Raw genomic sequence first — 71,536 nt, 5'->3', positions numbered from 1 at the left:
CTTCCCTTTCCTTGACTCCTACTCCTACTACTTGGAAGGGGGGAATCCTACTCCCGGTGGGAGTAGGACTCCTCCAGGGCGCGCCATAGGGGCTGGCCCTCTCCCCCCTCCTCCACTCCTTTATATACGTGGCCAGGGAGCACCCCATAGACACAACAATTGATCATTGATCTCTTAGCCGTGTGCGGTGCCCCCTCCACCATATTCCACCTCGATCATATCGTAGCGGTGCTTAGGCGAAGCCCTGCGTCGGTAGCAACATCATCACCGTCATCACGTCGTCGTGCTGACGGAACTCACCCGTGAAGCTGTGCTGGATCGGAGTTCGCGGGACGTCATCGAGCTGAACGTGTGCTGAACTCGGAGGTGCCGTACGTTCGGTACTTGGATCGGTCGGGTCGTGAAGACGTATGACTACATCAACCGTGTTGTCATAACGCTTCCGCTTTCGGTCTACGAGGGTACGTGGACAACACTATCCCCTCTCCTTGCTATGCATCACCATGATCTTGCGTGTCCGTAGGAAATTTTTTGAAATTACTACGTTCCCCAACAGTTCTTGCCGGCAAAATCCTTGGAAATGGCCTTGTCCCTAGTGACCTTGCCACTCCCAACAACCCCTTTTTCCTTCTCCTTCACCTTGTGCCCTTCTTGCACAAACACTACCTTTTGGGGAGTAGAAGGAGTCGGACCGATCTTCTTCTTGTTATTCTTCTTCTTGTTCTTACCATTCTTGGATGCAGGATCAAACCCAATTCCCTCCTTGGCAACACACTCCTTTTGGTTACTCAATAGGTCATTAAGGTTTTTCTCCCCTTGGATGCATGATACAAGCCCTTTCTCAAATTGGGCCTTCAACTTCTTATTCTCCTCTTGAAGAGAGGTGCAATCATGAACAAAGTTAGCTGTACAAGAATCATCATTTCAAATCCATATGAGGTATGGAAGTGAGAGCCTTGATGGTTGTAGCTTTAAGTTGAGCATAAGACTCGGTGAGGGAAATGAGGTCACCTTTGACAACCTTGGAACTAGTCACAAGGAACTCATGTTCCTCAACAAGTATCTCGTGACATCAACTAGAAGCTTTTCAACCCTAACATTGAGAGCATCTTTGTTTTCAAGAGCAAGTTGCAAAGCATCATTGGTTTTAACAAGGTCAATTTGATGAGCCGATAATGCTTCCTCAAGTGATTATCTCATGACACTATCTTCATTTAGTTCGTGCTCGAGGAGTTCAACTCTCACTTTTTCCTCTATGAGGAGGTTTTCAATGTTCTCAATAAAGTCATCGCGTCCGGCGAGTGACTTAAGGAGATCTCCAAAACGAGCACGAGCTTCACCATGAAGAGTTTTCATGAAAGCCATCAAGGATTCCTCATCATTATCCATGCCCTCGTCACACTCATCCTCCATGATCTCACATGAGACATTGGGAGTGTAGATGGCGGTTTTTTTTATTTGGACTTTGTTTTTACCTCTTTGGCCATGAGACATTGATGAGTGAAAGGCTTGTCCTCGTTTGGAGAGTCGAAGAGGCCGGTGGAGGAGGAGGAGGTAGTGGCATGCATGGCAATGGCGGCCGTGCCCACTTGATCATCATCACCGTCATCTTCATCTCCAGACATGTATTCTTCATGAACAAAAGCCTTGTCATCCTTCCTCTTTGCAAACTTGGTGAACTTCTTCTTCTTGAGTATAAGCTTCTCAGATTTATCTTCATGTCTCTCATACAGACAATCATGTACAAAGTGTCTTGGGCTATCACAATTGTAGCATTTTCTTCATTCGAACGATCTTCCTTGAAGATTTTTCCCTTTGTTTGCCATGGTCCCGGAGTACTTTTTGACTAAAAGAGCCAAGTATTCCGCAAAGTCATTTGCCGGGCATGAGGTGTCAACATCTTCCTCACATATCTCTTCACTCACTTCTTCATCCCTTGAGGGTTGGCTTATCACTTTCTTGGCCTTCAAGGCAAGATTGGAGTTCTTGGTTGCTTGAGCAATTGCAAAGGTCTTCTTGGACTTGGTCTCCAAAAGAACATGAGTGGAGAAAGTGGAAACAACTTGAGCCGCGGTCAACTTGTGATAATCCGAACATTGATGAATCATCATTACCATGGTATGTTCCGTGAGAACCATAGCATCTATGAACTTGTCCTTGATGAAGTCATCATTTGCCCAAGTGCACCCATAGGTTCTCAAATTGAGCACAAGGGACTTTAACCTTCGGTAAACCTCTTCCATGGACTCACCCTCATTCCTCACAAAGAGATTGACTTCTTGCTTGAGCAAAGCCAATCGAGATCTTCGAATTGCTTCATCTCCTTCGAGAGCCTCCTCAAGGCAATCCCATATTTCCTTGGCGGTCTTAAGGAGAGCAATGGAGTCACTATAGTCTTCGGTCATGGTGGTGCGCAACATGTTGTGGGCGGTGGCATTAAGTTTCTCATCAACCGCTTCTCTTGGAGTGAGATTCATTGGGTCCTTGGGGTTGAATCCATTGACCACAATCCACCAAAGTTGAGTTGAAGCACTGCGAATATGAGACTCCATATCTAGCTTCCATTTAGCAAACGCATTAGCTTTCAAAGGGGGCGGAGGCCCAACAGGATTATTGCGAGGATGTTGCAAGGGTTGCGGAGAGTAAAAAGGTTCCACGACATTGTACTTGGGAACTTGAGTATGAGCCGGTGATGCAAGAGGTTCTCTCGAGTCATCCGCATCATGAATGGCATTTGGATCAAATGTTTTTGATGTGGATGTTGAGGGCCTTAAGCGAGCATCAATTTCCTCCTTGACCGAGGAACGAACTTCTTTCAACATAGAGGCTTTGAGTTCCGCAAACATTGAAAGAACATCGACCGCGGTCAAGGGGGCACCCGGGTTAATAGGAGCGGCGGGAGCAACGACTGGGGCACCAAGTGCCACAGGCGCGGCGGGGGGTAGGTTTTGACCATCCTCCGCAATAGGTACGTCACCTCCCTCATACCCTAGATCGACCATATCCTCTAAGGTTGTAAAACCTTATATTAGAGCACGAGGCGCTGATACCAATTGAAAGGATCGATACGATCGACTAGAGGGGGGTGAATCGGAGACTAAAATTTTTATAATCTTTCTTGTCAATTTTAAGGTTTAGCAGATAAATAGGGTTCACTAGATATGCAACTAGGTGAACACAACCTATATGACAAGCAAGCTTAAAGCAAAGTATGCTAGGCAACTGAAAGTGCAACTATCCCTGGGTGGTTTTGGTAATTCCTAACAACATATAACTCATTGAGCTAATGCTATTTCAAGATGAATATTTCAGGAAAGCTCAATGATTGGCATGGCATGGATTATAAAGTGGACCCTTCAAAATGATAAGGACAAAAGATTGGCTCAAGCTCAAAGCACAAGACTCTACATTTTCTATTTTAGTGATCCAAGATCACATTGAGTCTATAGGAAAAGCCAATACTATTAAGAAGGGATGAGGTGTTGCTTAATGAGGTTCTTGCTCAAAATGCTTAGTGATATGCTCCAAAACCCTCCACTACTTTCTCATATCCACATATGTCCCAAACCACATATCCAACTCGGCCCCACCGATTCTTTCTATCCGGAGCCACCGAGTTCAGTTGACATAGCCACTGCTAGAAACCCTAGTCTTTTCGGTCTCACCGATAGGGATCTCGGTCTCACCGAGATGGGATTGTAATCTCTCTATTTCCCTTCGTAACGTTTCGGTCAAACCGAGATGAGCGATCGGTCCCACCGAGATTGCAATGCAAACACTCTGTTTCCTTTTCATAACGTTTCGGTCCAACCGAGATGAGCAAATCGGTCCCACCGAGTTTGCCTGACCAACTCTCTGTTTGACTATTACCAAAATCGGTCTCACCGAGATTATGTTATGCCCTAACCCTAATGAAATAGATCCCACCGAGTTGACAGTCGGTCCCACCGAAATGCCTAACGGTCACATTATGAACCAAATCGGTCTGACCGAGTTCTCTGAATCGGTCGCACCGAGTTTGGTGATTTGTGTGTAACGGTTAGATTTTGTGTGGAGGCTATATATGCCCCTCCACCCACTCTTCATTCGTGGAGAGAGCCATCAGAACATGCCTACACTTCCAATACATATTTTCTGAGAGAGAACCACCTACACTTGTGTTGAGGTCAAGATATTCCATTCCAACCACATAAATCTTGATCTCTAGCCTTCCCCAAGTTGCTTTCCACTCAAATCTTCTTTCTACCAAATCCAATCCTATGAGAGAGAGTTGAGTGTTGGGGAGACTATAATTTGAAGCACAAGAGCAAGGAGTTCATCATCAACACGCCATTTGTTACTTCTTGGAGAGTGGTGTCTCCTAGATTGGCTAGGTGTCACTTGGGAGCCTCCGTCAAGATTGTGGAGTTGAACCAAGGAGTTTGTAAGGGCAAGGAGATCGCCTACTTCGTGAAGATCTACCCTAGTGAGGCAAGTCCTTCGTGGGCGACGGCCATGGTGGGATAGACAAGGTTGCTTCTTCGTGGACCCTTCGTGGGTGGAGCCCTCCGTGGACTCGCGCAACCGTTACCCTTCGTGGGTTGAAGTCTCCATCAACGTGGATGTACGATAGCACCACCTATCGGAACCACGGATAAAAAATCTCTGTGTCAACATTGTGTTTGCTCCCTCAAACTCCTCCCTTTACCTTCATATGCAATTGTTTTACATTCCGCTGCTATACTCTTAGAATTGCATGTGTAGGTTGATTGCTTGACTTGTGCTAAGTTGCTAAAATCTGCCAAGAACTAAAATTGGGAAAAGGCTAGATTTTTATTTGGTCAAGTAGTCTAATCACCCCCCATATAGACATACTTTCGATCCTACAAGTGGTATCAGAGCTTTGGTCTCCATTTTCTTTGATTTCCATAGCTTTTGGTGGTCATAGCCTTGGTTTCACAACCTAGGAGAGTATGGCGTCTAGCGAGGGAAATTACCACCGTAGAGGTCCTTACTTTGATGGTACTAATTTTGCTAGTTGGAAGCATAAGATGAAAATGCATATTCTTGGACAAAACCCCGCCGTTTGGGCTATTGTGTGTATTGGCTTGCAAGGTGAATTCTTTGATGGGAGAGAACCAAATCGTGAAGCTACCGCGGAAGAGTTGAAGATGCTACAATACAATGCTCAAGCTTGTGATATTCGATTCAACGGATTGTGCCCCGAAGAATTCAACAAAATCAGCGTCTTGAGAATGCAAAGGAAATTTGGGATACTTTGATTGATATGCACGAAGGTACCGACTCCGTCAAGGAATCCAAATTGGATGTGCTTCAAAGTCAACTTGGCAAGTTCAAAATGAAGGATGGTGAAGGTGTCGCTGAAATGTACTCTAGGCTTGCACTCATCACAAATGAGATTGCCGGCTTAGGAAGTGAAGAGATGACCGACAAATTCATCATCAAGAAGACCCTAAGAGCCTTGGATGGAAAATATGATATCGTGTGCACATTGATCCAAATGATGCCCAATTACAAAGATCCTCAAGCCAACGGAAGTCATTGGAAGAATTGTTGCTCATGAGATGTCACTCAAGGATAAGGAAGAGCTTCACAACAAGTCTAGTGGTGCTTACAAAGCCTCGTGTGATGCTCCCACATCATCAAGTGAGAAACAAACCTTCAATGAAGAATTGAGCCTAATGGTAAAGAACTTCAACAAGTTCTACAAGAGTAGAAGCAAAGAAAGAAGTTCCAAGTCAAGGTCCTACAATGACAAAAGATCTTCTAGTCGTGAGCGTAATTGCTACAATTGTGGAAGACCCGGACACTACTCCAATGAGTGTATGGCCCCCTACAAAAGAAGAGAAGATTCTCCCAAAAGAAGAAGTAGAAGAGAAGAATCACCACCAAGAGAAAGGAGGAGTAGAGATGATCGTTATGAACGAAAACCCTCTCGGAGAAGCAAGGATCCGGAAAGGAAAGAAAAGTCATCAAGGAGCTACACAAAAAGAAGACATCAAGCTCATGTTGGTGAATGGGTATCCGGCTCCGACTCCGACAATCACTCCGAAAGAAGTTATCACTCCGACTCCGAATATACTCAAGATGAAGGTGTTGCCAGTCTAGCACTTGTGTCAACCAACTCCTACGACATATTTGACTCACCAAATGAAGGAATTGGAAGATGCTTCATGGCCAAAGGTCCAAAGGTAACACATCCCGAGTATGTTGATTTCAATAGTGATGAAGATGATTTGCTAGGTGATGATGATTTACTTGTTGACAACTCTAGTGATGAAGACTATGATGAAATGTCAATTAATCATGCTAATCAAGATAAAATGAATGATGATGATAATAAGGAGATTGAGCGTCTAACTAAAGAACTAAACACTCTGAAGTTAGCTCCTGAAACTACCTTGGAAAATCATCGAGAACTTTTAAAGACTCATGATAAGCTACGCTTTGAAAAGCTCAACCTTGAGCAAGAGGATGAGTTTTTAAAGGCAATCAATGATGATCTTCGCAAGAAAAGTTCTTCTTACATTGCCAAGCGTTTACTCTTGTCTACTTACATGCCACAAGTTAAATCTAGCAACAAGAACAAGAAAGATGCTTCATCTAGTAGTAACAACAATCATGCTAAATCCAATGTTGTTCCTTCTAGTAATTCTCTTGAATCCACTAATGATTCTGTTAGCCAAGTTACACTTGAGCAAGAAAATAGCTTATTGAAGGGAATTATAGAGAAAGGTGTTTACAAGAGTCTTGCCGGAAGTAAGCAATTTGAGGAAATTGTACGCAAGCAAGGAAGACACCGGAAGAATCAAGGTGTTGGTTTTGAACGAAATTTCAATGCCAATGGAGTTGAGTGGGAAGAAGATCAATACCCCAAGACGAAGTTTGTTCCTCAACAAGAGAAGTATGATCCTACTTCTTTCAAAGGGACACAAGCTCAAGATGATCTTCCACCACAAGACCACAAGCAAAAAGGCAAGGACAAGCTTCAAGAGGAAATTGATGCATTTGAAGAAGCACCTAAGGCCTTGGTTAAGTGGGTTCCCAAGACTACATCAAGTTCTACTTCATCAAGTACAACTACAACTCCAAGGATTACCATCAAGATGGTGTGGATCCAGAAGAAGAAGAACTAAAGAGTTCTTGAGGGTGACTCCGCCAACATACTTCACTCTTATCATTTTGGCGAGGACAAGTGCAAACAACTTCCATATCTTGCACTAGTTCAAGGAGTCACAAACCCTCTTGTTGGTAAGACAACGGACAAGGTAACCCAATGCTTTCATGGACATCATCTTGTGTATGCATCACTCTATGTATATGGATATCCTTGTTTGTTCCTTGTGGGACTAACCCGTGTAGGTATTGAAAGTGCAACTCACTCCAAAGGATTGCTCCAAATGATCTACATCAACATTGAGCATCTACATCTTCAACACCTACATGAAGTCATCGTCGACAAAACCCAAGGTTAGTTCATCCCTCTTAGGGGGGATATCACATCTAGGGGGAGCTTTACTCTAATCAATTGAGCTAAAGCAACTCTAATGGTGTGAACACAACAATGCTTTATGTAAAAGTGGTAACCCCACTTGTGCTTAAACGATGAGTATGACCTATGATCAAATGTTCTCATTTGACTCCTAAGTCAATATACTCATATATAGATGACCTAGTCATCGCCAAATTGCTTGATAGATGCTAGAGTGTTTGTGCATGCTTTGTCACATATTTCATTTGCCATTTTATTGTGTGAGCATGTTGGTTGCATATTTTACTCATTCGAGGACATCCATTTGTTGTTTTGATTGTTTGGCTCTGTCTCTTTTGCCAAATGGATGGACAAGAATGCCTAAGAACTCCCTCTAGCTATCTCTGCTTTCCTCGTCTCAAACTCTATTCATGCTACATCACAAAGTTTGATCGAGTCAGATTCGAACCACTCTGTGTGAGGAGCACTCGGAGTCCCCAATTCGTCATAGACTTAAACCTCCAAAACCTCTTTGTGCATCTCGGTCTGACCGATTCATACCTTTCGGTCCTACCGAGATCACTAAGTTGATCTAGGGTTTTCAATCTCGGTGCAACCGATTAGAACCTTTCGGTCACACCGAGTTGCAGTAACTGCTTGCAGTTTTGCATCTCGGTGCCACCGAGTCGTTCCACTCAGTCACACCGACAGGGTCAGGTTATATATACCGACGGGACAAAATTTGGAAATTTTTCCGAACCTCCTCGCCCGCGCGTAACCTGCTCTGCCTCCTCGGGTCTCCGGATCGTCCTCTCGTCGCCAGTGACCTCCCGCCGCTGGTCTCCGCCGCCGTCAACGGAAATCTCCACCGCCGTTGCCGCCGTAGCAAGTTCGTCGCCAAACTAGGGTACGAAGTTGAACTTTGTGCTAATCCTTAACTCCGATTCTTAGCACATTGCTTTGCCATGATTCTTGCCACGATTGAAATCATCCTGTCCAGCGAAAACATCCCGTAGATTAGTTTTGATTTGAAAATTTAGGGTTAGGTCTCCGCCGAATTCATCTCGGACCGACCGAGTTGTAGAAATCGGTCTCACCGATTTTGGCTTAGGCCAGAGCACATGCGTTTTCGGTCTGACCGAAAACTGCAAATCGGTGTCTCCGAGTTCGATTCTCTGTGAAACCCTAGCAGTCTCGGTACCACCGAACTGTGACTCGGTCTGACCGAGTTCATTAGTTTAGGTTCCAAAAGCTGCTTCGGTATCACCGAGTTTACAAATCGGTAGATCCGAAATGCTTTATGTGAAGAACTAAAACTAAGTTTTTAAGTCATCCATTTTGCAAAACTCCTGTACTTTGTGATACTCATCTACTCTACCTCATCTATAACCCATTCACAGGGTCTGCTATCAGAGTATTTGCAGAGATGTCTGACCAGAGTGATAGTCAGAACAGGTCTGAGCAAGAGGTGCAGATGAGTGAGGGTTCAGATCCCTCTAGCAGCTATGATGAAGGCAGCAGGAGCACACCAAGCAATCTGCCAAAGGCTGCTACCAGGACAAGGAAGAAGAAAACTTCTGACTCTGAGGATGAAGATTATGTGGCAGCTGAAGATGAAGCCACTTCAAAGAAGAAGGTGCTTAAGAAAGAGTATGGCACAGCTGCTACAACAAAACCTGGTTTGAAAACAAAGATGCCAGCAAGAAGATAGCCCATGTCAAAAGTCAGAACATCAACTACTGAAGCTTCAAAATCAGCTGCTGACGAAGCTGAAAAAGGGAAGAAGAGGAAGGAGAGGGTTAAGAAAACAATGGCCAGAGTCATTGGAAAGCCCTCCATGATGCAAGAACCTTCAGAAGAAGAGGAAGAGGATGCTGCACCAACACCCAAAGCACAAAAGCTTATGGTAGATGCAATCAAATCAGGGGCTGCTCAATCAAAGCCCAAAGCTGCTCCCAAGGCTGCTGCTCCAAATCCAAAGCCAAAACCCAAGAGAAGCACTAGGAACATACCTGCTGAAGAGAAGAACAAGGCCCCAGTGCCTGAAGCTGCTGAAGAAGAAGATGATTCTGTTATTTTGAGGAAGCTGAAGCCCAAGATCCCTGACCACACTGATGCACACCCAGTTGCAGAGAACATGAAGATCAGGAGGGATGCAGGATTGAGACTATGGAGACAGTCTGATCCATATGCTATCAGGAGAAGGACTGTTGTGGACTACAGGTTTCACACTAAGGAGCAGCAGGACTTCTATGAGACTGTTCTGCTTGACAAGAAGCCCATTGTGTGTGATATGAGATGGGTTGACTAGGAATTCATCAAGGAGAATGAGGATCACTTCCCTGGCGTGCTTGATAGCTTCAAGGCATGTGGAGTGGATACTTTTGTTGCCCAGAAGCTCACCAAGTGGAATGATGAGCTCATCATGCAATTCTACTCCACTGCACATTTCTATCCAGATGGAAGGATAGTATGGATGTCTGAGGGTACTAGGTACCAGTCTACAGTTGAGGAATGGGCTAAGCTAATCAATGCTCCTAAGGAGCATGAGGATGACTTGGACATTTATGCAGAGAAGAAGAAGGACCACAACACTATGGCCAACATGTACAAGGAGATCCCGGATGCTGCTTTGGATACACATAAGTTTGGATCAGTTCACTACCTGTTGTCTGGTCTGCCAACAATCAACTGGATCTTAAGGCACACACTGCTACCCAAGTCAGGTGATCCCAAGATGATCAGAGGACATGCCATCAACTTGCTGCACATATTTGATGTCCCACAGAAATTCAAAGTTATGAGCCTGATTGTAGAGACAATCAAGAGGACTGCTGCTGACCAAAAGAGAAGTTGTGGGTATGCCCCACACATTCAGGAGCTCATCAACTCAAAGATGGGCAAAGGCAAGTACATTTTGGATAAGGAGCACCTGCCCATCTATCCTGAATTTGAAGATAACACTGTTGTGATGAATGAGAATGAACCATCTTCAGCTCAAGCACATGAGAAGAGAGAAAAGGCTAAGGCAAAGAAGGCTGCAAAGATGCCAACAGCAGAGGAGGCATCTCAGGTATTCTTGAAGAGCAAGCAAGACTAGCTTGGATACCTGATCCAATCCACCCTGAGGATTGAGAAGGGCTTGGCCACCCTGACCAAGAACCAGGAGAGTCTAGAGAGGATCATTGAGCAGAAATTCTATGACCTTGATGTCAAGGTAACAGAGATCCAAACTACAGTTGAGCAACTACAGGAGGAAGCTGAGGAGAAGAAGGGAAAGTCTACCACAGATGCTTTTGCCAGAGTGCCCAGAGGACAGAGATCTACTGCAGTGCCAGTGACAGACACTAGAGCTACAGCATCAGCACCAGCAGCTACATCTCTAGTTCTACCTCCAGCAGCTACTCCACCAGCTCCAGCTACTTCATCTGAAGCCTTCGTTCTTGGAGTTCGCTCAACACCACCTCACCAAGATCAAGCCTGAGAGTCGCTTAGCACTATGCATTTTTGAACTTTTTGGTAACTTGTTGCCAAAGGGGGAGAAAAATCTATAGATCATAGGCTTCAAGAGAGAGAGTGTTGGTTTTTATCTCTCTTCGCACTTATTTGGTTTGGTTTGAAACTTTGTTGTGTGCTTGTGTGAGCTTCTTTATGTCCTTGTGAGATACTTGTTTGATCATGTGTTTGATCATATGCTACCCTTAATGCTTGTTGGATGATATTATCTTTTATATTCTAGATGATCATTCACTTGTTTTGGTGATGAGTGCATGCTTTAACTTCTATCATTTTGAGCGCTCCACCAAGATGTATGTGACATGGAAGAGTAACCCATGATCCTAATCGATTGTGCATTTGCATTCAAAAGCAAATTTTAAATAATGCACAAATTTAGGGGGAGCTCTTGCTTATCACATACTTCTCAAAGCGACGATGTTTTTCAATACTATTTATCATTTGTCGAAGCTTTGGTCTATATGTTGTCATCAATACCAAAAAGGGGGAGATTGAAAGTGCAACTATCCTTGGGTGGTTTTGGTAATTCCTAACAACATATAGCTCATTGAGCTAATGCTATTTCAAGATGAATATTTCAGGAAAGCTCAATGATTGGCATGGCATGGATTAGAAAGTGGGCCCTTCAAAATGCTAAGGACAAAAGATTGGCTCAAGCTCAAAGCACAAGACTCTACATTTTCTATTTTAGTGATCCAAGATCACATTGAGTCTATAGGAAAAGCCAATACTATTAAGAAGGGGTGAGGTGTTGCTTAATGAGGTTCTTGCTCAAAATGCTTAGTGATATGCTCCAAAACCCTCCACTACTTTCTCATATCCACATATGTCCCAAACCACATATCCAACTCGGCCCCACCGATTTTTTCTATCCGGAGCCACCGAGTTCAGTTGACATAGCCACTACCAGAAACCCTAGTCTTTTCGGTCTCACTGATAGGGATCTCGGTCTCACCGAGATGGGATTGTAATCTCTCTATTTCCCTTCGTAACGTTTCGGTCAAACCGAGATGAGCGATTGGTCCCACCGAGATTGCAATGCAAACACTCTGTTTCCTTTTCGTAACGTTTCGGTCCAACCGAGATGAGCGAATCGGTCCCACCGAGTTTGCCTGACCAACTCTCTGTTTGACTATTACCAAAATCGGTCTCACCGAGATTACGTTATGCCCTAACCCTAATGAAATCGGTCGCACCGAGTTGACAGTCGGTCCCACCGAAATGCCTAACGGTCACATTATGAACCAGATCGGTCTGACCGAGTTCTCTGAATCGGTCGCACCGAGTTTGGTGATTTGTGTGTAACGGTTAGATTTTGTGTGGAGGCTATATATGCCCCTCCACCCACTCTTCATTCGTGGAGAGAGCCATCAGAACATGCCTACACTTCCAATACATATTTTCTGAGAGAGAACCACCTACACTTGTGTTGAGGTCAAGATATTCCATTCCAACCACATAAATCTTGATCTCTAGCCTTCCCCAAGTTGCTTTCCACTCAAATCTTCTTTCTACCAAATCCAATCCTATGAGAGAGAGTTGAGTGTTGGGGAGACTATCATTTGAAGCACAAGAGCAAGGAGTTCATCATCAACACACCATTTTTTACTTCTTGGAGAGTGGTGTCTCCTAGATTGGCTAGGTGTCACTTGGGAGCCTCCGTCAAGATTGTGGAGTTGAACCAAGGAGTTTGTAAGGGCAAGGAGATCGCCTACTTCGTGAAGATCTACCCTAGTGAGGCAAGTCCTTCGTGGGCGACGGCCATGGTGGGATAGACAAGGTTGCTTCTTCGTGGACCTTCGTGGGTGGAGCCCTCCGTGGACTCGCGCAACCGTTACCCTTCGTGGGTTGAAGTCTCCATCAATGTGGATGTACGATAGCACCACCTATTGGAACCATGGATAAAAAATCTCCGTGTCAACATTGTGTTTGCTCCCTCAAACTCCTCCCTTTACCTTCATATGCAATTGTTTTACATTCCGCTGCTATACTCTTAGAATTGCATGTGTAGGTTGATTGCTTGACTTGTGCTAAGTTGCTAAAATCTGCCAAGAACTAAAATTGGGAAAAGGCTAGATTTTTATTTGGTCAAGTAGTCTAATCACCCCCCCCCCTCTAGACATACTTTTGGTCCTACAGCAACAATCTCATTAGCAAGTCAACAAGCATACAAGGCAAAGTAAAGTGCAGGAAGGATTAACCACAAGTGAGGCGAGGACGCGGATTTTATCCCAAAGTTCACTCTTCCTTGGGGAAGAGCTACTCTCTGTTTAGAGCGGTGCCGGAGCCGAAGCTTGCGGAACGCCACGAAGGCTCACCGTATTCTCTTTCAAGTCACCCCCAACGGATGAACCTCAAATCACTCGGGGTTGGTCTTGAAGGCGACCACCACACCTTTACAAACTTCTACCGAGCACAACACAAGCAAGGAAGCTTCCGGAGGAACCTCTAACCTCCTAGGAGCCCAAGCTCCAAGAGTAACAAGTCATCCACGCGGCAATAATCGGGGGAGGTCATCCAGCTTCAGCGTGCATCAGAAAACGGTCATTGCTAGCTAGCTTGTGTGGCTTGCATCAGTAGAGCACAGAGCGAGGGAGAGGGGCGTATAAGTCCACTCCCATGGGAAGATGTGTTCAAAGAGGAGGCTCGGTCTATAGTTTTCCCCACTGTCAAAGTGGCTAAGCTATCATATATTCCAGGGCTTCACCTCGCCTACACAGGCACCACATTCTAATTGGATGTTAAAGACTCAAAGGTAATTCAACCATTGCTTTGATATTCCTAGGTTTCCGCTATGAACTAATATTAAGAAAATTTGTCTATACATACGTTGATGCTCCTTGCAAGTCACAGCAGCTCATGTTTTATTTCTTTCTGGAACGAGCTGCAACACACGGGCAAGATGAAGATTAGAGAAGGCAATTAAGGAGGGAGAGTCATGTTGAAGTTGAGTTTGTATGGTTATAGATTTTAATCCTTGTGTGGGTGGTGTTCTTGAAGTTTCATTTGGTGCTGCTATCAGCAGGCTTATACTTTCATCATCTTCTACATCAAGTATAGTGGTTAATTATTTTGGTCAACTCTGCATTTTATTTCCTCAGAATTACCTCACTGCATTTTGTGGACAACAAAAGTAACAGTATGGTAATTGGTAAAAGTTTTTGGTCTTATAATATGAGAGCGTGTGTGTGTGAGTGTGTGTCAGAGAGAGAGAGAGAGAGAGAGAGTTTAGATATCATTTGGTGGTAGCAAGTAATAGTTTGAACACAATCAAGAAATAGTATAAAGATAATGCATATTACATAAAAATAACGCTGAGAATTTAGATGTATTGTTTGTCATGAAGCTGTAGCTGGCCGATTTACATGAAATTAATTCCCTCAGTTGTGGTAGCAAATATAATACACATAATCCATATTGTTATGCACTAGCGTGTGTGTGTGAAATAGATGGATTATGGTCCCGTACCCAATAAAATGGATATGTGTGTGTGTTAGAGATAGAGAGAGCGAGAGAGAGAGAGGGAGGGAGAGGGGGGAGAGAGTGAGGAAGAGGGAGGGAGAGAGAGTGTGTGTGAGGATTTGATGGTAAAAAAGGTCGCCAATGTCATTTGATATGTATGAGAATATTAAATGTGTTGGGGAACGTAGCAGAAATTCAAAATTTTCTACGCATCACCAAGATCAATCTATGGAGTAATCTAGCAACGAGGGGAAGGGGAGTGCATCTACATACCATTGTAGATCGCGATGCGGAAGCGTTGCAAGAACGCGGATGAAGGAGTCGTACTCGTAGCGATTCAGATCGCGGTTGATTCCGATCTAAGCACCGAAGAACGGTGCCTCCGCGTTCAACACACGTGCAGCCCGGTGACGTCTCCCACGCCTTGATCCAGCAAGGAGAGAGGGAGAGGTTGGGGAAGACTCCATCCAGCAGCAGCACGACGGCGTGGTGGTGATGGAGGAGCGTGGCAATCCCGCAGGGCTTCGCCAAGCACCGCGGGAGAGGAGGAGGAGGGAGAGGGGTAGGGCTGCGCCGAAAGAGAGACGTTCTCGTGTCTTGGGCAGCCCCAAACCTCAACTATATATAGGGGGGGGAGGGGGCTGCGCCCCCTCTAGGGTTTCCACCCCAAGGGCTGGCGGCCAGCCCTAGATCCCACCTAGGGGGGCGGCCAAGGGGAGGAAAGGGGGGGCGCCACTAGGGTGGGCCTTAAGGCCCATCTGGACCTAGGGTTTGCCCCCTCCCACTCTCCCATGCGCCTTGGGCCTTGGTGGGGGTGCGCACCAGCCCACCTGGGGCTGGTCCCCTCCCACACTTGGCCCACGCAGCCTTCTGGGGCTGGTGGCCCCACTTGGTGGACCCTCGGGACCCTCCCGGTGGTCCCGGTACATTACCGATAACACCCGAAACTTTTCCGGTGACCAAAACAGGACTTCCCATATATAAATCTTTACCTCCGGACCATTCCGGAACTCTCGTGACGTCTGGGATCTCATCCGGAACTCTGAACAACATTCGGTAACCACGTACATACTTTCCCTATAACCCTAGCGTCATCGAACCTTAAGTGTGTAGACCCTACGGGTTCGGGAACAATGCAGACATGACCGAGACGTTCTCCGGTCAATAACCAACAGCGGGATCTGGATACCCATGTTGGCTCCCACATGTTCCACGATGATCTCATCGGATGAACCACGATGTCGGGGATTCGATCAATCCCGTATGCAATTCCCTTTGTCTATCGGTATGTTACTTGCCCGAGATTCGATCGTCGGTATCCCGATACCTTGTTCAATCTCGTTACCGGCAAGTCTCTTTACTCGTTCCGTAACTCACATCATCTCGTGATCAACTCCTTGGTCACATTGTGCACATTATGATGATGTCCTACCGAGTGGGCCCAGAGATACCTCTCCGTTTACACGGAGTGACAAATCCCAGTCTCGATTCGTGCCAACCCAACAGACACTTTCGGAGATACCTGTAGTGCACCTTTATAGCCACCCAGTTACGTTGTGACGTTTGGTACACCCAAAGCATTCCTACGGTATCTGGGATTTGCACAATCTCATGGTCTAAGGAAATGATACTTGACATTAGAAAAGCTCTGAGCAAACGAACTACACGATCTTGTGCTAGGCTTAGGATTGGGTCTTGTCCATCACATCATTCTCCTAATGATGTGATCCCGTTATCAATGACATCCAATGTCCATGGTCAGGAAACCGTAACCATCTATTGATCAACGAGCTAGTCAACTAGAGGCTTACTAGGGACATGGTGTTGTCTATGTATCCACACATGTATCTGAGTTTCCTATCAATACAATTCTAGCATGGATAATAAACGATTATCATGAACAAGGAAATATAATAATAACCAATTTATTATTGCCTCTAGGGCATATTTCCAACAAAATGTAATATTAACATGATTAATATTGAACTCTTAAAGTTAATATGGCCCCGTTGCAACGCGCGGGCGTTCTTCTAGTGCATCCTAGTCAAATGAAGGACATCAGATTCATTTCTTCATGTCCACAATTCATGTTGCGAAAAGCGGCAATCAATTTAAACTTATTACCACATTTATCATAAATGGATATAAGAAATGGTGAGTAATGGCATGTGTAGCAGGTTTTGCATTTTTTTCACCCATTGCAACGCACGGGCATTTGTGCTAGTAAAGATATAAGTCTTGAAACTCTAATCCCCTCTCAATAGTATGGTGGTCCTATGGCTCAATGAAAGAAAATGACCTACAAAATAAATGCTAGGTCTTCATTTCATCTCTATTCTTCTCTGCTGAAGTCCTTTTCTCTCGGACGCCCCGCGTACCAATTGCTTTGACTCAGAAATATTTCTTGGGGGGGGGGGATCTCCGGCACACAAACTCTTCGATAGCAATCTCCTCGATTGCCTTAGCATTCTTCTTTGCTTCGTAGATAATAATATTCTCGGTTTATAGCAAACTACTCTGAACTTCAGGGACCTAATCTCTCTGTGTGCACTAGCAAACAAATTAGTCCCTCACTGTTTCTGTGCAACAATCTCCAAAACTCTCGGGGCACTCAATTGCACCAACACTCTTCCCCTTTTTGAACGATTGTTGACAAAATAGTGAAACATCGAAGGATAGATAGATATGTAACCAGTTGCGTGCAAAAAGTATACATGGAAACATATCTCAAAGATAAAATAAGCTCCCCTAAATGTATGCATCATATAACAAATTTCGCTTTGATAGACCTGCATATATTCCTAACAGGCTTGGTGGAGAGATATTTCAAATCTTCGAGAATAATTGGATTACGCTGTGATGAGTGTTATTCTTACACTCACACACCGTTGTTTATACTGGTTTATTTCATAAAAACTGAGATATTTGGTCCGATATTGCTACTAATGACTAATAAATGCAAAGGATTCCAAAATCCTCTCTTTATTTTGTTTTCATATGTAGGAACTGGGGCAAAACACGGACTAAATCAAGCACATACATGGAAAGAAGGAAACTGGAGATAAGAGAGATCAAGTGAGATGCGCACCAAGAGCACTAGAGCGCAAAGACAACCGCTTGTACCATGCATCTGTCGCTCCAGGAGGGCATTATAAAGGGACTTTGTCGAATTCGCAATAGAGCATTGTCCATAATCTCATCTCCGCAACAGAAGCCATTCATCAACCTAGGTTAACTCCATGACGCTTTTGCTTAACAAAATATGTCAAAAATGTAATGAATATGGTCCGGTTTAAATAAAAATCATCCAGTTTGCACGAAAATCGTCTGGTATATTCAAATCCCGTTTAAGATGTACGCTGGCCGTTGCCGACTTCCGTACCATTGTCTGTGGACGTGTCCGAACTCATCCACAGACGAATCCCGTGTCCACTTTAGGCCTTGTTCGGTTGACAGTGATTTAGGAGGGGTTTGGCAGGGTTTGAGGTCGATATAATCTCTTACAAGTCAAAATCCACCCAAATCCCCTCCAATCCTCTTGAGAAGAGGTGTAACCGAACAAGGCCTTAGGGGGTCGGCGTTGAAGATGACCTTAACCAGCATGAGCCAAAGCCTCTCACTCTATGTTGTGTATTGACTGGTGTAGGACCGTGGGAGCATCGGTCAAGACCCTAAAGAACAGGACAAGTACACCACGTATACACCGATATGCAGCACATGTCAATACACAACATCAATCACCATTGGGCAGGTAAATTTAATGCATGGGTGGAGATATGGAGCCTGCTGGAAATTAGGATGTCAGGTAGGAAATTCACCTGGGCTAACAACCAGGAGAATAACATCATGACTACAATTGATAGGATCTTCTGCACCACTGAGCTGAAGGCTATTTTCCCTGTATGTACCTCTCAAGCTCTCCCTAGAACTGGGAGTGATCACACCCCCTTGTTATGGGATTCTGGCTTAGGAAGCAGCCCTAGGCCCTCTAGTTACAAGTTTGAAAAATGGTGGCTGCTACATAGTGAATTCAAAGAGCTGGCCATTAAGAACTGGTCTGCCCCGGTCAATAAAATTAGGCCAATAGATATCTGGCAGGAGAAAGTTAGGAGATTTAGGAAATTTTCCAAGGGCTGGAGTAAGAATGTAGAAGCAGAAATTAGGAAGAAGAAAAATGCCCTCACAGAGGAATATGATGAGCTTGATATCAAGTCTGAATCAACTTGTCTTTCTGATATGGAGAATACTAGGATGAAAAATATCTAGAACTCCAGTTTATCTGGATTAAAGAGGAGACCAAAGCTAGACAAAGGTCTAGAGACAGAGACATTCTAGAAGGTGACAAGAACACCAAATACTTTAATGCAGTAGCAAATCAGAGGAGAAGGAAATCTCTCATCCATTCCCTTGATGGGCCCAATGGCCCTACCTTTGACACTAAAGAAATGTTAAAAATAGCCTCTGATTTTTACAAAGATCTTTTCAAAAAAGAAGATAGAGAGGGATTTAGTCTGAACCAGAATTTTTTCTCTTCTGAGGAAAAAATCTCCGAAGACAGGAATGAGGCACTTCAAACCCCATTCACTGAAAAAGAAGTGAAGGAGGCCATCTTTGGTTCATACTCTGAAGGAGCACCTGGTCCAGATGGCCTCTCTTTCCTCTTTTTGCAAGAGTTTTGGGAGACCATCAAACAGGATGTTATGGCTCTATTTGATGACTTCCATGCAGGTACCCTAGATATTTATAGATAAAATTTTGCCATGATTTCCCTCATACCTAAAGAAGAGGATGCCACCAATATGAGGAAATTTAGGCCTATTAGCTTACTGAATTGTATTTTTAAAGTCTTTACAAAAGTTCTGACCAATAGGCTTGTTGTGGTTATGAACTTTCTCACCTCTAGTAATCAGTCAGCTTTTATTAAAGGAAGATATATCCTGGAAAGTGTGGTGACTGCACATGAGGTGTTGCACTCCACTTTCCATTCAGACAACTCAGGGTTAGTGCTTAAACTAGACTATGAGAAGGCCTTTGATAAGGTCAATCTAGATTTCTTGTTGGAGATCCTCCACAGAAGAAACTTTGGTTCTGTTTGGATCAAATGGATTCACCAAATCACACACATGGGCTCTGTAGGGGTCATGGTAAATGGAGTGGAAAGTGACTTCTTCATTACCAACAAGGGGCTAAGGCAAGGGGACCCTATATCCCCCCTTCTTTTTAACATTGTAGTAGATGTTTTAACTAGGATGCTCATCAAAGCTACATCTCATGATCTAATTAGAGGTCTATGCTCTGACCTCATCCCTGGAGGGGTGGTCTGTTTGCAGTATGCAGGCGATACCATCCTCTTCATGGATGAGGATGAATCTAAAGCAGCCAACTTAAAAATGATCCTGACCTGCATTGAAAAAGTTTCAGGGATGAGAATAAACTATGCTAAGAGTGAGCTCATCCCTTTAGGTGTGGAGGGGGACAGTCTAACCCCTTTTGTTAATATTTTTGGATGTACTGTAGGTATGTTTCCAATAAAATACCTAGGAATTCCATTACATTATGATAAACTGAGAAGGGAAGATATTCAACCCCTTATTGATAAAATTCTGAAGAGGATGGCTGGTTGGAGGGGAAAACTGCTTTCCTACTCGGCTAGGCTAACTCTGATCAAGGCCTGTTTGGCTAGTATCCCTGTTTACCTACTGTCCTTCTTTAAGTTTCCCAAATGGGCTCTAGATTTAATTAATAATCAGCTTGCTCATTGCTTATGGAGTGACTTTGAGGGGAATAGGAAACTCCATCTAGCCAATTGGCATCTGGTCTGTATGAAAAAAGAGCATGGAGGACTTGGGGTCCCCAATATTAAAGACCTCAATCTATGTCTGTTAGGCAGCTGGGTCAAGAGGTATGCTCAAGATGAGGGCAAGATCTGGAAAAAGATCATAGACAACAAATATCTTAGAAACTCACCTAATATCTTTGCTTGTAGACCACAGGCTTCCTCCAAGTTTTAGCAAGGAGTTATGTGGGCTGCTAAAGCTCTAAAGTTTGGCTATAGATGGGTAGTAGGGAATGGGAGAAAAACCAGATTCTGGGAGGATATATGGTTTGGCACCTCTCCCCTTTCTGTCCAGTTCTGGCCACTTTATGCTATCTGTCATCAACAATGTGTTACAGTTTCTGATGTTTGGGATGGGGACACTATCAAACTTACATTTAGCAGGGTCTTTACCCCTGCTATGATGGAAGAGTGGTACTGCCTTGAACAAATTATAAAAGAGACTACCCTCACTGGAGAGGAAGATGATATGATCTGGCAATATGAATCCAAGGGGGTTTACTCTTCCAGCTCGTTGTATGCCATCATTAATTTTAGGGGGGGTGAAACCTGTCTTTATTCCTTCAGTTTGGTCTATTGTAGTGCCACCCAGAGTTCAGGTCTTTCTCTGGCTGCTGGCCCATAACAAACTGATGACTAAAGACACTTGCTTAAAAGGGGGATTGACAAAACTTCGGGATGCCTATTCTGACCAGGAAACAGTAGACCACTTGTTTTTTGGTTGTGTAGTAGCAAAAAACATCTGGACTGAGGTCTCCTCCTTTCTTTCTGTTGATTTAGGGTCTAGCTATCTCTCTATTGCCAAATTTTGGCCTGCTAATAAAAAACATGAAGTACTAAATGCCTTTTGCGCCTGTCTACTGTGGTGCCTTTGGAAAGTTAGGAATAATCATGTTTTTGATAATGCTATTTGGTCTGATATTAAACAGATCTGGTGGCTGGTCTGGAGGACACTCAAGAGGTGGATGGTTCTATACTCAAAGGATTCGCAGGAGAAAATGCAGAGAATACTGCACTGGATATCCTGCATCCTCAAAGCCCCTTTGTAGCTGGATATGGGGTGAAAATGGGTCTGGTGGACACTGGAGGTGTCTCGCCAACACATTTCCTCCCCAAGCTGGCTTTGGGGATACGTAAATGCGGCTTCAGGAGCCCAGACAATTCAAAATCAAATGAGGCTCCAGAGAAGAAATCAACTCAAGCAAACTCAAGCCCTGCCTCGCCGCTGGACTGGCCGGGCTCCCCAACGCAACCTTTCAAGAAGATGAAGGGGGGAATCCTGGAACAGATCAAGGAGGTTCGCCTGATGCTTGCTGCTGAAGACAAGAAGATGCTGGCTGTTGAGAGTGACCCGCTCCCCGCTGAGACGCTGGAAGATTACGTTGCTTAGTTCTTTCTTCGCTCACCATAGATGTTCCACTTTGAGGGATCATAAAAAGCATGTATCTTGGCTGTAGGCCATTTTCCTTTTTCCTTTTTGTTCATTTTCTTTCTCTGAACATGCATTGCAGCATGCGCGAAAAGCGTCTGAGACTTCTGTTATGGGTTTCATTTTATTAATGGAAAGGGGGCTCCCCTGATGATCTAAAACAATTTCACAAACCGGATTCTCAAAAAAAAAAAACAATTCCACAAACCGGGCCCTAGGTTGCTTGGCTGCCACGCTCTCACACAAAATCATGTCACGCGGCCTCGGCTGCTCTCCGATAACGATTGGCTCGGAGTGCTGGCTCGCTGCCGCACAGCTGGCACTCGCCCGTTGCGCTTTCACCGGAAAGCGAACCCACCCCACACCAGACCCCTCATCTTCACCGTCCACTGCGCATCCAACGCGCCACGCATCCACGGCATAGGCGGTTCGCTCTCGCACCCCGTCACGAATCCGTACCCCGAATCGCCTCCACCCGCCCTCCCACGGTGAAAAGGGCCCCCCACCCTCCCCTTTCCTCTTTTCTCGGACGCGCCCCCTCTCCCTCCCCGGCGGAGGAGATCGGATAAGATCGGTCCTGTCCCCATCTAGACTTCCAGAATCCGAGGGGCGGGCGACAATGGACGCGCGGTTCCCGCACTCGCCGGCGGAGGTGGCGAAGGTGCAGCTCGTGCGGTTCGGCGCCCTCAGCCCCGACGAAATCGTATTCCTCCGCCGCCGCCTTTCTCTGTTTGGTTTCTCTTCTCTCTGCTTTCGGGTGGAGTTGGAAGTAGCAACTCGAGCGGGTTTGGTTTGTGTGGTCGGCCTGGCTAGTTTTCGATCGAACTCGAATGCTGGATGGATGAACGAACCGCCATCGGGGCACCGGTACTGGTCGTTAGCTTTAATCCGCAGTCGGTTTGGGTAGGGAACTAGTTTCCGGTCGAACTCTGGATGGATGAACGAACTGGTTGTTGGATTTTATGGTAGTGTCAGTTTGGTTGGGCAGCGAACTAACTGGCCTAGCTCGGTTGACCTGACAAAGTACAAGATGAGGCAGAATCATTGTAACTTGCCAGTACAAAACTAACTTTCCAAGGGTTAATTCTGACAGAGGGAACATAACCTGTTCTATGATTGCTGTTTGATTAGTGCTTGGTTGTTGTAGCTTGTGAAGTACATGGTTCGGTTTGAGTTACAAGTTGTGCTCGGTGTATTACATAACATATGGGACACATCAAAAGTTTGACATATTTAACAAAAGCTAATAAATGTTCTTATTACCTGTTGTGATCTGAGCTTTTACAATTTGAACAGTTTTGTGAATCACGAGTGCTACACATGCTTTTGCTACAGTAAGTATGCCAGCTCTTGATTGGGCCAAGCTCAATACAAGTTTTAATAAAGTTACACATGTCTGGTTGCTAGTTGCTAGATCATTTGCAGAGTACATCTAATAAGATGGATTTTGCAGGGTTTAACAGTATGATTTATTGATTGGGTTTAAATGGACATTGACTGTTGTATTGATGGCGGGTGGTCCATATGGAGTTCCTAGGTTATGTGTATGCATCATAATTTTGCGCTAGATCGAGTTTAACAGTTCTTCTGTTGCTTTGCTTGTTTTTTGTAGAGGCAAATGTCAGTGGCGGTGATAGAGCATGCAGAGACCAGGGAGAAGGGGAAGCCAAAGCCTGGGGGTTTGAGTGACCCTCGTCTGGGGACCATTGACCGCAGGACAAATTGCGAGACATGCATGGCTGGGGCGGCCGAGTGCCCGGGCCACTTCGGCCACCTTGAGCTTGCAAAGCCCATGTTCCACATCGGCTTCATCAAGACCGTGCTCTCCATCATGCGCTGCGTCTGCTTCAACTGCTCCAAGATCCTTGCTGATGAAGTTGATCCGGTACATGTGCTCTCAATTGTTGGTTGGTGCATATTAGCTAAACTGAAATCATAACAATCATAGTCCTCACCATTCACTAGCTATATTTATGTTCACTCAACATGCTATTGGTAGAACAAAAGAAGAATGCATTGATGATGTGCCCCCCTACTTATTGTCTTTGGTAAAATAAATCAGAACCATGGAGCATTATTACAAACAACTTGCAGTTTCCTCGTGAAAGAATTCTGAAAAGGTTGTTCTTGCAAGTTAGCTGCTAATTAACTATTGTCATAGGGTGGGCCATCTATATATGCTTGTGTGCCTCCCTTGATCTTGGCATATGTTATTTACCAGTCAGTGATATCTCTTGCAGATGGATAACAGGTTCATGGAGGCTTTGAGAATCAAGAACCCCAAAACAAGACTAAGAAAAATAAACGAGGCTTGCAAGAGCAAAAAGGTTTGCTCTGTGGGTGAGGATGATCTCAAGGGCCAGGATCAGCAGCACACCAATGAACCAGTGAAGAAAAGAGGTGGCTGTGGTGCTCGGCAGCCAAACATCACGATTGATGGTATGAAGATGGTTGCAGAGTTTAAAGTAACAAACAAGAGGAATGATGATCAAGACCAACTCCCTGAACCAGTGGAGCCAAAGCAAATTCTCTCTGCCGAGAGGGTATTTTATACATTATTGTCTTTACTACTCAATTCAGTATGCTAATACTACTAGGCTATAAGAAATTTTTTATCTAACCACATCATGGTAAATTTGTTGGGGCAGGTTCTTAATGTTCTCAAGCATATAAGTGACAGGGACTGCCTTTTGTTGGGCCTGGACCCTAAATATGCTCGTCCTGATTGGATGATACTACAAGTCCTCCCAATTCCTCCGCCGCCTATGAGACCATCTGTCATGATGGACACTTGCTCCAGAAGTGAGGTTAGCACAGTACTACTGAAATAATTTTTATGAATCCAATGCTCGGTTGGTTCACATGGCAGATGGCACCCTTTCACTCACTGTTGGTTTATCTTGCCATTTCTACAGGATGATTTGACTCATCAATTAGCAATGATAATTCGGCATAATGAGAATCTGAGGAGGCAAGAGACAAATGGAGCCTCAGCCCACATTATAACAGAGTTTGCTCAGTTGTTGCAGTTTCACATTGCGACATACTTCGACAATGATCTTCCAGGGCAACCAAGGGTGAGTAGTCAGTCTATAAGTGCATTTTCCATAATAATTAATCACCAATGGACAAGTGACCTGGTTCTCTTTTGTCAAAATGTTCAGACCACTCAGCGTTCTGGAAGGCCTATTAAGTCGATCTGCAGCAGGCTGAAAGGAAAAGAAGGCCGGATTAGAGGAAACTTGATGGGGAAGCGAGTTGATTTTTCAGCCCGTACTGTCATCACACCAGACCCGAATATCAACATTGATGAATTGGGGGTGCCATGGAGTATTGCATTGAATCTAACATACCCAGAAACTGTTACTCCATATAACATCGAGAGGTGCGTAATTTATTTGCCATTCTTATTTAATCACTGTTCTTGCATTGTTATTTGATAAGTTATGTCTGAATCTGATCTGATTATACCAGGTTGAAAAAACTAGTAGAATATGGGCCTCACCCTCCCCCAGGAAAGACAGGTGCCAAGTACATTATCAGGGAAGATGGCCAGAGGCTGGATCTTTGCTATGTCAAGAAAAGTAGTGATCAGCATTTGGAGCTAGGTTACAAGGTTAGTACTAACAGACATAGTTGCAGTATCCACTGTTTTAACTAATGGTGACATTGCAAAAGTGCTCACCTGTGATTGCTTGACTTGTCAGGTGGAAAGGCACCTTACTGATGGAGATTTTGTTCTTCTCAACCGGCAACCCAGTCTTCACAAAATGTCTATCATGGGGCACCGCATTAAAATCATGCCCTACTCAACTTTCCGCCTCAACTTGTCTGTCACGTCGCCATACAATGCAGATTTTGATGGGGATGAAATGAATATGCATGTTCCTCAGTCATTTGAAACCAGAGCTGAGGTTTTAGAGTTGATGATGGTGCCAAAGTGTATTGTCTCACCTCAAGCGAATAGACCTGTTATGGGTATTGTCCAGGACACACTTCTTGGTTCTAAAAAAATTACCAAAAGGGATACTCTCATCGAAAAGGTGAACACTTACTCTCCTTAAACAACACCTTCAATAGTAGTATTGTTTCTGTAGTTTTGTAGCTTAATTAGTGTTGTGAAATTTCTCCCAGGATGTATTCATGAACATCTTAATGTGGTGGGAAGATTTTGATGGGAAGGTCCCTGCCCCTTCCATTTATAAACCAAGGCCGATTTGGACTGGCAAGCAAGTTTTCAACTTGATTATCCCCAAGGAAATCAATTTAATTAGATTTTCAGCCTGGCATGATGCTGATGCTGAAAAAGAAAGCGGATTTATTACTCCCAGCGATACTATGGTCCGGATAGAGAAGGGAGAGCTTCTGTCTGGTATACTTTGCAAAAAAACACTTGGGACATCAATTGGAGGTCTTATTCATGTTATTTGGTAAGTTATAAAAGTCCTACTGCAGTTTCTCTTTTTAGTACACAATGTTCTCCACTGCTAAATACTCCTTCCGTTCCACAATATAAGACGTTTTTGCAAGCTATATATGTAAGCTTCCAAACATGTCTTACATTATGGGGCAGAGCAAGTAATAATTTTGGTTTAACTGTTTGCAGGGAAGAGGTAGGGCCAGATGCTGCGCGCAAGTTCTTGGGTCATACACAGTGGCTGGTCAACTACTGGCTCCTGCAACATGGTTTCAGTATTGGAATCGGGGATACGATTGCAGATGCAGGTACCATGAAGAAGATTAGTGACACAATATCAAAAGCTAAGAATGATGTGGATGAGCTTATCAAGCAAGCACATGACAAGAAGTTGGAACCTGAGCCAGGACGCACAATGATGGAATCATTTGAAAATAGAGTGAATCAGGTACTAAATGCCATTGTTTGGTTATTTCATCATCAGTTTTTTTTGGTAGACCTGTTTTGACATATCCGTTTTCCATGCTAGGTTCTTAACAAGGCTCGCGATGATGCTGGTAGTAGTGCTCAGAAGAGTTTGCCTGAGAGCAACAATTTGAAAGCTATGGTCACTGCAGGCTCAAAAGGCAGTTTCATTAATATTTCGCAGATGACTGCTTGCGTCGGACAGCAGAATGTTGAGGGCAAGAGGATCCCATTTGGTTTTGCTGGTCGTACATTGCCCCACTTCACGCAAAACAACTATAGCCCTGAAAGCCGTGGATTCGTGGAGAACTCTTACCTTCGAGGCCTGACACCACAGGAATTCTTTTTCCATGCTATGGGTGGTAGAGAAGGTTTGATTGATACTGCTGTGAAAACTTCTGAGACTGGATATATTCAGCGGAGGCTCGTGAAGGCCATGGAGGACATCATGGTGAAATATGATGGTACCGTGAGGAACTCCGTGGGTGATGTCATTCAGTTCTTGTATGGAGAAGATGGCATGGATGCTGTTTGGATTGAACCGCAGAAATTGGACTCCCTGGGGATGAAAAAGGCTGAGTTTGATAGTGCATTTCGTTATGAACTGGATGATGAGAACTGGAGGCCCACTTACATGTCGCCTAAATATGCTGATGATTTGAAGACCATTCATAAATTCAGAATTGTGTTTGAGGCAGAGTTTCAGAAATTAGAAGCTGATAGATTACAGCTTGGGACTGAAATTGCCACAACTGGCGACATTACATGGCCTATGCCTGTCAACCTCAAGCGACTTATCTGGAATGCTCAAAAGACTTTCAAGATTGATTTGAGAAGACCTTCTGACATGCACCCGATGGAAATTGTGGAAGCAATGGACAAGTTGCAAGAAAGACTCAAGGTTGTCCCAGGAGACGATGCCATGAGCATCGAGGCTCAGAAAAATGCTACTCTGCTCTTCAATATCCTGCTCCGTAGCACATTTGCTAGCAAGAGGGTCTTGAAAGAATACGGGCTCACAAGGGAATCTTTTGAATGGGTCATCGGTGAGATCGAATCGAGATTCCTCCAGTCTTTGGTAGCTCCTGGTGAGATGATTGGATGCGTGGCTGCACAGTCCATTGGAGAACCAGCAACTCCGATGACGCTGAATTCTTTCCATTATGCTGGTGTTAGCGCTAAGAATGTCACTCTTGGCGTACCCCGGTTGACGGAGATCATTAACGTCGCGAAGAAGATAAAGACCCCATCGCTGTCTGTTTTCCTAAAGCCTGAGGTGAGCAAGAAGAAAGAATTGGCCAAGAATGTCCAGTGTGCCTTGGAGTACACTACACTACGTAGCGTGATCCATGCCACCGAGATATGGTATGATCCTGATCCTCTAGGAACCACCATTGAAGAGGATGTGGAATTTGTCAAGTCATATTATGAAATGCCTGATGAGGATATTAACCTGGATAAGTTGTCTCCTTGGCTGCTGCGTATCGAACTGAACCGTGAGATGATGGTCGATAAGAGGTTGAGCATGGCTGAAATTGCAGAGAAGATCAAACATGAATTTGATGACGACTTGTCATGCATATTCAACGATGATAACGCAGATAAGCTCATCCTTCGTATCCGCATTAAAAATGATGACGAAGCTCCAAAACAGCATGAGAATGATGGTGTCTTCCTCAAGGAGATTGATAGTAATATGTTAACTGAGTTGGCCCTTGGAGGCGTTCCAGATATTAACAAGGTCTTCATCAAAGAGGGGGAGGTGAATAAATTCGATGAAAAAGATGGTTTCACTCAGAAAGCAAAGAACAAAGAGTGGATGCTTGATACAGAAGGTGTAAACCTCTTGGCCGTGATGTGCCATGAGGATGTTGATGCTACGAGGACAACGAGTAACCATCTGATCGAAGTGATTGAGGTTCTTGGGATCGAGGCTGTCCGCAGATCTCTCTTGGATGAGCTGAGGGTGGTGATATCTTTTGATGGATCCTACGTGAACTACAGGCACCTGGCCATCCTCTGTGATACCATGACATACAAAGGTCACCTGATGGCTATTACTAGGCACGGTATAAATCGCAATGACACGGGACCTCTCATGAGATGTTCTTTTGAAGAAACAGTGGATATCTTGCTTGATGCTGCTGTGTATGCGGAGTCTGATTACCTGAGGTGTCACCGAGAACATTATACTTGGCCAGCTCGCTCCTATTGGTACAGGAGGCTGTGGATTGTATCTGAATGAGGAGATGCTGAAGCAGGCCACTGAGCTTCAGCTCCCGAGCTATGTTGAAGGTCTGGACTATGGTAGTGGCATGAACTCAGCATATTCACCCATCTCTGAGACACCGTACCATGATGAAGGAATGATATCGCCAGTGCTGAGTCCAAATTTTCGGGCTTCTCAATTCTCACCATATGTTGGGGGCATGGCAATTTCTCCGGTCCAATCAAACTACAGCCAATCCTATACTTCTGGCTCTCCTTCCTACAGTCCGACCAGTCTATCATACTCGCCAACATCGCCGATCTATAGTCCCACATCACTGACCTATACTCCAGCATCACCAGTTTATAGCCCAACATCGACAGTTTATGGTCCAACATCTCTTGCATATAGCCCAACATCGCCAGTTTATAGCCGGACATCTCTTGCATACAGCCCAACGTCACCATCTTATAGTCCAACATCTTCACTCTGTAGTCCGACCTCTCCATCATACAGATGGACGTTGCCATCTTATAGCCCAACATCACCATCATACAGTCCTACATTGCCCTCATCATACAGCCCTACGTTGCCTGGTTACAGCCGGACGTCACCGAGCTACAGCCCTACTTCACCGAACTACAGCCCTACGTCACCAAGCTATAGCCCTACTTCACCGAGCTACAGCCAGACGTCACCGAGCTACAGCCGGACGTCACCAAGCTACAGCCGGACGTCACCGAGCTACAGCCCGACGTCACCGAGCTACAGCCCTACGTCGCCCTCGTGCAGTCCTTCACATGCTTATTCTCGAAGCAGGGCAAGGATGATGAGCCCGTACAGTCAGGCTCCTCCAAACTACAGGTATTCTGTTGATAGTTTTTTCTAGGGGTTTGTGTTGATAGCTTTGGCATCTGTTTATTCATGCGTGTCTCACTCTCACCGACTTACTCGCCCACCTCACCATCATATGCTGCATAACCAAGCCCATCGTACTAGCTGTTATTATGACAATCAAGACATGGGTTTCCTAACGCATTGCCTGTGTTGCAGCCCGCACACTACCGCTGGAGGAGCTAGACTAGATTACAGCCCAGCTTCCCCCAACTACAGGTAATGCATCAAGTTAATCTCATTTGCCCGGCCTTGATGAAAGCATAGACCATCCATTAGCTCTTCTGAGAGTTGTACCGTGCAGGCCCAGCGCAAGCTACTCCCCCATTGTACCGGGCTACTCTCCGTCATCCACCAGGCCACAAACTACTGACATGGATGACGAGACTGCTCGTTGAAGCCACTGGCGATGAAAATGGCTGCTGGCTGATGCAGGCCTTTGCTAGCTTTTTCGCTGCCCTGCTAAAAGCAGCACTAGAGTGTATGTAGGGATGCAAGGCGGCGCCCGAACCCGTCCTGCTTTGTGTGTCAAATTAGAGGTGTTAGCCTAATTTGTGCTGATTCAGCACTCCGGCGGGCCTATGCGGGACGCCGCTCGACACAAGTGTATGTACGATCGATGTAATATGAGTGCCTCGTCTCTTAGTGTCGGCTGTTGTTGGGCTGTTCAGAATAGGCAAGTCTTTAATGATGCTTTCTTGTAACTAATGTCCACTGGAGCTTTCCTTTCTAAAAGGAGTTCAGCCTTCTTATTCGTCGAAATTTTTAAAAGGAGCCTAGCCTTCTTATTCGTCGAAATTAATGCAGTGAAGAAGTGAGTTAATAGTGAAGCGACGAAATGAGGTACTGCCATTTTCTGTCACTAGCTTTACTAAGACAGTGAATCATTCGGCTGCATTATCTCAGTTGTTGAATACATCGTGTTCAGGTAAGGGAGAATGAGAAGTTTACTCTTGTAGGAATGAGTAACTGGCCAAAAAAAATTGGTACTACCTCACTTCCAGCGTTAGCAGAAACAACTGACAAAGAGGGCAGCACCGCACCGGCAGCCACTGCTTCTTGTCCAATCTGGGCCTTTGCTAGTTACTATTTTCTATCTGAAGAACTCAAGAGCATCCCTGTCCCAATCCTCCCTTCCAAACACAGGCCAGGCCAACCGCTCCGAGCTAGCATATGAAACAGTTACCACAACTGTGCAAGTACACAATTGCTAGCTACTAATGCCTATGCGACTCCAAACGCACCCCGCATCAGCTGGAGCTGCATCAGCTCAGTGCAAAATTCAGATAACAGCATGATCCCTGAAAATTCAGATAACGGCATTGTCCCTAAAAATTCAGATAACAGATAGCATCAGCTGGAGCTGCATTATATATTAAATCTGGAAATTCAGTACAGCTTGAGCAAAGACCCATAAGAAAAAGGAAATTACAGCATGGTCCCTGAACATTGCAGAATAAAGTATGCAGTGAATATTGAACTACAGTTTAGATGGCATAGCAGAATAAAAATCTTCACATAATGCCCTCAATGCTGACAACACCACATATGAGTACCAATGACACATTAATCTTCAGAATTCATAGGAGAACCAGGGTGATGCTTGGTTTCTTGATGCTGTTGCTTTGCTCCAGAACTCATAGGAGCACTAATGACACATTAATCTTCAGAATTCCAACAAAGTGCATCATGCTAGAAGGAACAGGAGGATCGACTTGTCTACAAGCCTTGCAAAATGCCTATAGTAGAACAACCAAAAGAGAACCAAAACCATTAGTATGTCAAAGGAGAACAACCAAAAGATGACACCATTACTCTATCAAAAACTGAAATCAGGATTACTATACTAACAATATCAAATCATGTTTTTCTCCAGTTCATGGGATGCAATCAAACATTTCTCATGGGCTGCAATCAAACATTTCCATGCCAGGTTCGTGTATGAAGGAGTACCACCATACTAACAAAATATCTTAGCTAAAAACCAAAACGTTTTAAAGATTACTAGCACTGTAGACTCTCACACTAGAAACTGCAGCTTGCTTGTGATTTGTGGCAGAAGAGGCCAAGGTACTAGTGGGCGAGCTGTTTGGTGTGTGAAATTCTTTAGACTTACATGACATCATTACTCTATCAGGATGATCATCGAATACATTTGTATTTCAACCTCACAAAACAGAAATCTAGATATGAGTAAATGAACATATGTACTTCAAGACTAGGTTTACCTAATATTGCAATCAATGACCATAAGCATCAGCACGTGTTCCATAAATAACATCGCTTATTATTGTGTCGACATGAGTAGTTCCTGGAATGACAGAAATAAAATGTTGAAGTTTCTCATAAAAACACCAAAGCATGTTAAATAGCACTAAGAAGAGAGAGTTTATTACGGCGAGGCCTCATACAATCTTGGACAGATTAATGCCACGAGATCACCAGGTTAGAACTTGTACTAGCTAGTACTACTGCAGCATGAGCAAGACATCTTCAGTTCAGGATAACAAGATAATGAGATGTAGCAGATGGAAAATTGCGCATTGTTGTTGCTGTGTTGCGACAAAAGCCTTGATGTATGGATGGATGATACATGTTGGTCAAGAACAATACAAAAGACATGATCAAATAACATTCTTTCCTGTTCCATAAATGGTATTGAAACAGGTTCCTAATGTAGTTTCAAATCGTCTCCCCATGATAAAATTTTCACTGCATACTGGCATCTTTTCTTTTTGAAGAATCTTGAACGGTAGAAGCATCTTTAACTCAGTTTCAGTTTAATATGAATGTCTGCTTAATTGCTAGGAAAAGGTAACACTGTAGTACATTTCTGAGCAATACAAATGGTTGAAGTTGAATGCTTTGCAATCTTAGTGCATTGTTTAGAAATTTGAATGGACAACAGATCAGGAAGTCAGCCATTAGCCCATTACCAATCCTAGAGCCGCCACATCCTAAAGGAAGATCATATATACATGGAAGAAGATCTTGGAGGAGGGGAAAGGAGAAGCGAGGATGCAGGCCTTGCGGAAGTGGACGGCGACGAAACAACAACTTCAACGGAAGGGAAGCGACGGAGGAACAACCTCTTCAACGTGCGAGGGAGGCGCTGGTGGAGACGTGAGCGACGGAGGAACATGCATCATCACCGTCTTGGAGGAGACGTGAGGGAGGCATGAGGCAATTCTGATGTGGAGATGGTGGCGGCGCCACTAGCGACCCCATCATCAGGAATGGCAAGCAGGTCGGCGGCGGAGGCAGGGCGTCAGGTCGTCGTAGGCGTCGGCAGGTTGGAGGAAGGGCGAGTAGGGTTGTTCAATTTTGAAGAGGTTATATATTTCAAACTATTATAAACAACTCTTTGGGCCTCCAGTGGACAATGGGGTGTCCCTGCATGAGCTTGTAGTTGGGGATGTTCCTCAGCTTCGGTCAGATGAAAATGAGATTCTATCTGCACCTTCCACGGAGAAAGAGGTTTTCGATGCGATATCACAAATAAAGCCAAATAAAGCACCGGAACCAGATGGGTTCCCAGCGGAATTCTATAAAAAATGTTGACATATTATAAAGGATGATCTTATGCCTATGTTTCATGACTTTTTTTATGGTCACCTGCAACTCTTTCATCTTAACTTTGGCACGATAAACGTTGCTACCAAAGAAAGAAGAAGCAGTTCGAATCGAGCAGTTTAGGCCAATTTGTCTTTTGAATGTGAGTTTCAAAATATTCACAAAAGTCGGAACCAATAGACTGACACGGATCGCCCATTTGGTGGTGCAACCGAGTCAGACTGCTTTCATGCCTAGGAGACATATCCTAGAAGGGGTTGTTGTCTTACATGAAAGGCTACATAAAATCCATTCAAAGAAACTCGATGGGGTGATCTTCAAAGTGGTTTTTGAGAAGGCATGTGATAAGGTCAAGTGGTCGTTCCTTCAGCAGACCATGCGCATGAAGGGGTTTAATGAAACATGGAGGAATCAGGTGGATTCCTTGGTCAAAAAGATAGTGTGGGGTAAAGGTGAATGATGACATCAGGCATTATTTTCAGACTCATAAGGGTTTAAGGCAAGGAGATCGGATGTCTCCTGTATTACTCAACATAGTGGCTGATATGTTGGCCGTGCTTATTGGTCGTGCAAAGGAGAACAGTCAAGTGGGTGAACTCGTCCCTCATCTGGTCGATGGGGAGTCTCCATCTTACAATATGTCGACGACACTATCATCTTCATGGAGCATGATCTTGCAAAGGCTACAAATATGAAGCTAGTGTTGTGTCTCTTTGAACAATTGTCGGGACTTAAGATTAACTTTTGTAAGAGCGAATTGTTTTGCTTTGGTAGGGCCAAAGAGGAACAAGATGCATATCGACAATTGTTCGGATGTGATTTGGGATCCGCTATCTAGGCATTTCGATTCATCATTGTAAACTAACTAATAAAGAATGGAAATGCATCGAAGATCGATTTGAAAAAAAATAAGTTGCTGGAAGGATAAGCTTATGTCCTATGGAGGTCGGTTGGTGCTAATCAATTCAGTACTAACCAGTATGCCGATGTTCCTGTTATCTTTCTTTGAAGTACCAAAAGGGGTACGGAAGAGATTGGATTTCTATCGATCTCGATTTTTCTGGCAATCATATGACGTTAAGGCGAAGTATCGATTGGCAAGATGGAATATCATCTGCCGACCCAAGGATCAGGGGGTCTTGGAATTGAGAACCTAAAGATTAAAAATAAATGTCTACTGAGTAAATGGCTATATAGGTCATCAGTAGAGATTGATTGTATGTGGGCATAGATTTTACATAACAAATATTTACATTCAAAATCTCTGGCTCAAGTTACCGTAAGACCTAATGATTCGCCATTTTTGGAAGGGACTCATGAGGACAAAAGATTCATTCTTCCATAGGGCCAAATTCATTGTTGGTAATGGGACGACAACAAGATTTTGGGAGGATACGTGGTTAGAAAAGACGCCTCTAGCCTTACAGTACCCCACCCTGTATAATATTGTACAACGTAAGGAGGATTATGTGGCTACAGTATTACATGCGGTGCCCTTAAATATCAGGAGGTCTTTAGTAGGGGAGCGTTGGAGTTCTTGGCTACACTTAGTGCGGAGGTTGATGGATGTTCAACTCTCCAAGCAGCCTAACTCCTTAAACTGGAAGTTAACTGGCAGCGGAGTGTTTACGGTCAAATCTATGTATAAGTATCTAATTAATTATGGTCCAATCCCGAGATCGGTACATATTTGTAAAGTTAAGGTTCCCTTGCGTATCAAATTTTTTATGTGGTTTGTTCACAAGCAAGTGATCCTTACCAAAGATAATCTGCTAAAGCAACATTGGGTAGGTAGTGCACGATGTTGTTTTTGGGATCAAGACGAAATAATACAACACCTCTTCATAGATTGCCCTCTCGTGAAATTACTTTGGCGAACCATTCATATAGCCTTTAACATTACTCCTCCAGCTAGTATTGATGTGTTATTTGGGACGTGGCTAATTGGAGTAGAACATATTACCGTGGCTCGTATTTGGATTGGAATATGCTTGTTACTTTGAGCTATATGGAACTGCAGGAACGATATGATCTTTAACAGACAAAACATCTTAAATTTCTTGCAGGTTATCTTTGGAGCTATGGCATGGATCCGTACGTGGTCGTTAATCACTCATACGGACTCGAGGGAGCCTTTGGTTACTGGGTGCAACCAGTGAGAGATGGTAGCACAGGGTATCTTCAACCGGTTTGGATGACGGTCTCATAATAGGATAGGTGCTTAGCGATCTGGTCCTATTATCCTGCCGGTTGTGGCTTTGATGTTATTTTGTTTTCCTTTTTTTTCTCCGTTTGCAAGCTGTACTGGATCTCAGACTTTATTTTTTGTTGGCACTTTTTGAAAATATGGTCTCATGCATCTTTCGGATGCAGAGGCTACGGGTAAGCCTCCTTTTTCCAAAAAAAGGTGTGAGGTAACGCAATGACGCGGTTATGCGCCCACTGGACAAAGCGGCGCGTCCGAGCTTGAGCTCACTACTGATAACGCGGTTAGCCCAGCGGCAGGTTCGCGAGCTATTTTGCAGGAAGACGCAGCGGCCTAACCGGATAACCTGTCCACCTTGCAACCTGAGCCGCGACATTCGGTGGCACACCCTCCTCCATCCTCTCCACCACCCGGAAAGCCAAGCAGCAGTCGCATTCCCCTCATGGCATGATGGGTCCCCTCTTATCCTTTAGAAGCAGAGCGGCGACGGACCGGACAGTGTGATCGGTGAGCAAGCAGCCTTGGAGGCTCAGGTGTGTGAGGCTGCCAGGGAGCGCAGGAGGCTCGTGAAGAGGCTGTTGTAATAGGCCATTGATGGGTGCAAGAAAAGATGAAGATACTTGAGGTTCTTCTTGCAGCTGTGGATGAGCGTCGTGACGGGAGCGATGTCATCAGGCACTTTGTTGGAGAGCTTTTTGCAGATTTCGATCCTCATCGCCTTGACTTTGTCGTACTCTATCGATAAAGATATATAAGAGGGCGAGGGAGTATGTTATGCCACGGCCCAACCCAGGAAGGAGGCCCAAGGCCCGTCGTCGCTCACGCCTGCTGGACCTGGCCTGGAGGGCAGGAAGGACCGAGTGTGGTGACACGACATCGGGAGATAAACAGAAGCAGGTGGAGATGGAAAGGGTCGTCGATTGGCAGAAGCAATTCCCCACTTTCCTTCTTCCTCTTAGAATTGTAACGAAACCCTAGCTACCTCCTCTGGAATTCGAGATTGTAAGCAGAGATCGTAAGCAGAGGCATAACAGAGTACTTGGCGACGGCGAAGAAGAGGACGAGCCACGAGGAGGGAGGCCGCCCTTATACTGCAGTGACTCAAGGCAGGTGGTCTACAGCTCGTCGTCGGTGGCATGGTGGCAGCAGATCATGACGAAGCTTCGCAAGTAGGGGCTGGCCACTATGATCTCGGCTATGCTTGGGCACTGCTCCAGCGTCAGGCTGGCGAGGTGCGGGTAGCTCGAGATCAGCTTCTGCTCCATGATCCTCGCGAGGCAGAGCGTCTTCATCGACTTCTCCGGCAGGTCGAGCATCCATCTCGTCAGCCGCAGGCAGCGGAGCGTGGGGCATTTCCGAAAACCACCACAATTGCGTCATGCAGTGCCAAAAAACCACCGTTTTCATAAAAGCTTGCCGAAAACATCGATTTTGAGTAATTGTTAGCTGAAAGCACTAAACAAGTTTGATGTGAAATATGACAGGCTGGGCCCGCTATCAAAGGCTGACGTGGCACCAATATCTACACCGTCTGTTGGAACGTTAAGTTAACAAAAGGGCCCATTCGTCAGTAGACTGCACATACACTTCAGCCGTGTATTTTATGGAGCATGTTGGGTGCAGCATGTTCATCGCCGCCCACGCTCGCTCCAGCGCACTCGACGACCGGAGCTGCTCCCGCCGGTGAACTCACCACCGGAGTGCCGCCCCACCGCTGACCCTCCCTTCTCGCCGAAGCCCTCCTCTGGCCAGGAGATCGCTCCCCTCGTCTTTGATCCGGTGCCCCGTCGACGGCGCAATTCCCGCCTGGTTTGCGATTTTTTTATGAAACGCCTGGTTTGTGATGGGCTCCATCTCCGCTCCTTGGTCCAGGACATCCAGGGTGCGCTTGGCCCAACTATGATGGTCCATTACGTGGACTTGTGGTGCCAGGTTTGACACATCGAGCTCTCTGACTCTCCCGACATCCTTCAATGGCGGTGGACTGAGCCTCTACACGGCTAAATCATGCTATGACATGACGTTCGCCGGATGCATCCCTGATCCGCATTGGCGCTCGATATGGAAGACATTGACTGAGTAGTTCTGCCCTACACGACTATTCTAGTGTTTCCTTTTCGCCATCCTGTTGTGTACGAATTCTGTGTAACACCATTACTCATGTTTTCAGGGCGACGCTAGGCGCCGGCAGGCCGGCCGAATAGTTCGGCCGGTCTAGTGCTAGCCGCTCGACCAGTCTCTAAATACCCGTTGGATCTGAGCCAATCGTTCTTCAACCTCGTGACGTAGATAGACAAAAGCACAGGGAAAAAGGAAAGAAGGCAGCGCCTTCGCTCACGCTTGCCCGCCATCGTCAACGCTGCTCACCAGCGTCCCTGCCGCTTGTTCCCAACATCGCCCGCCCCCGGTTGCAGCGCCCCCCGGTTCACCCAGGCTCTCGCCGGTTCGCCGCATGCAGCTCCCGCCGGCGAAGGTCGCAGCTTTGGTGGACAGCAGCGCCCCATCCAGCTTCTAGCAACGACGTTCGCCATCGACGGTCGCATCCACGATGAAGCCGTCTAGTAGTTCGCCGGGTTGTATCAAGCAAAAAGGCCCGTCCCAGCAAAAGTATTCATTGTTCTAGCAAAATCAAACTTCGCCGTCGTCGGGTTGTAGCAAAAATTGTCACCGGTTCCAGCAAAACAAAATGACGTTGCCAGCAAAAACGAGTCACGATAGTTTGGTTCCAGCAAAATGTTAGTGAGGTTGTAGCTTCCTCGGCGACCGGTTCCAGCAAAAGAAAATATGATGGTGCCAGCAAAACGAGTCGACGGTCATTTGGTTCCAGCAAAATGTCATTGTGGGTGCAGCTTTTTCGGCGACCGGTTCCAACAAAGTGACACGCAGGTTGCAGCATTGGTGTTGGTTCCAGCAAATTGTCAGTGCGGCCGTAGCTTTTTCGACAACCAGTTCCAGCAAAGTGGGACGCCGGTTGCAGCAAATTGTCAGTGCCCTCGACAGACGCTGGTCGTCATTGACGCATGCAGCATGGTTGCGGCCATACCATGGCCACCCGTCGCAGAATCCGTGGCCGCCCCACCGATGGTTTGTAGAGCGGCTGGTTGCCTCGCCGGCACCTGTGGACTCTGTTGAGGCTGCTTGGGAAAAGAGGACGCCAGCCATGGAGAAGAGCTCCTATGGACAGGCGTACGCGCACTTGAGGCACCGGTGCAAAAGCAAAAATTGAGAACAGAGGGAGAAGGGTGAGGCGTATAGGACGACGTCGAGTGGGCTTCCGGCGCATCCGCTAGTCGTCGCTGTCGGCGGCGGTGTCTACGGTATGCGTGTGCGGGAGGATAAAGGACTGGGAAGATAAGGCATGTGTGGAGTGCGATGCTACTGCTGTGTGCTGTATGATTTGGATGGATCCAATGGCCCGCGCGAGACCGGCCGAAGTTTCAGCCGGTCCGCCGGGTGGAAACATTTTCCTTTTTTTTTCTACCTATATATCAATGAAAGATTCGCGGGAAAAAATATATATCTCAATCAAAAATACTACCTCGTTTGAAACGAAAACACAAATGGTAAAATCTCTATAGGACATACACGTGCACGGCCTACCAGAATCAGACACCGACAGGTGGGCACCACGAAACCGTCTCGAACCAGTAGGAGCCGCCGCGGGGTAAAATCAGGCCCACTCCTCCTCCTCCTCCTCCTCCTCTCCCGTCGTCTTCGAATTGGGGATCTCGCGTCCCAACCAAGCCCCGCAGAAAAGCCACACGAACCCAACCCGCTCCAAACCTAGGGTTTCGCCGACCCGCCGTCTCGCAGGCCGCTCGCCGGCGCCGGCGCCTCCACCGCCGCCATGTACAACGGCATCGGGCTCCAGACCGCGCGCGGGTCCGGCACGAATGGGTACGTGCAGACCAACAAGTTCTTCATCCGCCCCCGGACCGACGGGGCCGCCAAGGCGCCGCTCCACAACTACGACCACGACCCCGACCGCCACAAGCTCGGCGGGATGCGGCCGCCCAACAAGGAGATCCTGGAGCACGACCGGAGGCGGCAGGTGGAGCTGCGGCTGGTCGAGCTGAGGGACACCCTCGAGGAGCAGGGCTACACCGAGGGCGAGATCGAGGAGCGCGTCGAGGAGGCGCGCAAGGAGGCCGAGCTGGAGGCCGCCGCCGCTGCCGTGGTCGCGGAGGCGGGTGGTCGCGCGGGCGGCGGGGGGCCAGCAGCGCGTCCGGGCGAAGGGTACGGATCTAAGAATTGCTCATACCCTTTTCTGTTTATACTGTATCTCTGTATCTGTCAGTTATCCTTTTGCTATGTGAAAACTGTCAGTTATCCTTTTGCTATGTGAAACTGTTGGAGAGGAGGCCAGCAAAATACGTCCATGTGCAGTTTATAATCTGATTTCTTCATCTCGTGTTCGAGGATATTTCACATTGAAACATAATTGGTTCTTAAAGTTTGATTTAGTATGAAAATTTATCTACAGCTTTTGTTGTTCCTAGTGAAGTATAAACCCCCGGTTCCTCTGCTCCTGCTTGTGTTAAGCGTTTTGTTATTTTACAGTTCATATGTGCAGTTGTTTGTTCTGTTGGTAGATTGTCAATAGTTTCTGACAAGACATGTGAAATCTTCTCAGGTTCACGGGCACACAGAGCCACCATGTCGCAGCACGGAAGGAGAAGCAGCTTGAGACGCTGAGGGCTGCTCTTGGGCTAGAAGCTGAGGTTGGAGAGAAGAACGCTGAAGTAGACAGTGATCCGGAGTCTGGGGAGCTTGTACCTGGGAAGGAGTCTGAAGAGATGGATGTTGATGTTCAGAACGATAGGAAGGCTTCAAAGGATGGTAAGAAGCATGCAAAGAAGGGAAAGAAGGAAAAAGGGAGTGATAGGAAGAGTCAGAGCAGAAGTTTGAGGAAGAGTAAGCACGGGTATGATTCAGAAGATGATTCTGAGTCTGACCATGATGAGATAAAGGGAAAGAAATACATAAAGAAATCCTTCTTAGATAGAGATGTTGATTCTAAGATTGTTCATAAGAAGGCAAAACAGGGAAAAGGCACACGCCATGATTCTGAGGCTGATTCAGACAGTGATCATGGCAAGAAGGCAAAACACACGAAAAGCAATCGTGATGAGGGAAAGAAGGGGCCTGTGAAGAGCTCTCGTCATGACTCTAAAGATGAGAAGCCCAGAAGAAGCAAGTACAAGGATGATTCGTACAGTGACTCGGAGAGTGATGTCTCGTACAGTGATTCAGAGAGCGACTATGATCGAAAAAAGAAAAAATCCTCCCACCACGGTTCTAAAGATGATAAACAGGCACCAAAAAGCAAAGAGAAGGAAGCCAGTTTGGTTAAGAATGTTGATAAGCGCAAGAGACATGATTCTGATTCGGATGGTTCTGCTCATGATAGGAAAATACACCTTGATGCAGCTGTTGCTAGGAAGGATCATTCCCGTGATAAACCGACGATTGACCCAAGCAGTGATGAATATAAAAACAAAAGGCCTGTGAAGACTTCTCGCCATGACTCTGAAGATGAGAAGCCACACGGCAAGGTCCCTCGGAAGGAAAAGTATGCCGAATCAGAGACTGACTCAGAGAGGTATACCAGTGAAAAGAAGAAGCCTGCAAAATCCTCTGTCCATGTTTCTAAAGTTGATAAGGAAGCACCAAAACATAGAGAGAAGGAAGGGAAGACTAGTAGTAAAAATGTTGATAAGCGCACGAGGCATGATTCTGATTCTGATTCTGATTCGGATGGATGGCAAAGACACCCTGACACAAAGGTAAAAAAGATTGTGGAAGAGAAAAAAAGGGTGATTAGCTCAAGTGAGAGTTCATTTTACAGCAGCAGCAGCAGTGAATCAGATGCGAGCGATGAAAGCCGTGAGAACAGGAAATCTGACAGAGGATTGAAGAATGGTAATGGTCAGAACCATGCTAAAAGGGCTTCTTACAAGAATGAGTTAGAGGAAAGGAAAAAGGGTCAAGATGGGAGAAGGAAGGAAGAGAGAATGGAGCAGGAGAAACAAAAACAGAGGGAGGAAGAGAGGAAAGAGTTGGAGAAGCAAAAGCGTCTGGAGGAAGAGAGGAAAGAGTTGGAGAGGCAAAAACGTCTGGAGGGAGAGAGGAAGGAGCTGGAGAAGCAAAAGCAGAGGGCGAAGGAGGAAGAGACACTGAAAGAGAAGGAACATGAGCGGAGGAAAGGCGGGCATGGTGTGGAAAGGGACAGCAAAAGAAAGGTTGGAGAAGATAGGTACGACCCAAATTCAAACAGACTCAGCGATGATGAAAATAGGGACCGAAAGACGCGTGAAGATTATGGTCGACAGAAAACTACAGATTCAGATAGGTATGACCCAAATTCAAACAGACATAGTGATGATGAAAACAGGGACCGGAAGAGGCATGAAGAGTACGGTCGACACAGAGCTAGATTTTCAGATAGCCATGATTCAAAGAGGTCTAGATATGATGACTCTTATAACCACTCGAGGAGGGATTATGAAGAGCGCTATTCTAGAGATGAGCACAGAGACAGGAGGCATCGTTGAATGCAGAAGTTATCTTAAAATGTAAGTCTCAGTTTTTACCATTGCTTGTTAGTTTGCATCACTGTGAAGGAGTAAACACACATTTTTACGTTTGTGTTAATGCTAGTCTTTTAGGTGGTTTGACCTTTAGTCCTAATATATATTCCCTCTGCCCCAAAATAAGTGTCTCAACTTTAGTACAATTTTGTACTAACCTTAGTACAAAGTTGAGACACTTATTTTGGGACGGAGGGAGTATTATATAATCTCTCGCAGTGCGTTTGGTTGGGGGAGTAGGACGTGGGGAATGGGAGTGACAGGGTGTGAGATTCAACGTCCCATGATTGGTTCAGGTAAATGGGAATTCATCAGGGAAGGGGAATGGGAATTTGAGGGTGAAACTCCCACAGATCTCATCCCTGGTAGGGGCAGGTAATTGAGACGAGGGAGAGGGAATTGTGTGGCCTTTTTTCTTTTGAAAATGCCCCTCTGTTCGTTCCCAACAGAAGGCAATGGAAAACCAGCGAAAATCATTGCTAATACGCGGGAAAATCCATTGGTTATAGATAGTACGCATGGAAGTCCTAGTAATCTTACCATCTAATTGGTGACAGCAGGTGCGATTGATGTAGATCTATTCCCCTTCTTTTCTTTGTTTGTTCATTTTCTTTTGCAGATTGATAGCCAGTTAGCCACCAAAAGGGTGCATGTGTGTAGCAATGCTTCCTTGTCTCTCCGTGTGCTTGTTAACAAACCAATGTGTGATTATGAATCACATTGTTGTAGATAAAGTGAAAGAGAGCAAGAGTTTGAAACTAGATTGTGAGTGCAAAACTAAGTCTGAGAATCGTATGGTGTGTTAGTTTGTGCTGCATGTGCTTAAACACGATCAGAGCTGCGGGCCGTGTTTAATTAGACTAAAATATGTTTAACTGAGATTCTTTTTTCATGTCTTAATTCACATTCTCCTATTAAATTATCACTAGAAATCCCTTTCAATCACCAAACAGGGGAATGGGACTAACGTCTATTTCCCACGTCTAAACCCCGCGGCCAACTCCCACTACTAACTCCAATTCCCCTTCCTTAAGACTACCAAACATGTTGTCAAATTATTTCACTTGGATGATGAGCCTTATAGCAGTTCTTTTTTTTTTTCTGCAATCTTTTGTGTTTATTGTTCTTCATTCTAATGATGCTCTGGTGCCCCTTTGCAGGCATCTCATTTCTATGAAGCGAAGTGCAGCGCTGGTACATCTTGTTGAGCAAGGACAGTAACATTGGCGCCATTGAAGAAGGCTCGGTCGCCTAGCGCAAGATTTTGGCCATATGTGTACTGCTAGTCGTCATCCAGCAACGCTGTTTTGCTGCTGCGGGGAAGTTTTGTTTGCTCATGTTTGTATGGACTTTCTCCTCTCTGTTTTGTCAGTCTTGAGTATGTAATGTGGAGGTTATATTGTTACACCGGTGGCATCATGTTGCCCAGCAACAATGTGGGAGATGTATCTAACCTATGCTTTTTTGTTGTTGGAGATGATGAACCTTGCTAAAGCTTTGTCCACGGCCTTAGCTTGCCTTGATGCTCGCTTTACAATTGCTTGATGTGACAAGGCTTGAATGCATCAGTTTGGCATCTGTTACCCACTGTGACTATTTCTGGTGGGAAGATGATGCTGGGTTCCTTTCTCGCTTCTTTTAATATGCAGAAAATGCCCTTCCTTGTGGTGCAGATTTTTTTGGTGAATACGCATTGTCGCGTATCATTTCATTGATTGGGGGGGGGGGGGGGGGGGGGGACCCGGAGAGTGCAACATGAGCAGAGGGGAGGGTGCTCAGCCTCGCTACAATAGATCTTAGGTCACGTGCCCACAAGCGGGCCTCGTCTTTGATTGTGCGAGCAAGATCATCATTTGAGGGCCGGGCATTATCGAAGACAGCGGCGTTTCGGTGCTTCCAAATGGACCAGGCAGTGAGCGCGACGAGCGAGTTGATCCCCTTGCGAGATGAAGCTGGGGCAGTGTTGTTGGTCTTGCACCACCAGTCGAAGAAGGCGTCGGTGGAGCACGGCGTAGGGATTGGTAGGCGGCACCATGAGAGGATTTCGTGCCAAGTAATCCGGGAGAAGACGCACCGGGTAAGTAGGTGGTCCAGGGACTCGAGCTCTTGGCCGCAGAGCTTGCAGAGGGGATCGTGAGGCAATCCATGGCGAGCGCGGCGCTCAGCCGTCCAGCAGCGATCCATCGAGGCGAGCCAGAGAAAGAACTTGGCGCTGTCAGGCGCCCACGATCGCCAGATGAGACGCCAGAATGGGCTGGCGGTCGATCCATGGAACAAGGCTTTGTACGCAGAGCTTGCCGTGTAGATCCCATTGTCGGTCCATTTCCAAGAGATTCTGTCCGGTTCGGCCGATGGTTGAATGCTTTGGATCCGTCACCACAAATCGACGTACTCGATCGCAGCAGCGGCGCCCATGGCACCATGGATGTCCTCAATCCAGAGCGAGTTTTGTAGGGCCTCAGAGATGAGGCGTTGGCGCCGCCGCCGGCGCGGCACGAGTGCTACGAGAGCGGGGGCAATCTCGGCGGCCGAAGACCCATTGATCCAATGGTCGATCTAGAAGCGGCAAGTCCGTCCATCCCCGATGGTCCAGGTGGTGGACGCGCGAAAGAAGTGGCTTGTTTCCTCATCACGCGGGAGCGGAAGGTGGCTGCATGGGCGGTCCGGATCAGTGGCTTGCAACCATAACCAGCGGGCGCGTAGGGCGATGCCCGTATGGTGGAGGTCGTGCACCGCGAGGCCGCCATGCTCGAGCGGGCGGGAAAGTTTGGGCCAGCTCACGAAGCAACAGCCGTGCCTGGCGTCTTTGCGCCCATGAAAGAGGAAGTCCCGCACCAGCGTGGTGATCTTCTTGAGAATTGTGGGGTTCAGAGCCATGGCGAGCAGGAGTGGTGCTGATTTTGGCTTGTTGCTGTAGTATTTTCTTCTACAGCGAAGAAATAGCCGATGTTATGGGCAATGGAATCATTACAAGCTCTTTTGCAAAGAAACAACTTTAAACTCGAGGAAACTATAGTAAACAGAAGAAATTTGGCCTCACGGAAGACAACACAATGATTCGGTCCGTACCAGCAGCTGCAGCAAATTGGTACGACTAGCAAACTGGAATGGGGGCAGCCGCAACAGTGATTCAGTTTCAACAATGTTGGGAGCAAGGCGGAAACCCAATTCGGCTCCCAGGTCTGCTTCTGCGTGCGAAAAGCGATTTTTAAAAGTCAAAAAATCCCAACAAAATTTTGATGCGTTTTGGCTTCGGGTGCATTTGCCCCCACATGAACAGTAAAATACAAAAAAATAGTATTTTTTTTAAAAAAATCAGTTTTTTCAGTTGATGTTCGTATTAGTGTCGCAAGCATGCTTGACAATCTTCATGCAAACCGGAGCAGCAGTGTTTCTTCCATGTTGGTGTCGCAAGCATGCTTGACAATTTTCATGCAAACTTGAGCAGCAGTGTTTGGTCGGTGAAATTATTTTGGGGGTAGCAATTGGTGTCTAATTTGTCTTTTTTTGTGCAGGAAAAAATGCTTAACATCTTTACCTAAGAATTTGTAGATATCATTTGGATGTGACTATGAACAACATTAAATTTTTGTTAAGATTGTTTTGACATTTCAAAAATCATTTTCTCACGCAGGAGCACGTGCAGAGCTGAATTGGGTTTCCGGTAAGGCTATAGCGCTTTAGCTTGAAGTGCATCCATCTGCTATGTCTTGCTGTTGCCCCATTCCAGCTCCATGCATTTCTTCATCCATTCGTTGACGATTTCAGAGGAGCGTTCATCGTTTAGCCGATTTGTTTGTGCAAGTGTCGTCTCTTAAGCCATTCTTTGCTATGTGAACCAAATGGATTTGCTGCGACTGCGAGGGTTATCCAAAATAAGTACCCCAGGCGAGGTAAATGCTGATGGCCGGAGGGAGTATATGTAGGGTGCTTCAAATCTTGCGCAGTCCTCCCATGCATATATATACCGCTTGTTCAGGTTGTGCAGTTCATCATTTTCTTTTTCAGGAACAAGCGACTTTTGCCTGTTATTTTCATTGGTTAATTACATACTACTCCCTTCGTTCCTAAACATTAGTTTTTTTAGAGGTCTTAATATGAACTATATATGGATGTATATAGATGTATTTTAATGTTTAGATTCATTTTTTTTGCTCCGTATGTAGTCCATATTAGAATCTCTAAAATGGCTATATTTAGGAATGGAGGGAGTATTATACAGGGAGGTGTTACGAGTTCTGACCTTGACCTGCCATCAGCCTAGCTTTGCTCCCAATCTCCTTCTCGAAGTAGGCTTTCGTCCCGTTTTATATATAAAGCAACGAATCAAAGTACACGGCTGAACAATACAACATGGTGAAGAGACCCTCTTATAAAGCAGATTAAAAGATAAACATGAAGCCTAGAACAAGCCTAACACGTCGCCGAGTTCTGACCGGCCCATGAGCCGCCAGTTAGCTGCCGCGCCACAAAATTGAAAGTGTCCAAAAGTAGTTGAAAAACTTTTGTAAAATTAGCACTGCGATGATAACCATTATGGGAAAGGTTTAAACTTCTTTGTCAAACAGGTTAAAAATACAAAATTAACCCATTTTTGGTCAAAATTTGACTAAACAATGGAAGTGTCCAGAAAACTTTGAGACAAATTTGCAAAATCAACACTACCATGATGATCAGTTTATGGAAGTTTCAAAACATTTTGTCAAACAGATTAAAAAATAGAAGAAAAATAAATATTCAACCCCTTTTTGGTAAAAAAAATGAAAGTGTCTAGATTTTTGAAATAAATATTACCATAATGATAATTATGGATAGTTTCAAACTTTTTTGCCAAACATATTAAAAAATACACACTTTCAAAAAATTTGATAACATTCTGTAAAATCAACACTAACATGGTGATAAGTATGGAAAAGTTAAAACTTTTATATGTCAAATTTTTTTAGAAATACAAGCAAAATACTGGGTGACGCCAGCTGACTAAGTAGTCAACTGGCCAAAACCACTTCAACCCACCAAAAACAGTCTAAGGAGAGGGCGGGGTTGAAACTTGATCGGTTTTGACAGTTCATGATTCTAACTTGAGGATTTCAACATTCAGCGTTGCCTCTTAGACATTTGTGATAGTCCATGGCTGGATATGTTCTTCTCTCAAAATAATATCTATCACCAACAATACAAGACAACACACAAAGATAATTCCACATACACAACAACAACATCCCAACATTTTCAAAGTGCACAACAAGAAATCTAGCCATAAAGAGAGCAAGTTTACACATATAGCTAGGACACAAAACTGTTGGTTAATAATCATTCCAATCATACTCATAGTCGTCGTCGTCGTCGTCGTCATCACTTCTAAGCTCCTTCCTCCAGTTGTAGCGATTGTCTTCTTCTAGTGCACTGTCAGGGATGTCCAAAGTTGACCAAGTCACCTTCACCTCTATAGTGACCATGTCAGGAATCTCGAAACTCACGGTCGAATCTCCATGCTTCTGAACATCAAAGAGATGAAAACGATAAACACAATCCGAGCCCCCGCCGCGGCCAACCTTCAATAATACAACCAATTTGGTGAGGCTCATCACAGCGAACACAAACTTGCCTAGGTCACATGGTGTCTCTCCCACAATGCCATCGAAGAGACGGGCCTGCTGTTGTAACGCACTGCCAGAAGCCGTCAGACACAAGCTCAAGCCACTGCCGCATGCTTCTGATATCCGAACCTGTATTGTGGCCTCTGCTGCTTCATACATATGTGCTAGATTTATGTCCACCGCCCCGCCCTCACCACAGAGCCGTCGCGTGAAGGCCATGTTGATCGGCGGGTCCATGTCGCTGAAGCTGACGGCCCCGTCAATGAGCTGTAGGTCATCTTCTTCTTTTTCTCCAATCTTGATCCTCATGTCGAACTCAACCAGCACAGAAGATGTCATTTCAATGCCTCTCTTGGGGCTAGACATTTGTATCAACCAATCATCATCCTGAACTATTTCCAATGGATCATCTCTACCGCGGTTGAACAGGTAATTACGCCTTGGGTTCAGGATGTCCCGGGCAGCCAGGAATCCATACACCTGAACTGGGCCATCGAAGGAATCAACAGAAATATATGCTAGCTTCAGCCAATATATCTGCATCATATTACAATATCCATGCATTTGGCAGTCCCACGAGTACGGCTGACAATTGGGTTTCTTTGACATCATCATTGGTTCCACAGAAGCTGAGAGCAGCAATAGAAACGTTGTACATGCATTAATTTGATGACAACAAATGAAATTACTAAAGCATATATTTGTGCGACAAAAGCAGGTGCTTAATTTATACCTAGTGTTTCCTAACGCTAGAAAAAAAAATAAGTATGATAATCTTCAGCGCTCAAATAATGCCATCTTAATCTTAATTAAAATTGGGGTAAAAAAGCCACCCAACAAGAACAAGAAACTCATAAGACACTGTCTCTTGATAAATTGGAGACAATGAATGTTAATCCTTTGCCACATGTTTTCTGTGATGAAAATAAGACAAGTTAACCATTTATATTCTATATATATGTGTAGTTGCAAACGCTGTCCGGAACATAGTTGCCCGGACTTTATTAAGGGTACGTCTGGCTCTCAATTAGGTCAACTGCATGATGGAAGAGAAGAAACGTTTTGTTGTTAACAAACATATTTGGTTGATAACCAAGTAGCTAATCCCCAGCGGACTTTCGCTGCCACACATAGCAATTGCGAACGCGTGGGAAAGTTTTTGGTTTAGGAGGTGTGTCATTTTTACAACATGCATGGCTGTTTTTTAAATTTATTTTTAAGGCAAAACCCAACAGAAACTGCCATCCACCAGATCTAGGGTAGGCGCAAGGCACACACAACCTAAGTTATCATTTGAATTAGGAATTGGCGCATCGTTTTGGTGTACTCCCCAGCTCAATACATAAATCGCAGGTAAAAGTAACACAATTTCAATAATAGAATCCAATAAAAACAGGGAAGTTTATGGCTTCCCCTTAATTTAGCATAGAAAGGTAGCCTTTTAGGATTTTGATATGAATAGAAACAAGATGAGATCAGACTTACTCTCGTCCGTGATGTTCACACGATACATTTTATGCCACCAACATGATTCACGCAGGATGGATCCATCACGATGCTTGCTGTCCACCAGGAGCGGCTTGATTGTCACGCCGCCGTCGGGACGGTGGGAGCCGTCCAAGATTCTCTTCCGCGAAGGTACGCCGGGAAGGGGCGGCACGGGGCCCGTCCGGATCACCGTGCGATCGGCTGTGCGCGTGGAGGAGCTACCGCTCTCCGCCGCCCCTCCCATCCCGTCGCCCGTCGGGATCGCCGTGCCGTTGGTGGTGCGCGTGCTACTCTCCTCGATTTGATCGATTGAGGTTCAGCTTTGGGGTTGGTGGGTTACATGATCCGTTTCCGGGCCAAGCTTCCTGTTTTGTTCTTTTCTTTTACGGTCCTCTGTCAGGAGTCAGGACTCCGAATCTCTGAATCTGATGAACAACTAGGGGACAAGCCTCTGTCAGGAGGATAACGCTTCGGCAAGCACGGGCGGCCAGGATGGAAAGCGACAAGTGAGGATCGGCGGACGAAATCGCTCCTCCCTAACCAGTATTGGATTTCGTTTGGCAGGTTTTTTTTAATATCACTTTAATTAAAAAGAGGAATTTACTCTTTACAAATATGAAGCTATTTTTTTTCGTTGTAGGATCAAACAAAGGCTTTTTACTATGGGCCCTGATAGGCGCCGGTGCGCCAGCCGAAACTTTCGGCCGGTCATATCCCGCACGTACGATCTGGATGGTTGTAGCCGCACGATCTGCGTCGTTGTAACTGCTTGGTTCAGAAAAACATGACAAAGAAAAATCCATGGCGCCTGTCACCCGCGTCCATGCCGTGATCCTTCAAGACGCCAGCCACCTCGCCGGCCGTCCTCGCCCTCGTCGCCGGCGGTCGTCCTCGCAGCACCAACCTCCCTGGTTCCAGCAAGGATGTGTCGCCCCTGTAGCAAATCGTCGCTGCCTTCTAGCACGCCTGCCATCTCTGTAGTTGCAGCACCTAGCCGCCGCCATCGTAGCATGTCGGTCGCCGCACAACCATGCTGCCGGCCGCAGCCCTCAACATCGTCGTTCGCGCAAAAATCGAAACGCCGGTTGAAGCTTTTTCTCACACAATGGAAGCTTTTTTTCCACGCCGGTTTAAGCTTTTTACATAGAATTGAAGCTTTTCCTGAAGCTGACTGAAGCTTTTTTCATCACGGTTTGAAGCTTTTCCTAAGCTGTTTGAAACTTTTTTCCATTGTTGAAGCTTTTTTTCCACGTCCATCGGCGCCCGTCGCCCACCTGTTTACAGCATTGCCGCGCACCGGGTGTATCAACTCCGTATGTCGGTTACAACATTGTAGGGTCGTCGGTTGACGCTTTCATATAAGAGTATGATTGTAGCTTTTTTAGTTCGCGGTGGTTCGATTGAAACTTTTTCAAACTATGGTTGAAACTTTTCATATAAATCGGTTGTAGCTCTTTGGTCACAGAGTTGTCCAGTTGAAGCTTTGTATACTGCCGGTTGAAGCTTTTGAATTAAACGGTGGAAGCTTTTCTCAAGAACGGTTGTAGCATCGTCTCAGCTATCAGACGCCATGGATGGTCGTGACTCGTGAAACATCGACGGTTAACAGCGTCGTGCGCAAAACTCTTGCAACTCCCCTCGTGGCGACTTCTCTGGCCCTCGCCATCTTCTCCGCCCCGTCGTGGCTTGCCCTAACAGCTAAGGGGGCATCATGCTTGTGCGTGGGGTGCGGAGATGGAGGAAAAGAACGGTTGCAACTACCCCCACGCCGTGAGGAAGAAGAAGTGCGAGAGAAGGAAGAAAAAACGATTCGGAGAAGTGCTTGTGGCCTGTGCGACGCACGATCCAGACGGATCGCAAGGCTCGGGTGCGACCGGCCCAATCTTCGGCGGGCGCCCCGGCTCGAAACGTTTTCCTTTTACTATCTGGTTTCTAAGACTTTAACGTTGTGGTTACTTAGCCTCTGTTGGCTTTACTAATTTAAAGCTGGGTGCTTCTTGTGTCTATTTTCTAAAAAAAATGTTATGTCATATATGCATCTCTACCTCTATGTACTAAAAAGTATGTGATTGTCGCTAGCATTGAACACATTGTTCCTTAATAAAAGATTCCATTATCTAAAAAACTATTGACTGTCGCCGTGTTGAACACATTGCTCTGCAATAATTTGATGTTCCCGCAAAAAAAAAGCAATAATTTGATGTTACGAAAACCAACCAAGCAGCTGTGACCGTGATACAGTCTTCTTTTTGGTTCCGACCTCAACCCCAAAAGCTCCAGCGCAATAATCGCGAGGCAAACAGTGTAAAAATCCGAACAAATTGTTGAGGTAAATCATTAAAACATGCACCCATATTATCTCGTTTGGCCAACTCCACTGTCAAACAAGCACACCAGAACGGTCCTTCACTGCCTCCCTCTCCTCGGTGAGAGATACACGTAGAGGGGGTGGAGCTTGTAGCCCATGAGCTGGACGGTGTCCACCTTGTCCTCGTCGCCCTCCTTGAGCGTCCAGGTGAACTCCTGCACGAACCTCGCCATGGCGGCACACGAAATGGCCGTCGCCTGCGCGCTCCCGGCGCAGACCCTCCTCCCGGCGCCGAATGCAATGGTCTTGTACATGTCAGCGACGTCGAACCTGCCGTCGTTCAGGAACCTCTCTGGTCTCCACTCCTCGGGCTCCTCCCACTCTTTCTTGTCCATGTTGCACGCGTACACATTGACGATCACCTGGCAAAGGTCAAAACATACAAGTCATTTTTGTGAGCAGACAGCACTTGCATCAGTGTACGCCTTCCGTTATGATGAGCAGTGTCTTTAAAAAAAAGATTACCTCTGTTCCGGCCTGGACCTTGTAGCCGGCGAGTGTGGTGGTTTCATGGACGAACCTTGGAGGCAGAAGCGAGACAGGAGAATGGCGCCTCAGCGTCTCGTGGAACACGGCATTCAGGTACGGCAGCCGAGGAAGATGGTCCTCCGTGACCATGTCCTCACCGCACACCTCCTGGATCTCCCGGTAGAGACGATCCTGCCGTGAGAAATCTGGTGTTAAAGATGCATCCCCGAAAGCAACAAGCAGTCACTAGAAGGGTAAGCTCAGCTTGCCTGTTTTTCGGGGTTTTTGGCAAGCTCGTACATAGCCCACTCGGTCGTCACCAAAGTAGTATCTGCACCCTCTATGATTGCCTCCCACACTAGCATTGTTACTTGGTCATCTGCCAATGTGTTCTCTGCCAACAAAAAGTCCAGATAGGATGTCTTTGCCTGCATATCACAAATTGATTGCGTTATCATCACTTCATCAGTCTCTTGTACACTAATGTAAAAACGTCTTATATTAGTGTACAGAGGTATTAGTATATAGGTAGATTGCTGCCACCTTGCCGCACGCAATTCTTTCCTTCTGTTGATCGATCAAGGCTCGCATCACCGTGGTTCGCCTAGATTCCGTGGTAGCAACTGCTGTATCAAAGCTCTTGTTTGGAATCCAGCTGAGGTACGGGAAGAAATCCCTCCAATCAATCTCAATGACGCACATCATCATGTCAGCCACAATGATCTGGTAGATTTCATCCTTTGATATGTCCCGCCCAAACTCCTTCACATAAACTGAACTCACATCCTCACCTAAACCCTGAAAGTGCAGCATGCATGAACGCCAACCCATACCATCCTTACTGTTCACATTAAGAAAGTGTGGTGCTATCGTGTAGGCAGACTAATTAAGTAATGGTGTTTGTAGATAGACCAAGGTTTTGGATTCCTAAGGATGATTTTTTCTCATGGGGCACCAAAATACTCGGTTACCACGGTAACCAAAAATACGGAACAACTTTTGGACGAAATGTAAATCAATTTTTGAATTCTAATATTTTCACCTAGATATATATACATGTTGAACCACAGTTTAACCAAAATGACCTCCTAGCCTAGTGGTATAACATTCCCTCAACCTCCCCGCTGGTGGAGAGGTCGCAAGTTCGGTTCTCTGAGAGACTAACCTGGATCAAGGATAAGCGGAACAGCTCCTCCTTGAAAACTTCTCGAAAGTTCCGAGGAGCATGTGGGTCATCGGTCACCAATGTATGAAAGGTGCTTAACATGTTATCCATCATCATGTTTCTCGTCTCCCTAAATTTTCTCTGCAAGCATCCCGCATTGTTAAATCTTAGCTAACTGAACTCGCAAGCGTATTTGAGAGGTGGCATAATAAGTTGTACAATTTTGAAACTGTTTAGACTCATACCTGAGCAGAAGAACCCAACAAACCTGCCATAACAAAGCGTTTCACCATTTTGTGGAAGTCACCATAGTCACATGTAGCAACCATTGTTTTATCACGACTCAACACTGATAATGCTTTAGGTAGCTTTCGAGTAGATATGGATGAGAATTTCGCAACAATTGCCTGCAAAATATGAGTCAATTGTGAGATATTCCTACCATGCTGCTATGAATTTTTTACTTTTGCATTGCTTAGTTTTGGCTATATGTGTTGCAATGATTGTGTCTTTAAAAGGACGAAAATTCATGATCTTGTACATGTTATATCCAAGCTAGGATACCGGTGGATCCGTCGGCGTGAGGAGGACTGAGCGTCCATGGATTCTGGGTCAAATCTATGAGAGATGGTAGCTAGGGTGTATTCAGATTATATGGATGATGGTCCGCTAATATAATTAGTGAAGCAGGAGGCACCATGTAATATTTTTCTTGCAGTTGTCTTAGCCCTGTTTTGGCCTTGGCCTTTTGTATCCCGTGTGAGATGTTAGATGTCAAGGCCTCGCAATAAGAGGCCCATCAATTGATGCATAGGGTGGAGTTTTTTACCCTCCTTTTCTCAAAAAACAATGTTATCAAGAAAACAATATATGCATGTTCTGAGTTTTAGTGTGTGCTGCATTTTATCTAGGTAGTTGTTTGAGAAAGAAGGTCAAGTAACAAAGCGCTTGTATCCTTTTCACGTGACAATACTTGTCAGAATCCTTATTTATCAACAGAATGACAAAATGAGCGAGATCAAAATAACCTTCATATTAGCTGTAAACTTCAAGTACTGAGGTGAAAAAGAACCCATGTAGCAATATTTAATTTTATTGTTGTTTAAGTGCAAGATATGCTAAGATAGTCATGGACTTGGTAATTAATGTTACAAAACTAATGGAGAGATAATTAAAATGCCAAACTGTACCAGTTACCTAGAATTGCAAAAAGGATTTTATGTTTCTACAAAATAAAAATGCATTATTAATTGAATCTAAGAAAGATGAAAATTAGAATTTCAGTTACCTCCTTGGCTACTTCAGTTGAGTTGACCACAGCTACAGATGAAGCCCCAGTCCTTATTGTGTATATTGGCCCATAAATATCAGACCATTTTGCAAATGTTTTATGCGGCTTCTTTTCCGTCAGTTGAAGCAGGTTTCCAATTATAGGTAAACCAGGAACAACTGCATGTCAGTTAAATAGAAAAAAGAGGATTAATTTTTTTTCACTTGATATAGAATTGGTATTATTCTTTTTGAAGACAAGGATTGATATTTGAGATAGATCAGTCTGACAGTTAGTCAACATAGATGATAACATGCCAGCAAAAAAAAAAACATAGATGATAACAGGCTGGATACATGGAGATAACATAACCATGCAACATTTCTTCTTCTTTTCTCACGTATTTTTCATCAGCTACTGTTACACGAGGCTACAATCATGTAATTATAAAGCATACATAAATGGTTTGAAGTATAAATCTTTGAAAAGTAAAAATAACTTTTTTCTAGGAGATGTATTGTAATTACATGAAGTATTCATGAACGATAAGAAGTACTGCTTATGTTGATGAACCCTTTAAATCTTCCCAATATGATTGAGTTCGATCTTAAAATCTTAACATCCTACTGCACATAGTACTACAACTTTGTAATGTTTTTAAACTTCTAAATGTACATGATTCATAGGGTTGAGGATTAGCAGTTATTGTTCACAATACAAAGAATGAAAGATGAAATATAAAGAAGTTATTCTGCGTGTGAGAAGTCAAAATTGATTTTAAGAGCATGAACTAGAAATTTATTAAGAATTCACTAAGATATTATAAATTTTATAAGTTGTCCAGGTGCATTGTTGTTGGGGGTTAGGATTAGTAACTATTGTCATATTTAGAGCATTCGCATTCGTAGTGCCTATTAGACACAAAGGTGGATACATCAACTTTCTCTCTTCAACCCAATTCTAAGATTTTTTTTTGCTATATCCCTTATTGACACCAGTAAGTGTTAAGGACATTAAATTATGGTATGTAACTCGATCATACCACGTGGGTTTATGCAAAAATTGGTTGCTATATATGTCAATGAGATTTTATTGTATGAAACGTCTATATTTGGATCAAATACTATGATAATTGATACTATAAATACATATGATTTATAGTATTTGATTAATGTGTAGCTTAAAAAACATTCTTATATTATGTGACGGAGGGAGTAATTAATAACTATAAATGGGATAAAAGAATGGGAAGGGCTCAGCTTTTTTGCAAGCATGGTTGCATGTTGAGGTGGATCTTTTCTCTACACGGTTTGAGGGTGAAGATGTTTGCATGTATAGAGAAATGCATTAGTGGAGATCATCTATTTAGTTATAGAGTTAGCGGGAAAATTGAACTAATAATTTAAGTAGTAGCATTATGTGCTAAACTTTATGTTGTTGTTAAGCCTTGAAATAAAGGAAGGTATTATGTGTGAGAGGTATAAATTGATGTTGGAAACATTAAGTGGAAATTTAGTGAAATTCTTAATCAATTATCCTCGTTCACCATAAATTAGAGCATGTGATTAGGGCCTGCGCCCGTGCTTGTTTTTCCTAGTCACAAAAAGGTTCCAAGCAATTTCACAGCGAAAAAATAGTGGCTACACCCAAGTTCATTGCACCTACAATAAATAGTAAAATTGAAACAAATAGCAAAAAAAATTCTGTTACTTCGTGGCATTAATTATGAACAAATATTTTAGGTGCTTGCAAGCTTTGGTGGCCAAATAACATCAAATGATCTGCATACGAACGAAATACAAATTATGCTTAAACAGTGCAGATATGCTCAAGCACAAATTTTTTTTTGTAAACTCCTCCGATGTCATCTGGCAACCAAATTTTTCAAGCACCTAAAACATTTGATCATAATCGAGCCACAAAGTTTCAGATTTATTTTATTTGCTATATGTTTCAATCGTGGGTGCAATGTCCTGAGTGTAGAAAAACCACTCTTACACTTTCACAGGGACATAAGCAGCGCATTAACAACAACAGAGCACGAAAAGATTCAGTGAGATTATCGCTACCTGGGGGCGTGTTGGCCCGCTCCTTGTTCCCCATCCGGACTCCGGCGACCGCGGCCGCCGCCGCCAGCCCTCCAACGGCGGCAGCAACAGCTCCGCCGCCACCCGCAGGGAGTGCAGCCAGGAGCGCCTCCATCGGTCCGCTGGGGTTAGCCTTGTCTTGCCGAGTTACTAGCTAGCCGGTGGGGAGCGGAGGAGCTAGAGGCGGTGGTGGTGCACCGTGCGCCGGTTCAGTCTACATATATACTGAGCTAGCAGATACGGCGTGAACGCTTCAGTTTATGGCATGCAGATGCGGCGACGCAGTGTTAGCAGGGTCGATGCGTCGAGAGAGGCATCTAATCCCCGAGCTGAACCCTCGATTCCGTCGTGGCGGACTTGTTCGTCCGCACTCGCGCTGAGCGCGTACGGCAGTGGTTGACGAAATCTGGGCCGGCCGCCATGGTCGATCAAGCCGAGTACCAACCGACGAGCTCTGTGACGCGCGCGGATCACCGTGTTGCATCGCTCCAAAACCAGCACGCGGTTTGTATGTATACTCCAATTAGGCTGCGACGCTGCGTTCGTATACCGGTACATGTACGCAGGGTAACTAACATAGAGGTGGCGACACATGTGTGTGCCGAACTTGCGCACTAATGGACAGCCCTCCCAGTCAGTTTAATCAGTAAGTACTCTATCGCTGTACTAATTGAGGAGACTACGATAGTGCATTCGTATAGGGTTCTCGGGTACCTGAGCGGATTTTCAACTCCTAGGTACCCGTGAACCACCCCTCAAAAAACAAAGTACCCGAGAACCCTATATGAAAATTAAAGTAAAAAAATACTAGGAAAAGTAAAAAGAAACTAGAATTTTTGGGTATCAAACGTGGTCGACCATTCTACTCCTGTGTGAAGTTTCATGATGAAATAACATCCGTGATATTCTCGGTAAAAAAGTTTAAAAATATTATTATATAAAAAACTATTTGAATGAATTGTAGGTCGGACTGTATTTTCTTCGCTAAAGATACCACGGGTGCCATTTCTTCACGAAACTGGCTGGTCTCTGGTGGTTTCAACCAAATATATCGGGCTAGGGACAAGAATAGAGCAAATGTGGATCAAAAGTAGCCTGTGAGCTGAAGGAGATTCATCTCCAAAATAGGAAATTTACATGGAGCAATGATTGCGCTAACCCAACTTTGAGCAAGCTTGACAACTTTTTCTGCAATGTTTGGGACATCGAATTTGGCACCCACATCCTACACGCCCTCTCTTCATCCCTTTCAAAGCACTGTTCGTTTCTCCTTGCGAATGATAAGGGGTCATCGAGAACATAATTTTTCCGCTTTGAGAACTTTTGGATCGAGATGCCCGGCTTCAAAGAGGTGGTTCATGAGGCTTGTAGTGAAGGGATGTAACATATTGATCCTTACCATTTCCTTTTTCATAAGCTCAAACTAACAAGTTAGAAGCTTGGAAAGTGGAGCAAGACGATCTTTGCCTATTCAAAAGTGCAAATTCACATGGCCCTCGAGATTATCCTATGGTTGGATATGACTCAAGAGCATAGGACCTTGAGTGTCGACAAGCGTGACATTAGAAGAAGGCTAATGCGGAAAGTGGTTGGATTGACCGTGCTTGAAAAGTGTGCAAAAGACAGAGCTCGAGAATCACCAATCTCAAGGAGGGGGGGGGGGGGTGCTCACACTCACTTCTTTCATCTCCGAGTCAACCACAAAAGGAGGAAAAACTTCATCCATCGCCTCAAACCAACAATGGTTGGGTCACCAATCACGAGCAAAAAATGTCCATCATTCAAAAACACTTTGCCGAGATCGCCAAGCGAGGCCCACCCAGGGGCAATGAGATAAATTGGGAGGATATCCCCGCTGCCACTTGTAACCTCTCGGACCTTGGGGTTGTTTTTACCGAGGACGAAGTCAAGGCTGCCATCTTCGATCTTCCCATTGACAAAGCGCCAGCGCCTGATTGGTTCTATGGGGCTTTCTTTAAGGATTGTTGGTATATCATCAAAGAGGACATCATGCTTGTTGTTAACTACTTCTCGAGCTTACATACTTGCAACCTCCATTGGCTCAACTCGGCAAATATTGTCCGCATTCGAAAGAAGGATGGGGCGGACTTCCAACCTATTAGCCTCATACATGCCATTACCAAGAATATCACAAAAATTATTGCCACACATCTCGCTCCACACATGCCTACTCTTGTCTCCAAAGCCTAAAGTGCTTTTATTAAGAAGAGAAGCATCCACGATAACTTCATGTACGTACAAAATTTTGCAAGACATTTCCACCGCAAAAAAATCTATGTTGATTTTCAAGATCGACATCAAGAAGCTTTTGACTCCGTGAGATGGGATTTTCTGACGGAGCTCTTGAGACACCATGGCTTCCTGAGTTGCTTTAGAGAGTGGGTTTCGGCCCTCCTATCCATAACATATTCGCGAGTGTTGATCAATCGTGTGATTGGAGACCCGTTGAAGCATGGTCATGATCTTCGACAAGGGGGTCTGCTCTCCGCTCTCCTCTTTGTATTGGCAATCAACCCTTTGCATCACATCCAAAACTGGGCCACGACTCAAGGTCGGCTTCATCGTCTCCATGCGAGGACCCCAACAATTCATGCATCTCTGTATGCTGATTATGTTGCCATGTTTGTGGCGCCCATTAAGGTGGATATTCAATTCCTTGCTGCAACTCCTTACTCCTTTGGTGAGGTGACTGTCCTTGTCACAAATTGCTCCAAAATCCTTGTGGCTCCCATCCAATGTGACAATGTCAACCTTGACTACATCCTCCTCTCATTCTTGGCCGTGCGAACATCCTTTCCAATGAGATACTCCCCCCTTGTCTGTCAAGCGCCTTAAAAGAATCCACTTTCAACATTTGAAGGATAGGGTCGCCAACAAGCTACCCCCTTGGATTGGAAGACACATCGCCTCTGCGAGTCGGATTGTCCTTATCAAAGTTGTTCTCACAGCCATTGCCATCTACCATCTCACTGTTGGGGAACGCAGTAATTTCAAAAAATTTCCCACGCACACGCAAGATCCATCTAGGTGATGCATAGCAACGAGAGGGGAGAGTGTTGTCCATGTACCCTCGTGGACCGAAAGCGGAAGCGTTATGACAACGCGATTGATGTAGTCGTACGTCTTCACGATCCGAACGATCCTAGTACCGAAAGTACGGCACCTCCGCGATCTGCACACGTTCAGCTCGGTGACGTCCCATGAACTCTAGATGCAGCTGAGTGTCGAGGGAGAGCTTCGTCAGCACGACGGCATGATGACGGTGATGATGAAGTTACCGACGCAGGGCTTCGCCTAAGCACTACAAAGATATGATCGAGGTGGAAATCTGTGGAGGGGGGCACCACACAAGGCTAAACAATCAACTTGTGTGTCTATGGGGTGCCCCCCTTGTCAGTGTCAAAACCGGCGGATCTCGGGTAGGGGGTCCCGAACTGTGCGTCTAGGATCGATGGTAACAGGAGACGGGGGACACAATGTTTACCCAGGTTCGGGCCCTCTCTATGGAGGTAATACCCTACTTCCTGCTTGATTGAACTTGATGAATATGAGTGTTACAAGAGTTGATCTACCAAGAGATCGTAATGGCTAAACCCTACAAGTCCAGCCTATGAGTATATGGTAATGAATCTGTCCTATCCAGACTATGCCCTCCGGTTTATATAGACACCGGAGAGATCTAGGGTTACATGGAGTCAGTTACATAGGAGGAAATCTTCATAATCGGTCGCCTAGCTTTCCTTCCACGCCAAGTAGAGTCCAATCGGACACGGGTATAGTCTTCGGCCTTCATGTCTTCATAGCCCATCAGTCCGGCCCAACAGATAACTGGCCGGACGCCCGAGGACCCCTTAGTCCAGGACTCCCTCAGTAGCCCCTGAACCTGGCTTCAATGACGAGGAGTCCGGCGCGTAGATTGTCTTCGGCATTGCAAGGCGGGTTCCCCCTTTTCCGAACTCCAAGATAGTCTTCGGATGCGATGATTGTATCCGGACCTGTCACACACCATGCACAACCGCAGAGAGAATATATACATATGTTTACACAAGTCCCATCTGTTGACAGCTTTTTACGACATTATGTCTGTCTGGCCATAATCTCGAACCGTTTTTTTCGCCATCCCACGTTTCAAAACGCGGTTGCTATTGTCATGTCTTGCCGATGCATAGGTCGTGCCCCCCTATTGCGGGATTCTCATCAATGTAGGCATGGGTAACCTAACCGCGCCGTTTGCACGACCCTTGGGAATAGGCGAGTTCAAGGCGAGTGGAGAGGCGCTTGATATTCGCGGCCTCTATAAGGAGGTAAGGATTCCTCCTATTCACCCACGCCCTCAGCCCTTCCGTCTTCGAGCTCTAGCGCCCAAGCTTTTAGCTTTTCCCTCGCCCGAGAAAGTACTCCAAAGATGTTCGGATCCGGAGCTGGAGGCAAGTGGATGGCCTCCTCCGTCAAGAAGAAGGATATCAAGGAGCTCCGGGAGGCCGGGTATCTGGCCGAAGAGATTGTTCATCGACTCCCGGCCAAGGGACAAGTCGTCCCCACTCCCGAGCCCCATTAGAGGGTTGTGTTTCTAGCACACTTCGTCCGCGGGCTTGGGTTCCCTCTTCACCCATTCGTCTGCGGGTTGATGTTTTACTATGGGCTGGATTTCCATGACCTAGCCCCCAACTTCATCCTCAACATTTAGGCGTTTATCGTCGTTTGTGAGGCCTTTCTCCGCATCCCGCCTCACTTCGGCCTGTGGCTGAAGAACTTTAATGTGAGGCCGAAAGTAGTGCGCGATCGACAAGCAGAGTGCAGAGGCGCTATGGTGGGCAAGATGCCCAACGTTACCTGGCCTGAAGGTTCATTTGCGGAGACGGTGAAGGGGTGGCAATCGGCGTGGTTCTACATCACCGAGCCACGCGACGCTGACTGGTTGGCGGCCCCCAAATTCCGATCCGGAATCCCGATGCGGCTCACCTCCTGGCAAGAGAGGGGCCTAACCTGGGGTCCCTCGGCCGAGCTGACTGGGCTCCAGACATGCATCCAGAACATGATAGAAAATAAGATCAAGCTTGTCAACGTAGTCCAGGTCATGCTTGTTCGTCGGGTCCTTCCGTGCCAACGCCGAACTTGTAATTTGTGGGAGTTCAAGCCGGCCAAGCACCAGATGCTACTGGAGCTCTTCGGCACAACGCACGAAGAAATCTGGAAGGTGCTCTTCAAGGCCGGCGAAACGCCACCACCTGTGACCGAAGACCGCGGGCTTAGCTTAAAGCGCCAGCCCAACCCGGTCAGTTCCTTTAATGTTTTCAAGGAGTATCCCCTACTAGCATATTTTGAGGGGAGATTTAAGCTTCCTTCCCCTATTTTCAGGCCTGGATTAAGTTGGCCGAGAAGATTAACTGTCCGGCTCCGCTACCCGAGGACCAGGAATTTCCATTATTGGAGAAGATGTTGTTCCCTGCACCTTATGAGGTGCCGGAGAAGGCGGCCCAAGGGGCCCAGAAGGGCCTTCGCCGGAGAAGCATTCCGGACGAGACGTCCGGAAGCGAGACTTCCTCTTCGTCCTCTGACGACGACGATGAAGAGGAAGAAGAAAACGACTCCTCACCTGAGGCGGGGAGGAAGAAGAGAGCATCCCCCGCAAGTCCAGAGGCGAAAACACCTAAGAGGGTTAGAGGCTCCGTCGCGGATAATTCCGCATGGGATGTTGACAGCAGTCCGGAACAGCCTTTCCGGACCAAGCCTCAGGCCGCTTCGTAAGCATCAGAGTTTGTGAATATCTGGCCTTTCTGGTTTGTGATATTTGACATATTGTAAATTTTGTCCTTGCAGTCCAGCACGCGATGGCTCTCCGCGATCCTCGACTGAGGATTCGCTAAACACGGAGGAGATGGCTAGCATGTCTCCGCCACCTGCTCATTCCCTCTCACCTAAGGGTGATGACGAGGTGGTGTCCAAAAAAACTTTCCCAGGCTCGGGGGAGGTTCCGAAGATCATCGGGGTGACGCCCCAGGACGACTCCCCGGACGCCGGACACATGGGGGAAAAAGCCCCCATGGGGACTGGTGATGGGGCCTGAGTTTCCTTCGGCCCTTAGCTGGATACCCTTCCGGAGATGTACACGGCTCCGGGGTCCAGCGAACGGCATTCCCCGCTAGGAGGGAGTGTGCTTGTTCCACCGGTGACCTCTGTCCAGCCAGAGGCACCGGAGAATCTCCTGGAGGCGCTACGAGGCGCCTCTATCGTGGATGAACATCGTGTCCTTATGGACACGGTAGTAGAGAAGGTTCAGTTTGTTAAAAGCGGACTGACCGAAGCCTGCACTAGCCTTCTAACAGGCTTTGAGGTAAGTAATGTGATTGTAGGAAAAGTATCATAGTGTAGACAGTAGCCCCTGATACTCTGTTTGGTGTTCGGGAAGAAAAAGCCGAACAGAGGATCAAAAAATCGTAGGAGTCTAACGTGAGTTGTCTATGTGAATAAGCAGGTGTCCCTACAGGCTGCCACTGCTCATGCTGCGGAGGTCTCAGGACTAAAGCAGAAACTAGAGCGGGCCGAGGAGGAGCTCGGCCGTGTGAAGAAGCAGTTGGAGGACAGCCAAGGTATGCAATAGCCTGTAGGTACATTTAAAAAAAATGAGTAGTCCGACTTGTCTAAAACATCGTAAATTTTATTAGGGGCCACGGTCGAGGTGGCAACCCTGAAGAAGGTGCTAGCCGAGGCCGAGGACAAAGCGGCCAAAGAGCGTGTTTTGCGCGAAAAGCACGAGGCCCGGGTTGGCGAGGTGCAGCGATAGCTCCAGGGCGCGATAGAGAGATTTGAGGCCCCGGAGTGCGATTGTAAGGTGCAAGAGTCCGAATTGATGAAGGCTCGCCAAAGCGCTCAGGATGCGCGAGCCGAAGCCCAGAGCACCCTCCAGGAAGTCGAGATGGCCAAGAAGATTGCGGCGGGTAAGTTCTTCACCATGCAGAGCGGGCGTGTAGAAGCAACGTCCCTTGTACTTATCCTTAATTTTGGTTTTCCAGGGGCATTTACAGGTCTGCCGCACAGTGCGTCAGATGCGGCCGAGCATTATAGAGCCGAGGGAGTGTGACACCCAAGTTTTTATTTGGATTTTTCAAAAGATTTTATTTGACTTGAGGGGAGTGATTTAAATTTTTCTTCAAGAGAACTCTCCCTCTCATATATTTTCTTTATGGCAAAAGTTTTATTTGGATTCACTCAAGATCTGCCTTTGGTCTTGGAGGTTCTTGCTTTTCACTTGGACTCAAGACAAAATGTTTTCCATTTGGGAAAATAACTTTTGAAAATCTTTTTGAATTTGCACTATGGCTTTTGGAAAGTCCTTTGCCACTTTCAACAATTCCTTCTTGCCATGGCATTAGTGCAAATCCTCTCTCCTAACCCTTCCCTCACCTTTGGATCATGATTTGCATCAAATCCAGCAAGTTGAACCTCCCCATGTGATTATTTCCATTTAAATCTTATTCAGACAAATTTCTGTCTTCTATTCTACCACTTGGAGATTTACAAAGGAACTCCACTTTCTGTCTTGATTTTTGCCACCAAACCTTTTTCCCCTCCTAGTCCTTTGAACCCTCAACCTAGAACCATGAAGATCCACTGATCTTTAGTTCAAAATTTTCAAACTACATCTGCTGCAAGTTTAGACCAGATTTGCCAAATTTGGTGAAATTCATTCAAAACCTTCTCCAAAAATTCCAAGTAAAATCAGGCAGCCTCTGGGTGCATTGAGTGGTCATCTCACCAAGTTACAGCTCCAGAAAAATTCATCTCATTGCAAAATCCTTCTGTCGAACACCTGCAGTGCACTGTCTACGTCAAATTCAGAAAGTTCAGAGAACACTGCAGTGGCTTGCTGTCGTTTTCTTCAGAGAAGCACGTCGATCTCACCAGTGCCACCGCGTCGCCTTGCTCCTCGTCCCCGCCCTCTTGTTCCTGCACCGCACGAACGCCTGGCGCCTTGCGGGCGTCGGCGACGAGCAGCAGAAGGTGCGCCGCCCCGTGACCGACGCCGGCGGCGGCTTTGCGGACGCCAGCGGGAGACACGGCGCCGACGACGCCACCCAGCGCCGCCCAAACCACCGGAGCTCGCCGCGTGGCCTTCCACTCCCCCGAATGCGCTGCCGCTCTCGTCGTGAACCGCAGGGCACGGAGCGCGCTCTCTGCCGCCGTTGAGCCCGTGCGGTCACCTCAGCGTGGACCGACGCCATTACGCCAAGACCGACTCCGTCTAGCCGTGAAACGACTCCAGTAACCTCCACTGGTGCTGCCTGGCCGCTCAAACCACCTGCCAATCCACTGCTCTGCCGTAATCGCTCGCCGGAGATTCTCCGTTCACGGCCACCCCGTCGATCTGCCTATAAATAGAGGCCCCGAGCTTCAACTCGAGCACCCACCATCCCTGCACTCCCTCTAGAGCAAGCCTAGCCACTGGAAGAGCCCCGAGGAGGTCTCCTTCCTCGACTCCGGCCGCCGCGACCCGCCACGGGATCCAGCCCGATTCGCCCCCGTGTGTGCTCCTCCGCCTCCATTCTCTTGCCAGTAGCTTCACCTTGCATCCCTCGTTCTGACCCGCGCCTCAATTCGTACTTTGCAGCCCTCCACCGGAGTTCCCCATCCTCACCCGAGCCGCCGTCCGCCGGAGATAGTGTCGCCGTCGACGTGGTGCTCCCCGTTGGACGAGTCCACCACCCACCGACGCGGAAGAAGACGCTGAAGCTCTTGGTACCCTCCATTTCTCCTAACTCGCCGTGGTTCGACGCCGGCGTCCATCGCAGTCTTCGGGCGCCGGCGAGCTTTTCAAACCTGACATGTGGACCCCGCGTGTCAGCCTCTATCCTTTTATTCGCGAACCGTTTTCTGTTGGCGCCTTCGGGCAAAATACGTTTTCTCCTTTGCGCTTGCGCATTTCCAACCGAAGCGTTTTCTGTTTTCTCAGTTAAAACCCTGGAACTTTTCTGTTTCATTACAGATAAGTCCCTGGACAGAAACCTTTATAAATTTTTAATAAAAAGGTATTTTTGAGTGATTCTTTTTCTGACAATCTTCAAATTTTGTCTAGTTTTTTATGGGATTTATTTGAAAAATATTTGGAAAAGTTTCTGTGCATGTGTTGGTTTTCACGTTAGTACCCGTTTCGTGATTGCCGTAGGTTCCGGGAGAGGTGACGGAGCCGCGAACTTCGCCGAGCTAGACTCCGACTTCTCTGAACTAGGCAAGCATGTTTTGAACATTTGATATGACAGGTGTTTTACATGTTCGCGTGAAAGTTTGTGCGTGGCATATGAGTGTCGGTAAATACCTCGTTGCTTGTAAGGCAACGACCCGGTTGTTTCAAAGTCGCGATGATCTCTGATGAGAGATGGCCTAATCATGTGGTGACATGAAGGGCAGCAAGGTGGTACTGTTGTAGCATACCAGCCTTGCGTCATCCGACTTTCTCCGACGTTAACATGGTTGGAGCCACGTTATCGTTCCTTTCCCGCATGTTCCAAAGTTGCGATGATCTCTGATGAGAGATGGCCTAACCATGTGGTGACATGAAGGGCAGCAAGGTGGTACTGTTGTAGCATACCAGCCTTGCGTCATCCGACTTTCTCCGACGTTAACATGGTTGGAGCCACGTTATCGTTCTTCCCCCCTTCCGTGCTACCACATGTCTCATTGCCAGGATGCGGTTTAGTAAGTTGGTAACCTCTTTCCGTGTACACACCAAACAGAGAGGCCGGGATGATGGTACCTTGGCCCAGGATTAAAGCCAGTCATCTGGTCAGGGGGCATGGGTGTTTCCGGTTGGGACCGAGAAGGGGGGCACCCCCTTAGAGCGGCGTATAAAAATTTGATCCCATGCTACGCGAGGTTGTAGCCTCCCCGTCTCAAGGTTTTTCTTGAACGTCGCCGAGGGTGATCCCTGGCTTCGGATGGTTGAATTGGGTGTGTACTGGTTAGACGTGTTTCTTCCAAAACACTGTAGACGGAACTAGTCCCCGTGACTACTGAAATCCGTTGGCTGTGGTTAAGTACAAACTCTGCAGAGTCAATTCTTTCCAAATCATCGTATCCATGATCAAGCAGTGTAAGCATTATATCCATATCTATCCGTGTGGAAAGCTTGTCCCCGGTGAACAAGCTCAAGTGGTAAATCCAGTTTTATTGTTATTCCTGTGGATGGACTAACTTTATATCTGTCGCATGCTTGTGAAAATTTATGTTCCCGAACGATCGTATTATTGAGCTGTGATATAAGCCCTTTATGTGACGTCGCGCAGACGTCCGACTGTGGCGTGTACTTGTTCTTACTTTATGTATAAGCCCTTTATGTGATGTCGCACAGACGTCCGACTGTGGCATGCATTGTCTTTATTTTCTGTTACAAGCCCTTTATGTGGTGTCGCCTCGACGCCCGACTGTGGCATTATTATTCTGCATTTTCCTCTCGAGGAGTCTTTCAGACACTCGTTTGGCACCCGCATTATTATTCCGCATTTTCCTCTCGAGGAGTCTTTCAGACACTCGTTTGGCACCAGTACTACTATTCTGCAGTTTCTGCTCGAGGCGTCATTCAGACCCTCGCTTGGCACCCAGTATTTATTATCTCTATGTCTGATCGCACTGGTTAACTTGTTCATGTGGTTCATGTTTACATTTGTTATACCTTATGTCCGAACTGTCTTGCGAGTACTTTCATAGTACTCACCTGGCTTGTTGATTTGGCCAGATGTTGACGAAGGCGATCTCTTGGATGAAGAGTTTGATAGCGCGTCCGACGCCTAGAGGAGTCCCAGTCAGTCCCGCGCGATCCCGGATTTTGGTCACTTGTTTTGTATACGCTTCCGCCACCCGCAATAAGTCTTCTCGAGCCTCACTCCGACGCTCGAAGAGTTGTAGTCTTCTGGAATCATATCACTCGCTTCGCGATGATGTTTCCACCACCGTTATTATCGTGAGTTAGTAGTTTGCCACCCTATCCGCCGTCTTGTTTTAACGACGCGCATGTAATAAATTGTTGGGTAGTCTCTGCTCAACCTTGTATTATATTTAGTACCCCTGGTATTTTTCTTCTGTGACCAAGATATTGTCTACCAGTGAGAAGGAATTCTTCCTCGCTGGTCCGTAAAAGGGATTGGTCTCTCAATAATTATTTTATTGAAAAACCGGTCGTGACAAGCTTGGTATCAGAGCCAGGCTGACTGTAGGAAGCCACTAGGTGCGATCGCTAATCAGTTATTAGCGTTTTTGTGCTTTTTCAGCATTTTGCAATTGTAGCTATTTTCTGTTGGTCATCATAAATTTATGACATGACTACTCAGAATTTTTGCCTACTTTTGTAGATGGCTGGCAGCAGCTGTGAGAATCGAGTGTTCACCAACGTGCCCGAGGGGTTTGTCAAGCTCCTCGTCTCCATCACCAAGCTCGCGATCGGGCCAGCAGCTCGCCCGGAGTTCACACTCTACCAGCACAAGCTCAGTGACGATGTGTCTATGCACCAGGCGGTGGTGCAGTTCAAGGGAGGACGTTCTGCTGCTCGCCACTTCCGTTTTACGGGAAGGGCCATGCCTACGGAGAGGCATGCCATGCAGATGGCTGCCCGTGAGGCGATCGCTTGCCTTCGGGACATCCTTCCTACGATGAAGACTCGTCGCTACCGCTACCTCCCATGCCATGTGCCCTACACCAGCCACTATGCGTTCGCCTGCCACCGGGGAGAACGAGATGAAGCCATCGAGATGGTTGTGGAGTATCTCAAGGCTTTGGAGGAGTCTTTCGACAACCTCGTAGATGATCTTGTGGCTGCCCGCATGGACTTAGTCCGGGGCGGTCCTGCCAGCAGGAAGGAGCTTCTCCACACGGCGCCACCTCTGACATTCGTCTCGTCTTCAGCCTCGTATGCACCGGCCGTTTTGTCCACGGCTCGCCGTCTGCCTACCACTGAGGAGTTCGACCGAGTCATCGCTCCTACTCCAGTCAGAGCCGCACCGCCTGCCGCACGCGCTCTACCACCAGTCGCCCCCGCACCATCACCGCAGCGCAGCGTCACGCGCCAGGAGCCAGCTAGAGAGGAGGTGGAGGTTGACTCTCCTGGACCGTTGAGCCTTGCCATCGGCAAGGGGAAGGAGATCTTCACCATCTCCGACTGAGAGCACCGAGTAGCCGCGTGTTATGTCTGCTTGTATGATGTGCTGTTTTATCTGTATGCTAGTTTGTATTGGTGTGTTTGCTGCCTTCCGGAGTAGTACGCTAGTTTTAATAACATGTCAGGATGTGTACGCGCATCCTGAGTGCTGTATCTTGTGTTTGCTTTTCGCATGTAAGATTCATGTTAAGCACTTCTTCTCCATGAAAAATCATTTGTGTTTCTTTGAAAACCTTGAAGCCTTTTAAATTGTTGCCTTTGCAAGAGTTTTCTTGTGCTACACAGTTTTTCTCATGGGTTTTGCAAATAATACCCCAGACTGGAAAAATGTCTCGCCCATGGACTCGCTCCATGCCCAATCAGCCAGAGGAGGCTTACGGGACACAGACCAGCAACAATTTCACTCAGGGTCAGTCCAGCCAACAAGACAGCGAAGCAGCACTGTCTCAAGTATGCCGTCTCTTCGAGCAAAGCCAGCAACAGCACCAAGAGATGATGAACCATGTCATCAACATGGGAAACCACCGTGAACACTATCAACCCCATTCCAAGTTATCTGAGTTACAGAAGACTCGCCCCTCAACTTTTGCTCACACCGACAGACCGCTGGAAGCCGATGATTGGCTTCGTGAGATTGAAAGGAAACTGATTATTGCTCAGTGCTCAGATCATGAGAAGGTGCTTTATGCACCACACTACCTTACTGGAGCAGCCGCAGCATGGTGGGAAAACTTCCTACACATGCATCCCAGGGAACACAACATCACCTGGGAAGAGTTCAAGGAAGGCTTCCGTGGGGCACACATCCCCAGGAGCATCCTAAAGATCAAGAAGAGAGAGTTTGATGACCTGAAGCAAAGAGGCATGACAGTGACAGAGTACAATGGTCAGTTCACCCAGCTGTCTCGTTATGCCTACGACGAGCACATGACAGAAAGCAAGAAGATGGAAAAATTCCTGGACGGCCTGGCACCAGCACTGAGATGCCAACTGATTGTGCACACCTTTCCGGATTTTAAGACGCTGGTGGACAAGGCCATCACCTTGGAGAATGAGCGCCATAGTCTGGAAGATATCCGCAAGCGGAAGAGGGACAAGACGACTCTTGCCCGCAGCAACCGAGGCAAGACTGAGGTCCCAAGGACAGACGCAAGGAGATCCACGACTACTGAGCCAAGGCCCGTCGGACAGTTTCATGCCAGGGACAAGGAGTTCACATACCGTCCAGGAGTCACATGCTATGCTTGTGGTCAACAAGGGCATTATGCTAAACAGTGCCCGAAGCCAAGAGACTCGGCACCCAAGCCAAACAATGGTGGAAACAATCCCGCCCCCAAGCGCAACAACTTCAACCCCAGCAACAACCACAGGAAGGGTCACCTGAACCATGTGACCAGGGAAGAAGCGCAGAATGCCCCAGACATCGTGCTCGGTATGTTCCCTGTCAACACAGTACCTGCCACGGTTTTGTTTGATTCTGGAGCTTCCCATTCGTTCGTTTCGAAGAGTTTTGTTTCGCAACACGGTTTTCCGATACTTCCCTTGGAAAAATCTATGATCATCAAGTCCCCCGAAAATAAGCAAATTGCTCAGGGTTACTGCCAAGGAGTGGTCATTGAGTTCGAAGGACTACAATTCCACGCGAATCTCATCGTGTTGGAAAGTAAAGGACTGGATGTCATTTTAGGGATGGACTGGTTGACCACCAACAAAGGATTCATTGACTGTTTCAATCGGACAGTGATTCTCACTCACCATCACGGCAAGACAATAAGAGTTTCCGCTCAAGAAAGGCCACGATCACAGAAACCAAAACTGAACAAAATGGACATTGCAGAACTAAGAAAAGTTCCAGTGGTATGCGAGTTCCCTGATGTGTTCCCTGAAGAACTACCAGGCATGCCACCAGACCGAGAGATAGAATTCAGCATTGAACTAGCACCTGGCACCGCCCCCATCTATAAGAAGCCGTATAGAATGGCACCCTCCGAATTGGTGGAGTTGAAGAAGCAGATAAAGGAATTATTGGACAAAGGGTTTATACGAGCCAGCTCCTCACCATGAGGTTCGCCCGTGTTATTCGCCAAGAAGAAGGATGGGACACTGAGGCTGTGCATAGACTATCGAGCCCTCAATATGGTCACCATCAAAAACAAATATCCGATGCCACGGATAAATGATTTGTTTGACCAGCTTGCACAAGCTAAGGTATTTTCAAAGATTGATTTGAGATCGGGATACCATCAACTGAAGGTACGGACAGAGGATATCCCCAAGACAGCATTCACTTCCAGATATGGGTTATACGAGTTCACAGTGATGCCTTTTGGGCTAACAAACGCCCCCGCATATTTCGTCCACCTCATGAACAAAGTGTTCATGAAATTCATGGACAAATTTGTGGTGGTATTCATTGACGATATTCTGGTTTACTCAAGGACACCAGAAGAGCATGCTGAGCACCTCAAAATTGTTTTGGGGGAATTGAGGAAGCATCAGTTGTACGCCAGGTTTAGCAAATGCGAATTTTGGCTAAGACAAGTTGGTTTCTTAGGCCATATACTGAACCAAGAAGGCGTGGCCGTAGACCCAGAAAAAGTCAAGGCCATACTGGACTGGAAGCCGCCCGCCAACGTCCCAGATGTGCGGAGTTTCCTAGGAATGGCCGGATATTACAGGAGATTTATTGAAGGATTCTCCACTGTGGCGAAACCTATGACCCAGCTACTCAAGAAGGACAAGAAATTCGTATGGACGGAAGCATGTGAGCAGAGCTTCCAAGAACTCAAGAAGAAGTTGACAACCGCACCGGTCTTAACTGTACCAGACATACACAAAGGTTTTGAAGTATATTGT

The 71,536-nt window shown here is 46.1% G+C and overlaps 3 protein-coding genes and 1 pseudogene across 3 annotated transcripts; 2 read left to right on the top strand and 2 right to left on the bottom strand.

The window, feature by feature from the left end:
* Positions 1 to 22,224: 22,224 nt before the first annotated feature.
* Positions 22,225 to 30,461, top strand: LOC109764876 (DNA-directed RNA polymerase II subunit RPB1-like; annotated as a pseudogene).
* An 8,713-nt stretch (positions 30,462 to 39,174) lies between these two features.
* Positions 39,175 to 43,562, top strand: LOC109764877 (uncharacterized). The gene is made up of 3 exons (XM_020323662.4): positions 39,175 to 39,714; positions 40,112 to 42,053; positions 43,229 to 43,562. The coding sequence occupies exons 1-2, from the start codon at positions 39,326 to 39,328 to the stop codon at positions 42,030 to 42,032; spliced, it is 2,310 nt and encodes a 769-aa protein (XP_020179251.1). The 5' UTR covers positions 39,175 to 39,325; the 3' UTR covers positions 42,033 to 42,053; positions 43,229 to 43,562.
* Positions 43,563 to 47,199: 3,637 nt separating this feature from the next.
* LOC120974669 (uncharacterized) lies at positions 47,200 to 49,561 on the bottom strand. Its single transcript, XM_040401078.2, has 2 exons — positions 49,154 to 49,561; positions 47,200 to 48,297 (listed from the first exon to the last, which is right to left on the bottom strand). Exons 1-2 carry the CDS (start codon positions 49,398 to 49,400, stop codon positions 47,375 to 47,377), a joined length of 1,170 nt encoding a protein of 389 aa, XP_040257012.1. The 5' UTR covers positions 49,401 to 49,561; the 3' UTR covers positions 47,200 to 47,374.
* Positions 49,562 to 51,158: 1,597 nt separating this feature from the next.
* LOC109764879 (ent-kaurene oxidase 2-like) lies at positions 51,159 to 56,629 on the bottom strand. The gene is made up of 8 exons (XM_020323664.2): positions 56,497 to 56,629; positions 54,446 to 54,606; positions 53,403 to 53,564; positions 53,158 to 53,298; positions 52,536 to 52,790; positions 52,262 to 52,420; positions 51,990 to 52,184; positions 51,159 to 51,886 (listed from the first exon to the last, which is right to left on the bottom strand). Exons 1-8 carry the CDS (start codon positions 56,627 to 56,629, stop codon positions 51,563 to 51,565), a joined length of 1,530 nt encoding a protein of 509 aa, XP_020179253.1. The 3' UTR covers positions 51,159 to 51,562.
* Positions 56,630 to 71,536: the final 14,907 nt, after the last annotated feature.

This window comes from Aegilops tauschii, chromosome 2, assembly GCF_002575655.3.
Source record: "Aegilops tauschii subsp. strangulata cultivar AL8/78 chromosome 2, Aet v6.0, whole genome shotgun sequence".
Classification (NCBI taxonomy): domain Eukaryota; kingdom Viridiplantae; phylum Streptophyta; class Magnoliopsida; order Poales; family Poaceae; genus Aegilops; species Aegilops tauschii.
This window is presented reverse-complemented; position numbering and strand designations above follow the sequence as displayed.

Excerpts from the sequence above, each read along its gene's own strand:
- LOC109764877 (XM_020323662.4), top strand. The coding sequence starts at position 39,326 with ATGTACAACGGCATCGGGCTCCAGACCGCGCGCGGGTCCGGCACGAAT. Across the intron at positions 39,715-40,111 it reads GCAGCGCGTCCGGGCGAAGG|GTTCACGGGCACACAGAGCC; the intron begins GTACGGATCTAA and ends AAATCTTCTCAG.
- LOC120974669 (XM_040401078.2), bottom strand. The coding sequence starts at position 49,400 with ATGGGAGGGGCGGCGGAGAGCGGTAGCTCCTCCACGCGCACAGCCGAT. Across the intron at positions 48,298-49,153 it reads TGTGAACATCACGGACGAGA|CTTCTGTGGAACCAATGATG; the intron begins GTAAGTCTGATC and ends TGCTGCTCTCAG.
- LOC109764879 (XM_020323664.2), bottom strand. The coding sequence starts at position 56,629 with ATGGAGGCGCTCCTGGCTGCACTCCCTGCGGGTGGCGGCGGAGCTGTT. Across the intron at positions 52,791-53,157 it reads TCCGCTTATCCTTGATCCAG|GGTTTAGGTGAGGATGTGAG; the intron begins GTTAGTCTCTCA and ends CTGCACTTTCAG. Across the intron at positions 52,185-52,261 it reads CCAAAAACCCCGAAAAACAG|GATCGTCTCTACCGGGAGAT; the intron begins GCAAGCTGAGCT and ends TTCTCACGGCAG.